The sequence below is a fragment of the Tuber melanosporum genome (assembly GCF_000151645.1).
Source record: "Tuber melanosporum whole genome shotgun sequence assembly, scaffold_17, strain Mel28".
NCBI lineage: Eukaryota > Fungi > Ascomycota > Pezizomycetes > Pezizales > Tuberaceae > Tuber > Tuber melanosporum.
This window is the reverse complement of record NW_003298830.1, coordinates 146485-198726: the sequence shown is the minus strand read 5'-3', so window position 1 is coordinate 198726 and position 52242 is coordinate 146485. Positions and strand designations below refer to the sequence as shown.

Here is a 52242-nt window from a genome sequence, read left to right as displayed (position 1 = left end):
ACTTCTGCTGGAGGTGGAGTGACTGGAAAGTCAATTATTGATGTTTATGATCAATATAACTTTCCAGGAATATGGAAGGATATCAAGGAGCATGTTGGGGAGGAAAAGGTATTTTTGATCATTGACAATGCTAAGACTCACTTGCCTTTCAGGAGATGGCTCAGGAGAAATGGAATTTCTCTGATGGAAATTCCTCCCTATTCACCAGACCTCAATCCAATTGAAAATGTTTGGTCTCTGGTGAAAGACAAGCTTCATAAGCACTATCCTGAGCTGTTTCTCCTGAAGGGCCCTGTCAATGAGATCAAAAAAATTATAGAGGAGGCTATCACTCATTGTTGGGAACTTCTGGACCCAAAGGTTTTTGATACTTTGGCAGGATCAATGGTGGATAGGATGGAAGCAATTATTAAAGCTGATGGATGGTATACTAAATATTAATTTCTACTATGTATTTATATTTTTTAATTTTCTTTTGGGTTTTCATGATAGTGGGTTGGTGGGGGAGTGTGGTTGTCATCACCGAAGATTTTCCGGCCATTGACAGCTAGTTAATTTTGTCACCGGACAATACTAACTGTTGTGATAATGAAGTAACAATGATAACCACAATAAAATCTGTAGACTTAAAGATTAATCCAAGCTTGCACGCTCTCTAAGAACAGGGCTGAACCTGCTCTTTATATACCCCTTTATCGTTACACAAGCACTCCTCATACCAAGGAAATCTCTAGATGCTAGAATACAATTGCATATATACTCGGTCATGTGGCTGTGTCACATAACCAACACAGTCCCATCACCAGATAGGAAAAGAATAACATAATTTCCAACACTCAGGCACCTCAAATGAGGATGATTGTAGCCCCAATAGCCACCAAAGCGATACTGAGGACAGCTGCTACCCAGGGCGTTGATTACCCCCCAGCAATAAATCTACAGCTGATATCTGAATGGCTCCATCAGATTAGCCTTCACGCCCACCACCGGTGACCTTATTTCGAGTTTCTTTTTTTCACTTGTTCTGGTTTTGCTTTATTTCTCTTATTTTTCTCCTTTTATACTGGCTTATTCAGTCTGCCTTCCCCTGGCTCAGTTGATGGATTGATATTCATGACTTTTTTCCTACTAATAGATGTATCTCTGATCATGATAGTATAGATGTTTACACATACACAGTGTCTCGCCTCTACCTCAGGAACGCTACACAGAGCGTTAGAAAATTGCCTTGCCTCCCCCACACTACTCAGAGCATATTCAAGTTGATATTACCTCTAACTATACAATGATTCAAATATATCGTCAGAGATATTAGCAGATATCTTCATTGCTGGAATTTGAAGATATGTGCTACAAGTTAACATTTACTAATTAGATGGCATATGTTGAAAACCTGCAGACACTGCCCGCCATCTATGAAACCTGGCCTGGGAGGTGGGGGTGAGTGTTCTCCTACCCAGGGACAAGATAGAGGACAGAAAACAGTTAATATGGAATAAAGGGATAAGAGTGTAAAGACCCTAGATGGGAGATATCGGGGTTGGGAGTGAGGAAAGTGGAGGTAGCAGAGAAAGCCCTGGTAAACAGCCTCTAATTCTTTCCACCGCCCCGGCCTTTATATATTGCTGGTATTCTCATCGGATTGGATAGAAGAGTAAGAATAAATAGGAATTCCCCAAACAACTCTTATGTCCAATATCATATATACCGGCAACTCAACCGACATACCAGTATAGCTTCTGAATCCCGCGTACTAGTGCTAGCTCTATAAAGGATAATTGTTGATTCAACTGCTGAGTCTAGCAGCAATGTCTCTCAAAAAAAAGACAACTACATGAAACGGATAGCAAACCCCGTCTACGCACCGCTACTACAAATTTACCGAGTTGACATATTGGCAACAATGTGAAATCAGATCAGTGCGATCATGATTCAGGCACCGGCCGTTTGGGTAATGGATATTGCTTGCTCAAGGCTTGCAGAGAGATCATTTCAAGAATTTTTCAAGTATGATACAGCTATAACACAAACACCACAAGCCCCTTGCTACCAGCTTCTCCGAATCCCCCGCTCTAACACACATACGATACCCCTCAAGTAAATAACCATCAGAAAGGAGCCGCATAATGAGGTCGAAAACGACAACTTCCAGGAGCCAGTTGGCAAGGGTTTATTGAGCCTCCATATAATGACACGACAGACGTATAAGTCTACTTTATAGTTAATAGAATATTTGAGTATTGATAAAATATGAGGATAAAATATGCACTAGTTGCCAAACTCTTGTACTAGAAGCAGGTCATATTCTCGACAAGTAAGGTGTGCTGATTGGACGTATCCAGGATGTAAAACTAGTGTGGAATCAACAGTTATGAGAAATGAGGAGTCTAGTAGTTTGCCAAAACAACTCACAGACTACAAGAACAATTAGCAAATATCCATGGCTGGATGGGAGTAGGTTACACACTAACTACAGTACTAGGTCAAATTGTTTCATCCGATCAGTGGTAACCAACCAACATCCCAAAAAAACCCATTTCACTGATCAACCACCCCTCAACAACAATGCCTTCTGAAAAGACCGGCCATTTCTCAGACTTTGAGAAAGGGTGAATTGTTGCTCTGGGAAATATAGAATTCTCTTTTGCTGAAATTGGAAAGCTCTTAAACTGTTCAAAGAGTACAGTTCTCAGTTTTCATAAGTGCTATCAAAAGAGGTGTGATGAGAAAAACCTTCCAACACCAGAAAGACACAAAATTATCGATAGCAGAACCTGCTGCCACCTAGCCAGAGAGTCCAAGAAGGCATGCTGCTGAACCCCATCAGAATTGCACAATGATGTTGTACCATATGCCTCTCTGAGTACTGTCAAGAGAGCTTTGGTATCAGTCAATATAAAGAAGTAGAGAGCAAGGAAGAGAGCTCTTCTGGAAGATGAGCATGCTATTAAGAGATTAGCTTGGTCTATGGAGAATAAGGATTGGACAAAGGAGGACTTTGAGGGTGTCATCTTTAGTGATGAATGTATGGTTGAAAAGTCTAAAGATCCTAGGGATATTTGGGTATTCAGAACTCCTGAGGAAAAGTGGTACAAGGACCGCATTCATGGGGTTACAAAAGGTACTGGGATGAATCTGATGGTATGGGCTTGTATTTGGGCTAAAAATAAAGGTCCTCTGATTCCCATTTTTGAGAAGAGTGTGAACAGATTTGTATATATTGGAGTTTTGGAAGATGGTTTGATGGATACCTGGCAGGAGGTGGAGGACACAGTTGGGGATTCTATATTTCAGCAGGATGGTACAAGGATACATACTGCAAAGAATACTATGGCTTTATTTGAGGAAAACAACATACAGGTTATGAAATGGCCACCCAATTTCCCTGATCTCAATCCTATTGAGTACTGTTGGAAGAGGGTAAAGGAAAAGCTAAACCAGAGCTTTCCTGACATTCATAAGACTAAGGATAGTCCAGAAACTGTTAGAAGATATTTAGCAGAAGCTCTTAATGAGGTTTGGACTCATGATATAGAGGGGGACTTTTTGGAAAGGTTGTGGGAGTCTATGCCTAGGAGAGTGGCTGCTGTTTAGATGCAAAGGGATGGTACATAAAGTATTGATTTTTTTATTCTATAATTTCACATGAGAATTTTCTTATATCTATTGAATCTCTAACTAAATTTTCACTGCATTCTGGGTAGTTGTGGTTGCCTAGGTAGTAAATTTATAGTGGTGGTGGAGTCGTGGTTGCATTGCTGGACGAAACAATTTGACCGGTACTTTACTTCTTCCTTTTTATCCCGCTCAACAAGTATTTATATGCCCCATTTGGATTGGAGACAAATCAAGAATTTACTATCTAGCTTCTTTCTCATCAGCATAGAAACATCATAAGCTACCTCAGAGCATTCTGCTTCAGAGCCTGATTAAGAGCGACTCACTTGTGGGCAATTATCGGTAAGGTAGCAGCCTGACTGAGCACACCTCGCATAGGTCCAACCATAAGAGACCTACAACCACTAGTCAACCGATTGTTGAAAACAATCACTTCTCACAAAATATCAAACATCCACCACACGAAGAATTACCGTAGCATACTTGGATTGGGAGCATCAAGGTGTGATCGCACGTCAACAAGGGGACCAAAGATTGTGCCACAGACCCCTCGTAACCCCTGGGGTGTCCTGTAGTTAAACGGCAGGTGAGGATTGAGTTTTTCATGTTTCAACGGGGGGGGGTATTGGGGAGTGTGTGGGAGGGTATCACTTTAACGGGAGGTGTCAGAATTGCCTCGAACCTAGATGAATCTCAACTGTCCCGCTTGACGGCTACGGTGTGATCCTTCTTTCGTTTTCAGTATTAGTACAGAACCGAGTCACAATTGCGATATTCAGAGATCTTCCCCGTTCTCGGTTCTTTACGGCTCTTAAGATCTCTACCTCTTCGTTCCTAATCCTATTCACTATCCCTCTTCTGTTTTCACACTCCTGAATGTCGAAGAATCGTTTCAGACGCCCGAGTGACTAGTCGTGGCTATGTCTAATATATTGAGCTTCAGAATTGCGCAACATATATACCTTTTCCTTAGCACGATTTCGAAGAGGTAATATCAAGCCACCTACAGCTTCCTGCGGCCTTACCTTGGCATGCTTCAGGGCCGATACCCTCACCGCGATCCATTCCGGACTCTTCATCCCTCTCACCCATAACCACGGACGGACAAGCTTGAGTATTGGGCGCACTAGCTACGTGCCAGAGTCGCGATTGACCCTTTCCACCCACTCCCCACAGCATCCAGCTGGCGTTGGTCAGTAGGGATGTTGTGCTAGAGATATGCTTGAGTTCACTGACATACTATCCATAGCATCTCACAAGTCGACAATATCCCAGAACTTTGGCCATCCAAGTGACAACCCCAAGAAACATCTCCTACACCTTTCCGGAACCCCCTAGACTTTATTCCGGTATCCGCTGGCATTGTTATGGATGAATTACGCTCTCCGTACCATGGGTTAATCTTAAGCTAGCCCCAGCCGTCATCCATCATCTCCCCTTTATAGTTAAGGCCTTCCTTATGGCGCCATGTTGCTGTTACAGGAGACCTGGATCTAGAACTTTGGCGCTCCTTCCGTAATTGCAAAGCATGTTCCCAACTAACTCCAGCTCCACACAGTGACAGCAAATTTTCGCCCGATGTCAACAAGCAAATACATGGTGAATATACCACCAGCCACCCGACAGTCACATCACAGCACGAGCCCTCTTCCCTGTTTTACTATTTGCTTTCGCCATAGTGGGGGATCTTGTTGGGAACTATGCGTGCTGCTCGGTATGCTCAGATTATTGGTTCGCTCCTTCGGATGAGGGTTTTTCCGAGAACCCTTTGGATTAATGCACCCATCGGAGGCGGTATGGAAGCGTCGAATGGATTGGGGGGTGGCTATCCGGGGGCTACGAACCGTGGGGGCCTTCACCAGGCCTGTCTTTCTTATACTAGCGTGGGAGTACGCGGAAGAAAGGGAGGCTTGTGTGGACTAGAGTGAACATGTGTAGTGACCGATTGAAGGATATGATAGGACGATGATTCTTTTGTTGCGATCCATGTATACTCCTGTCTTTGCCGTTTCGCCGGTCCCTTGAGTTGGGCGATAGTGTGGAGAGATGATTGAATAAGAACGAGTGAACTTCCCCGCTTATCCCCAAGTTAAGCGCGGCCCCGTACCAACAGCGAGATCTGATAGATCCCACGATACCGCATTTAGTAGCCGCTGTTCCTTCCTAGGCTAGCCCCCCGTTAGTGTAGAGATAGTGAGTCCTCACGAGATTTTACGGTACAAGTGCCATGGGTGATGTTTTCGTACAAGGGTTGCCAAGTAATTGGTAGGGTCATAGGTAAAGAATGCGAAATACTGAACACCAAGACATAGTGTATCATGACCTAAGAAACACCAACAGAATGCCCCATTAGTAAAACCCCCTCTTTTTTAAAGAAATAATACTGGAGCTCCTCCAGGGGAAATGAGATAAAGGTACTGAATTTGTTGTGAGAAACAAGAGGTTTTTTTAAAAAAAAGAAAAAGACAGACACAGAGTCAAATATGGCTCCAATCTGCCCACATCATGATTACCTTTGGGCAGCAAATTCTCCCTCCTCTATTAGTCCAATTAGTTCAAGGACTCTTTCACCTGCTCCCATTTCCCAGCCAGCCTCCAGAAGGATAACTCCAGAAAGAACGTTGATCAGTAGCTTGTTCTGCTCAAAAGTACATGGTTTGTGCAACTATGCTGCCTGGACATTCTGATGCATTGCAGAGGAAATTGGCATAGCAGCCAGTACAGCATATTCAATCTGCCAGGCACCAGCCACCCCTCACAGAGTAAAACCTTGCAGACCAAGGATCCTAACAACTCCTATCCGTAGGAGATTGATTGACTTTGCAACTGCGAGTCAGAAAAATCGGCATCTATTCCTCCAAGAAGTTGCTGAGCTAGCTGGAGAGAATGCTAGCACTGAGGTTCTTCATATTGAATTTGCAACTGAAGGTTATCACAGGCGAGTAGCTCGGACATGCCCCTTTCTCACCATTAAAGCCAAGGAAAAGACGCTTGATTGGGCTGAGCATTATGCTAACTAGACTTAGGCTGATTGGTATAAGATTTCTACTCTTTCTATTTTATTGGTGGTTAAGCAGTGGCAATATTAATATAAGATTGATTAGGTAATTTGGAGTGACGAGTCAGTGTTTAATGTCAGTGGGCTCTCTTCTAGTAGTCAAGTATAGGTTACTCAGCAGGCTGGTGAAGAGGATCTGGAGGATTGTTTAGTATCAAAATTCAAAAAGCTAGAAACAATCATAGTTTGGGCTTGTTTTAAAGGGCGGCAAAAAGGGCCACTAATCTTTTGGGATAAGGAGCAGTGGGGTAAGACTATTAAGACTACCTCTTGTACTTCACATATAGTTCTGCACTTTCACCAATTTTGGCAGGAGCAATTGCAGCTCCAGCTAGACTATATCTACCTTCAGTAGGATAGGGCAAGCTCCCATCAAGCAGCACACACCCAGAATCAATTTTGCACGCTCAGTATCTGGGGGTATTTCATCGATTGGCCCCCTTCTCCCCTAAATGTAGTCTGATTGAAAACCTTTGGCGAACTCTAAAGCAACGCATTCGCTGCTGCAACACCTTTTCTATTACCAATGAAGCCCTCCACTCTGCTATTGAGGCAGAATGGGCAGCTATTACTCCAGATAAGTTGGAAGTACTAGTAGACTCACTTCCTACTCACCTTTATGAGGTTAAAACTCCGCTTCCTTTCTACTTTTTCTCTTTATACTAACTACAAACTTCAATATAGGTTCATCTTGCTCAAGGTGGCTATTCTGTTTATTAAGGAGGATTTTGTCTTTTCTTTTTGTTTCTTCTTTTCACTTTTCTTTTATGCATTGCTTGTAATACAGTCACACCCCATTGTCCCAGACCTCGCTCTACCAGATTCCCTGTTGTTGTAGATGAAATTCTCAGATTGCTGTCATGAATGTGGCTTGGCATGGAAAAGGTTTTCACATGACTCATGATTATAAGTCATAGGTATGTTATTGTTTCACACATATGACTCATTTAGGTCATATGACTTATTATATTATGTTTCACACATGACTCAATTATGAGTCATGGGACATACGCCTGGCGAGAATGCCTTGCAAGTGTACCTTGCGGGTATGCCTTGTGCATATGATTTATGTTTTGCATATGACCTCGTTATGAGGTCATAGGTTTCACGCCTATGACTCATTCAAATCATATGACTGGTTTATTGTATTATGATTGGTTTATGAGTTTTTGCACATGACCTTGCAATGAGGTCATGGGTTTTAAATGTGTGACCACTTTGGTTACGTGATTAGTTTGTTATGATCTGGTTTCGCACATGTGACCACTTTAGGTTACATGACTACGGACGAGAAGAATGCTATATAGGGAAGCCAATGCGACTGAGCAGGATAGATTCTTTACCCTTTATTCTAAGTACTTTTCCTATTTATTACTTTAACGAATATAAAACACCTTTACAATCTTTATCTCTATTGCAATATTTATCGTTACACAGAGGAAAGCTCTTCACAAATAAGAGTTAGAAAAAGCTTACAATGGGTATTCCCAATAGAAGACAGAGGTCTTGTACTATCGGTAACGTAGGCAGAGGACTCGTGCTATCGTAAGACAAAGAAGAAGGAGAGGAGAAGTAATGTTCCCTGTCGCTAAGAACTAACCATCCGAAAAGGGATCGTGTCACAAACGTGGCTTAGCATGAAAAAGATTTTCACGTGACACATAGTTATGAGTCACAGGTATGTTATTGTTTTGCGCATATGACCTATTTGGGTTATATAATTTGTTATGTGTGGGATTTGTGATGCTTTCGCACTTGGCTCAAGTATGAGTCATGGGACATGCACCTGACGAGTATGCCTTGCGAGGGTGCCTTGTGGGTAAGCCTTGCGCATATGATTTATGTTTCGCACATGACCTCATTATGAGGTCATGGGTTTCGCGCATATGACTCAGTCGAGTCATATGACTTGTTTATTGTGTTATGATTGATTTATGAGTTTTGTACATGACCTCGCTATGAGGTCATGGGTTTTGAGCATGTAATCACTTTGGTCATATGACTAGTTTGTTATGATTTGGTTTCACACATGTGACTACTTTAGGTCACATGACTAAAGGTGGGAAGAATACTATATAAGGAGGTTGATACGGCCGAAGAAGATAGGTTCTTCACGCTTTGTTCTAAGTACTTTTCCTACTTATTACTTTAACGAATATAAAACATCTTTACGCTCTTTATCTTTATTGCAACGTTATTGTTACACTGAGAAAAGTCCTTCACTAAGACGAGTTAGAGAAAGCTTATGATAGGTGTTTCCGATAGAAGACAAAGGTCTTGTACTATCGGTAACGTAGGCAGAGGCCTAGAGCTATCGTAAGACAAAGAAAGAAGAAGACAGAAAGAGAAGTATCGTTCTCCGTCGCCAAGAACTAACTATCCAGAAAGGGATCATTACAGATCGTTACAATTGCTGAATAAAGTTACATCAAAACTGTACCTATTGTTCCAGATAATCTGATATCCTAAACAAATTCTAGAATCTTAGGAAGATTTTGACCATTTGGCATAGTAAGATGTAACTGTACTTTATTTTTATTTTTTGGGGGATTTTTTTCATGGCCTCTCTCCCTCTCCTTATATTATCACCCCCAGGTCTACATTCTTTTACAGTAACCCACAGTGAAGTGAGTCCCCAGTCTGGCAAGAATGCCCATACTATCTTTATAGGCTAGGGGGTATTTTTATGTGTATTTTTACTATGCCAGGGACTCATTACACCATGAGATACTGCAGTTATGTATTTATATTTTCCTATGCAATGAATTTCATGTCCTAAAAATCCCTGCAGACTAAGTCTTGTACGAAAACATCACCCATAGTACTTGTACTTGTATTTGGGGGTAGGCATAAGTCGGGGGCATTTCGGAATTGGGAAGGGTCGTTATATGAAAACTAAAACAGAATAGTAAGGTTGAGTGATAAGTAGTGACTACAGTCACAGGCCAGCAAAAATCTGGCACACTTCTGGTTCTGGTATAGAGGGTCGAGTAATATCTTGTGATTACGATCACATTTCTTTATTTTTTTTATTTTATACCGTTACAGTTCATAAAGATTAAACTAATATACTGTGACACCTCCTTCAGCATCAATCATGGTCTGCAGCTGTTGAGGCATACTATCTATTAACCCCATGAGCTATTCACTAGGAATCCCCTTCCAAACAATATTTAAAGCCTGTTCCAAGGCTGGAGTATCTCCAATCCTACCCTAGGTTTCCCACAGCTCTGACTCCATATCAATCCATAGTGCTTCTATGAGGTTCAAATCTGGAGACTTTGCTGGCCATTTGATTTGTTCCATCTCATTTAGTTGCCTGTATTGTCTGGCTGCTCCTTTATGACTGGGAGTACCATCCTCCACAATGCCAACCTACCCATATTCCTTGCAAGCCTTATGCCAGAATAGGACCAAATGGGGTTCCATGACCGTCTCCACATAAACTACTGAATCAATCTTTGCTTTACCAGGAATATAGACCAGATTTGACTTTAGTGTACCACAAAAAGCACCCCATACCACTTTTGATTGTCATCTAGACTCATAGGTGTCATCAATGCAATCAGGATGATATTCTTCTGATGTCTTGCATGTAATCCAGGATCAGTTACTAAAGCCAGCCATTGAAAATGTTGATTCATCCATTGATAAAACTCGAAGCCAATCATCCTGTGTCCAATTTAATTGCTCCTAGCACCAGACAACCCTGATGGGATGGTTATATGGCCGTATCGCAAATTTTCGCCAAGGAACTCACCTGTGGTATTCCATAGAATCCATTACTCTCTTCACTGTATCGGGACTGCAGGCATAATTCATCTCAATACAGATATTCCAGCTCATCCAGCGCGTTCTTGCATCACATGTAACAAAGGCTTCAAGGTGCTGCTTCTCGGCATCATCAAATATAGGTGGGTGGCCAGTCTGGTGTCTGTTTGAAGGGGTGCCTGTTTCCCTTGCTCTCTGATAGATCTTTCCACTTGTTAGCTATTTCATATCTTAACTGTATTTATATGTATTATTACTTACCTTCTGACATGTTCGCCTATCAATATTTAAATGTTTTCCAATCTTGGTCCAACTCCACTCGGCTTCTCGTAAGGTTATTACCTTAATGCGTTCATCCCGGGTCATCTCACAGTGCTGGACACCTTCTGGGTGCTGTTTGCGTATTCCTTTTTGCCTCATATCATGATGTTTATGCGGCATTTGGGGTATGCGGCATTTGGGGCACGCAGTTGCAATTTACTCTGCTATGGTACCGTGGCACCTATGGAATAGGGGCAAGAATTGCAGGGATCGGGTCTCATCCAGCAGCGCCCGAGATACCCCTACACCCAAGTACAAGTACCGTATTTACCCTGTTAATTCGCTAGCTCCTAATATCCTTGTTAATTGCGACATCAGCCCAAGTAAGTTTAGCTTAGCAAGTTAATAGAATCGAGAAAAAAGCCAGTTAATAAGATCCAACACAAATAATTGACTCATACTATTGTGTTACGAAAGCGCTAATCCTTCTTAAGCGTTTCTATCTCTGAATCCGGAGATTAGTGACTAGCGGAGATAGCGAATTCACAGGGTAAATACGGTAGTAGATCTAACGAGTAGATACGGTACCCAAGTAGGCGAAGTCTTAGATGGCGCCTTCCTTGCAGCGTCGTGTTGCCAATGCGAGAGGACTGGAGCTACGAAGTTAGACTAGCTGGATCGTGGCACTGAATGATCGCTATCACTATCTCGGATTAGCCCACAAAGCAGAGAGCGCAAGCTAGCTATGACAAGACAAGTGGATAGCGGAGTAACGGGTCTAGGAGGTTGAAGACTCGGTTGATGTAATAGCTCTGTTCGCGCAAGTCATCTCAGATGTGGTACTGCCCGCACCAACGTTAATAAATAAAACACATTTCTGGCACAAGGCGCTTTGCTGAATCTAGGGAATAAGTGAAAAAGGCCAATAGTGCTTCTTGGGCACGGCCGGTTTGCCCAATCGTCTCACCAGTCCCCCCAGTCCCTCGACGGACTGGGGGGACCACATGACCGGGGGTGTCCGAGATGGATGGATGTGTTAGGAATTGTGTCTCTGCTCCTACCAAAAATCTCCACCGCGAGCGACACCATGTTACTATACGTCACTCCCCCGTCCATAATCCTGATAGTGATAAAACGGATCGCTCACTTGCTCGACTGGTTGGAGAGAGTGGAGTTGTGAATTGACTACGTAATTAACAAAGGAAAGGTTGCTCGTAGTGAAGAAAACTAAACTAAGAAAAAACACAACAGGAGGGTAACAGAAATTTTCCCTTCTCACATGCATGCTTAGCCATGCCACACAAATCTCCCGCATGCGTATATCTCATATGCCAGCTACCTGTTCATATGCCTATCCGCATTTACACCAATACTACCAGGACTACATGACCATCAAAGCCTACCTCTATACTTTCCCCCTTTTTCTCGTTTTCCTCTTTTTCTCTCTTTTCATCTAAATTGTCTTCCTCGAGATCAACCAATACCTCAATCTTAAAAAATATGTTTGCTCATTTGGTCTCTGCCTTTGGAATTCCACTCAACTGGATGGATGGCGCTCGGTGCACCCACCCCGACCACCCGCAGAAGGACATAAAATCACCACTTGTCACTCGGGAGTGGGCCGCCATGCTTTGGCTCGTGGTGATTGTGATGAGGGGGGATAGATGGCGAACAGAATTGACCAAAAACAAAAAGAGCTGCAGATAATTGGGGATGGGGAAAGCCCCCTCCTATCCAGGTGATTCTTCATACTTCTAGCTACCCCCCCTGTTCAACCCGAAAACCCAATCCGCACAAGCACCACCGGATACTTATGCCAGTGAACTAGCGGGGGTCACACACACTAAAATGGGGAGCTTATGCACGTTGATAGCGGGCAGGAGTTTGGCACGGGTGTGAAAATAATTTCATACACCAGTCCTATTGCTTCTCCACATTTTCTCCCCTCGCTTTGGGAATATAGATATCGCTTCTACTCCACCAACCACTTCAAGTATAATCGCAGCTAGAAAACCCTTCCTTCTCCTTTCTGCAAGAAAAATGAAATGAAATAGCAGTTGGGGGTGTTATCGTAAGGTGATTCGATTCGGGTAGTCATGGATGAGGACTTTTTGACAAGAATTTTTGAAGTCCGTGTAAGTAATTCCCAGAGGGAACTGAAGCTATCTATCCAATGGCTTGAATTTAAAGTATGATATTTTGGCGGGTCGGCGGTTGTTCCGAATCCCACTGTTCATTGGCGGGAAATGCCTCCGTCCCACTATGATATTTCTTTGTTCGTGTAGCACATAGCGACCAACCTAGGTTGAAGGTAATAAAATGCGCTCTGTCCAACTCACTTAATCGAGTCGTCTGACGGACTCTGAGGCTAAAACATCGCAGCACGGGAGTAAACATCAGGACAATTCCTCCCCACTTTCCCTCAAAACAAGCAACCATCACTAGCAGGTCTGTATGTACCAAAACCCTCCCGCAAAGGGCAGGGGAAGCAAGGATAAGTCGGAATAGAATTAGAATCCGTGGAGTATAGAGTATACTGCCAGCTTCAGAGGCCAAACAGAGATGACCAGATCAGGAATCCCTGCACAGTTTGGTAGGTGGGGTAGTTCTTCGAACCGGAACGCCGGCGCATCTTTTCTAATCCGCGGGGCAGATTCTAGAGGCCCTTCATTCTCTTCTAATCCACAATTATGTTTAAAGCCATTAGGCTTCGAGTTGAAGAGGAATACAGCATTTCAATGCGAAGATGATGGATATGTTGAAAACCCACACCTCGGTTACCTATCTGCTAGTAGCTAAAAGGTCGGAGAGAAGCTTGACATAAATAAAGAAATCCATCACAAGGAGCATGCCATCCGGCGAGCCAGCAGAGGTTTCATCATCAAGAAGTGAACGCTCCAAGGACCCCCGAATTAGAACTATACTATATAACACACGATAGAGATTTGAAGTCGTTGCGGCAGCCCCACTATTACCAGTACAATGATACCCGCCCAGTTTTAAGCAACAAACGATCAACCGTTACCCATCCGTAAAGCTACGCATAACCTTGTAGCTCCCTTGTTCCTGTTGTGACCCCAGGCCAATCTGTCTCTTGTCAGCACAGGGAAGCTATTCATCAATTGACACGGTTACCCATACATAGTTCTGATCTTGTTGAATTTCTCTTGGATACCACGACTTTCTCCCCCACATTCAAGTGGATGCCAGAGGCAGGAATGTCTATCGACTTAGCGAATCGCGTATCAAGGAACCCATTGGAATTTAATGGCGCTTACCCGGGAATATCCCGTACCGTCCGAACACCGGGCTGTACTTCATTCCCGGATCCACTCTCCTGTCTTTCATCAGCTTTTTCAAAGGCTGTTTTTCCGCAGGGACCACCCCGCCGGTAGAATAATCGACCTATCAAATCCCTTGTGAGCAGAATTCTTGCGAGATAGCAGGGTAAGTGTCAACAGACGTTGATGCTAGTACACCTCGGGCAATTCCCCGTCAAGCTAATCCTCTTGTCATCGCCCACGAGCAGCTCTCCCCAAAAATCTTCCTCCCACCGAGACACTTCCTCCCCATCCTCACCTGCGACCACCATGTTTGGACGAAATTTAGTAACATCCATTTCCTCCCCAATCATGTCACCAACACATCTAAGAGAAGCCATATTGGTGATCATCACTGGCGCGCAATCAGCGAACGATATTTCAACCTTCTTCCTTTGATTTGTCTGGGTCCCCCGTGCGGAGCCGGTGGTCGCGCCCGGCCGCTCCATAGGCGCAATGTTTCCTATGACCGGGCGGCGAGACGAACCTAGATAGACCAACCTCGTAGGAAAGCCAAGACAATCCGAAAAGAACCCCGAGAACCCATCCCCCATATCGTACCCCATGCAAGCCGAACTATACATCACTATCTCCCTAGTTACGAGTCCGCACGTATCTGGTTGGAGGGTAATACGCAGTTCCCTGCTCTCTCCCTTGGGCGGGGAGTACGTGACTATCAATACGTTTTCGCCCTCGCCACCGAAGGAAGTATGGAATAAGGATAACTGTGGGAAGTCTGCAATTCGCATAAACTTGTAAGCGTCCCCGTCCTGTTTCTGCAGCATAAATACCCGATCGTGCTCTGGTCCGATTGCGGTCATCTTCGCGGATTGCACAGAAATCGGACGAAGTGACTTTACTGGGTGAACGTATAAACTGTGGATGTACATTTTGATTTCGAGTTTGACTTTCTTTGGATTCCCGGGCTCTGTCTCCTTCCTTTCATTTCTCTTCGGCCCCTTCTGTTGCGGGGGAGAGGGGGGAAGGGTGTATTCAGAACTTGTCGATTGAGTGCCAAGCCCTACCCCCTTCCCCCGCAGACATCTTATCGGATAGGTGACTCCATTTATCCGATCCATATGTGTGCAGTTAACGGCCTACGAATTGGCAAAACCTCAGATCCGTACCAAAGGCAGTACTTATACGGTATACGAGTTACGGTCGGGGAGCGCCTGCTATGACTTGACCAGTAGACTACAAGTACTCGAGTACGGGTAGAAACCATCTAAAGTTAATCGAGTACTCGAGAACTTTTGCGGTACAGTACATAATCCTAGCGTTCTACACAGTATAAGTAGAGAACCAAAAAGCGATAAATGTAGACGAAGGAATAAGAGAAATTACGCTCTAGATTTAGTTCCGGGCGTCTGAAATCGATCCTTTACCAACAATGAACAGACCCCAATAACAAGGTTTTGTGAGAACATTGCATGGAACTGCTTAAAATTTAATACTCTTTAATTATATGAATTCAAACTCTTTATTGATTGAACATTGGTTGAGAACAGTTGGGGGGGGCTTTTGGAAAAAGTGAACACAAAAATTTATGCCAGGACTCTATCTCGAGTACTTTACTCGTGTGTACGAGTACAGTATTACTAAACTAAAAAAAAAAAGAGACCCATTTTTGGCGGACGGCAATATCGCGCTTGAAGAAACAGCCGCAATCAAGCGACCCGAGTACAGTACGGGCACCGGTCCCGGTGTCACCTCCGTGGGTTGGCGGATTGGATAGTCTAAAGAGATCACCAGTACTGTAGGGTTCGGGTGCAGCACTCTACAGTACGAGTATGATACTGCAAATATGACAAGTGGTGTTACAGAAGTCCCAACCTACCGGTATCTCATCATCCCACTGGGCCTGGCTCTTTTTGAAGCTCCACCGTCTTCGTATGATAGGGGTTTCTCGGCTCGTCCCCTCTTGGTTTTGGTAAAATGCATTGATCCGAGAGTTGACCTCATGGCTAGAAGATCGATAGTCTTGAGATCAGGGAATAGCCAATGGGGGCGACGTGAGGATAGTAGGAAATTATTTTACTGGGGTGAAGGAAAGCACTTTATGTCTTATCCCTGAGATAATCCCCTCATCTCCGTAGCCTTTGGATGGCGGGCACAGGAGATATTTTCAAACACCGCAATCGTCCACGACACCGCCTGCAATCGCAGGTCAAGACCCCATTATTATGAGCTAGTCCCCAACTGACCAGTAGCTGTTTTCTGCTGTTTCGAATTTTAAGGGGGTTCACAAGAACGCCGTAGTTTAGGAATTCAGGAGAGTAGATTTCCTGTGGGTTTCCGGGCGGGGGTCCCCCGTTTATATGTCGAACGAGAGAAGCGTAGATTAAGACAATTGACCCGGGATGGCACCCCGAAATTTGTAGGGCTTATTAGCCGTCGAGATCCCTACTCAAGTGCTCGGGTAGCGATAAACATGTCACAAGCGGGTCTGCCTTACCGGGTATCGCTGCTCTGTCGTTGCGGGTGTCAAGTGAGACAAAACCACCGGTGCTTGATACCAGGTTAGTGATTCTAGATCTGATAGGCGACGGCCGAAATATCATAATTCCGACATCCACCAGAAATGGGGATATAAAAGGCGAGTGTCTTAAAGCTTAGTGTCTATTTCCTACCCGTTTCCTGTAATGAGCCGTACGCTACGCCCCCACCACCCTGAAAAAGATAGGACAAATATTGGCGAATAATAGGAATGAAGAACAGCGAGGAAGGAAATGATATGGACCAAGTCTAACCGGAGCTCTAAGAAAGAAAGAAAAAGAGCAAGAGCAGATGCATATCAAATGGCGAGCCGAAACGGGAATAAACATCCTCCATCAAAGTCTATTAACACTACTTGGCAATGATTTATGGAGCGGGGATATTTCAGGTAACGAAGAAAGAAAAAGGTAAACTAGAAAAGCCAAAGGACAAGTCAAAGAGCCAATGTTAAAATACCGGTCGTCCACTGCAAGTTGGAGAATCGATCAAGTGTTGGTAGGATGGGCGTCAGCTTTCCTTAAGGGCCGCATGGGGGGGGGGGGGTTGAGGCATGGGCTGCTTGGTTGATGGGAGGTCGCTATCTGCGGACTTGGAAAGAGAGTCTTTGAGGTCCGATATTGGTTCCTGCTCATTAGGGTCTGCCAATACGAGTGCACTTTAGCCAAATATGTTCTGCGATATCGATGTTAAAGCTGCCACCTCTAGATTGTATACCGGTACCTACCGCACTCGCAGAGAGGAGGTCGGGAGGCATGCCTAGCCAACGTGATCTGCTGTATCATAATTGACACGGTTCCGTTCAAGTAGCATCCCTACGACCCGATCATTTCAGTTAGAGAGAGCCCATAACAGCGGGGTTAGGTTCACGCTATCTAGCGTGGCAGTGCGAACATCTCTCCGTTCTAAGAGCGTCTCTATTACACTCTCATGCCCGCACTCAGCGGCCCATGAGAGTGGCTCCCGGCCATATTCAGTGTCTGCCTGGTTGGAGTGGACATCCTCTCGTTCGAAACGCATCTTTACTATCCCCTCAAGCTCGTTCTCAGCGGCCCGTGAGAGTGGCGTTTGGCCATATAGCGTTTCTGCCTTTTCAGGATTGACTTCCTCTTGACCCAGCAAGCCTCCAGACCCCTGAACGCTCTCAAATCTGAACCATGTTGGGGAGGTAGTAACTTTCTCAAAGCCGATTTTAGCGCCAAGATCTCTACTCGTACTAAACCCCGAGGCTCCCCTACCAGCTGCCTGAGTGAGACACTTAACAGACCCCGGCTAGTTTTGGTCCTACTCCAAAAGACTCGCGTTGGTAATGGGTACGAATAAACACTGCTCCTAGTACAGCCGAAATTGCCAGCGAAACCCATTCCGGTGGAAATATCATGTTCGCCGTGCCGTGAATGACTAAGAGCCAAAAATTTTGGAAATTTATCCCGATAGCAGTATTTAAATGCTCCTCGGGGGGAATACGGGCTCCAAGTTCCAACAAATATGTTTCTTGATCATAAAGGATCGCCCACTTCTCACTTGTGCCCACCTGAGTATCTGCGTCATTGGTTGCAGCTGGGCATCTTGTCCTCCCAAAGTGTGGAGCAAGGGAGGACTGCGAGTTGTACATAGTCCATCCGATCCCGGCGAGAATTTTGCCCATGGCCCCTGGCTGAAGGAAAGGGAAAATGGCGGGGGAGCATGTCGGGGGAGCTCGTTAGTGAAGCCTATCGGGGAAGTCTGTGGGTTTTTTGCAGCTTATGACGGCCAATAACGGCTGGTCGGTACCATTGGCAAGTAAAATTGATAGCTTGCTAGTAAATTCCACAATATCGACGCCAGAAAACAAACTTCTATCGCGACTAAGATATATAAATATCGATTCACACCATGTAGGAATGTACTGTACTGTATATAGCTTAGCCCCCGACCAACGTACACTGTCAGACATCCATTAAATAGCCAAAACAATAGCGAAATTCAGAAGGGGGGCTAGAAGATTCCAGGCACTCCGGGACCGTATGCCTAGTATGATCGGCATCACTCAGCGGTTAGTCCCCCGAGATCCCCCCTAACCGTCCCTTCTAATTTATTAAATTTTATCGAACCCCCAGCCCTGGAGATCCACAGATCCTTTCCGGCCCCCACTGTCTCCAGGATAAAACGCGTCCGCGGCCACCATGGCCTAGGCACTGGGACCGCAAAATAATGCCAAACCTCGTCAGGAGCGTGGTCCTTGCCAAAGCCTACCGTCTTCAAAGGTTGTACGACTAGTCGGACTGCAAATAGTGTCCCCGGCCGGTCAAGTCGGTACCGCAGTGTCCCCGTTGGGAACCCAAGCCCCCCAGACCTTTGCAAACACCCGGAGACGATGGTCCACCTAATCTTCGGAACCCGAAGCAGCGCCTGTGAAATAAATAAATCACTTCAGGATCAACTTAACTCTCAAAAAATCAATGACAAGGGGAAGCCTCGGCTTCAATCCCGGAACCCACTTGGAGATGTACGGTACCAATTTCAAAATCTCCACCACGGCGAGATTGATCCGACTAGTTTCGACCAACCTACCTCAGAGCCCTTATCCCCTAAACATGTTAGCTTGAAAAGTCTTGGGGAAACGTGCAAAAAATACGGTATCCTCCAAAAATGCTGAGAAAATTCTAATTTAAAGGGATAGAGAGTCGTAAACAAAATAACAAAATACGGCACCACGATGAGGGAGAACGGTGGGAGAGGATAGTAAGTAACCCAATTGTTGATAATCTCTCTTACCCAACTGGCGGCAATAACAGGAGTATATATGAAAACATAGTACCACCCTGAACCTTCCATCCATCACCACTGATGTCCACTTCCTTCTGTCAATACACCAACAGATAACAAGGGGAAAACATTCTGCATAATTCCTGGACAAAAGGAATACTTTTCCACAATACCTGCCCCCCTTGGAAAATACCCGTACTTCCAAAGAACAAAGGAAACTAAGAAAACAGAGCATGCCGAGCTGCATTTCCAACAGAAAGGAAGTTTACTTAAACATATGGTTCTCCTCAAGCTTTACTCCCCACGGTATCCGCAAGGCATGTTTTATGGGGATCCTAGTTTTCCAGAAACCTGGTGGTTTTTCACTTCCTGAAAGAGAGTCGTACTGCAATTATCTGCTTCAGGATTCCATAAACGACGAGTTTTCTGGCTAATCTCCTACAACAGCTAACCAGCGTCGATGCTAGAAAGTGTTTCCAGATAGAGCATACACGAGGGGTCGTAGAGAGCTCGAGCATAGTGGTGTTAAGGACGGTAAGTTCTTAGGAACAGGAGTGCTAGTTTTGTCACGCCTCGTTATAGAGAACTCTGAAGGATATCCTTCAGACTTATCTTTTGTCCGAGCCGAAATGTTATAGAAAAGGAGAGACTCCTATAGCGAATGACAGATAGTTCCACATTGCCTATGTTCGGATTTAATCCTATCACTTCTGATCACTTTTTTCTTTTTTTTTTTTTGTTTAAGTGTGTGGTCAAAGCTATAAGCAACCACAAATACTATTTTTCTCTCTTCTAATTAGACCATCCCACCAAGCTCATACCTGTTAACTGCACACGATCCAGGACACTATGAATCAGTAGTTCGGTTGTGGAACGAAAGCCAGTGGCGACGCGAATACTTCCCTCTAGTCCTACAGACATCGGTGATTTTAGTATTCAGGTCGAAGCACATCGGAACCCCTCCTTAGTTTCATATCCTTCGAGACAAGGCTTCCGGGGGTTTGATGCCAAATCAAACTTCCAGGTCTTCGCGAGATCTCCGTACCCTAGGTCACCAACGATTCCCGTATGATATCATACGAGAAACAAATGCCCCGAACCCCAGAACTTGCAATGTCCAGCAACTTCAAAGAGTTCCGGGACCACTCGTAACCAGCTAACGTTTACGAGATGGATATTTATTCCATACCGCCAGAATTCTGTGGCCCTGGCCAATTGTTGGCCTGGATGCAGTAGCAGCCCGTTTTACAAACGTCAGGAGTATATATAGCGTAGTTGGCCAGCGCACGTGCGACGCAGTCAGCAACGTCTGATTTTCCTTTTTTTAATTTAAGCTTATAAAACCTAATCGTAGTCAATACTGTATTCAAACATAAAGACACCCTGGCTGCAGGAAGACTCTACCGGTACCCCAAAAGGGTGTCCATCATTTCAAGTCCATCGAATGCCGAAAAGCACTCGTACATTCTCTCTGTGCGTTTTTTTCAAGAAATGATGTCTTCCATGGTTCCGGTCTCTATAAATCAGCGATCTTCCCTTAGAACCCCCCCCCCTCGCTAGCCCCCAGTCCATGGTACCCGCACCGCCGAAGCGAACGGCTAAAAACGGTTTCTTTGAACAAATTACTGAGGCCTGATCCCGAGACCGGCGATGATTCCGGGCTCAAAAGAACGGGTTGGACAGCAGCTCGTATTCAAGTAACCTATCGCTACAATCTCTTCTTCATCGAACAATGGTCTGATCGTAGCACGGCTTGAGACGATTTCCTTACTGGTGAAGAGTCTTCCCAACATCTACCGTGGATAATCGAACCGTATGCTATGAAGTCCAAAATTCCCTTCTCTGGAAAGGGGGCGGAAAAGCACAGCAAAAAAAGCACAGCCCCTTTCCCTCTTCCGGGGCAGGGAAACAAAGGTCTCCTGACTTCACTGAGAGAGGAAAGCCCGACGACATAGCGCACGGTTCAACTATTCAAGTTTCCACGGTACCGGTACCGTATTGTACAGTACAGTACAGTAACTTCACGCCGCGGCCCACTGACTAATTCTGGCATGTCAGTACTTAGAATACCTATTTTCAATCCTCCCATTGGTGAAAGGCGGTTCCAGTCTAGGTTCTTATCGTCCATTATTACCTGCGCAAGGGTCAGGCATCTAGTCGTGGTACTCGAGTACAGTAATAGGATGTCAATTTAATTCCAATGGTCTACTACCGATACCGATAGCACAAAGATCACCAATAGATCCTCGTCGACAATACACCCAGCCCGCTTGACTCAGCCTATACGAGTACAGTACGGTACCAGCGTACTCGTACTAACATTCCGCCAAAACGGAGGTCTGTTATCCTTGTCAATATACAGTACTCGAGAGTACATTAAAGTGCCATGACTACAGTAAATGCCTAACCCTGCCCCGTATGAAGGGTAAGTTTTGTCGAACATCCCCCGGTTGTTCAAGTCGACCGCTCAGCCACCGCGCCAAGAGTTAGACAGACATTTTTCCTTCAAAAATCGGTGTAACTGACCTATTACGCTGCATAATTCGTGTCACACAAGCATAGCTTCGACGAACCAGAGGCGGAGAGACTAAAGCAGATATCCTAAGCGCAGTACTTGTACGAGTACTCGTGCAGGCGCCAGGAATATAATTTCGTCCAAAATAGGGGTCATTTTGCAGGTTAGCCTAAACCATCTGTTCACCAACCCGATCCCCGACACCCGCAAAAACTCTTGCATTTCGCCAGCCGACTATCAGTTGAGATCGCGGCATCAGCCCGCGACAGGTTCGGCGTGACACATGTTAACAGAATGGCGAACAGTGGTTCATCAGATCCAAGGTATCCATAGGGCGCAGGCTATCATGCTCGAGTATCGCGGTGTCGGGAAAACGGGAACCCAACCCGGGGGGCTTTTTGTCTCTAAATCCGGAGATTGGTGCCCTGCCGGAAATAGCTAACCGCAAGGCTTTTTCCGGTACCCTGCATCCTCGAGAGATCCCACCTGGTACTTGTACGAGTACAAGTATGGCTTATCGCTTCTGGCTGGATGTCTCAAAATAAGGTTTGATTCCCCGGATAGAACCGCCTGCAGCCAATTCTATACCTCGGTTAATCTACGGTTAGCTCATTGTGTAGCCAAGGCTATTTTCTCTGAGGAACGTGGGACAGTTGACAGCATGCGAAATGTGGGGGGAAGCGGATAGAACCTGACACTCGAGCACCCTTAAGGTGAGGCCCGACACATCAACTGGTGGGTTTTCACAGTTAACTGTAGCAGGAGACTGACAGATGTTCCCGCAATACGAGGTGATGGGGCTATGGACAAAAAGAATCAATAGAAACTCAGCTGCGGACAACGCACCGTTGTGCTTTTCCTTCACGTCCACTATTCAATTACAATACCAGCGGAAAGGAGCTAAAAACCGTTCAACCTCCTGCACGCACGGATCTCTTCCTCCATGCTGTATCCCCCGAGCCCCAGGCTGTAAGACAAGGTCAACACTGCAACTTTGTCGTGGTGCAGTTTATTATAAACATTCATTATTACTATTTCGCGGTGTTAGTCAAGGCTTCAGATCCTAAACTCAACACGTGTTTGTATCCCCGGCAAAGTTAGCGAACGGTTAATTTAGGCTAACCTACAAAATAACACTTGCCCTGTACGAAAGCATCTGCCTTAACCTGGATTGAGCAATTACCTTAAGATCACTTAAAACTGGCCATGATATCATCAGCGGAAATCACTACACCAACTCACGACATAGTTTCACAGGTTAACAGGATTTCGAGCGCTAGTTGACGAGATCCAACCAGTCCAGAAAGTTCAGGCTATATCGTCTCAGGAAAGGGCTAAACCTTCCCAGGGGCCTTCGTCCCTAATTCCAGAGGCTCGGGGTCTGCCGAATACGGCGAATTTTTCTAGATCTCATTGTTTAACAAGTATTGCTCTCGAATAAGCAGAGCTACCCACCGGCCTGAGCCTGCCCCTCCTTTTCGTCACATAGCGGCAGGAGTATGCCCGTGGGAAGAATGATCAGTATCCCCCTCAAGCCCGGTATGCCTGAAATATCAAACAAGAAAATTTACAAAAATCTGAGGTTATAGATGGTTTTCTGAGAGGTGATTGACCACTATCAATACCGCTCCTCGGCCGCCTTTGCCCTTATCATCAACAGGTTTCCGGGCTCTTCAACTTAACTAGGAGCAATGGGGCCAGTAAAGAATCACCCCCGTCGGATTCCAAAATCAGAGCACTTCCGCCGACACCACTAAACCGCACCTCGCACAAGAATTACACTCCAGCCATGCACTGCTATTCAAAACCGATACCTTAGTTCACTTTGCGTCAGAGATCCCCCGCTCCACCAGACTGCATCACTTGCGCCAAATAGCAAGCCCGGTATCTGCAGAAGCACACGGTTCAATTCCTGATCTGGGCAGCTAAAAAGCAAATTCATGGCCTCCCTGGGCTTATCCTCACACGCGGATTAAAGGCCGGACCGCCACAAGAGCTCACCTTTTCACGGCATGCTAAGGAGAGCTCTTCTATATTCGATCGGCAGTTAACACACTATAACAGGTTGCGATATAGTGATTCTCTGCGATACAACTATCGCAACTTTTGCCGACCTGCCTCTCATCAACCGGGTATTCTGTATGCCTGATCAGATTTAGCCTTCAAACACTTCTGGTAGGTTATCGAGAATCCCGTATCCCATACAGTAAAAAGCCGGCTCGATTTGGTATACTATACTATGTCGTGTTCAATATATGATAGTCTCTCCCGGCCCTTCAAACTATCTCATATAGGTACACCAACAAACCTACATCTTCCATTCTGGAATGTCCTCCTCGTATTCCTGCAGGGTAGCCAAGGTCTCCTGTACGCTTCCGACTTGAAAAAACTAGACAGGGTATTCTTGTTGCCTTGTTACAGGCACGTCTTCTGGGGGGCCTTTCTTCTTACCCAGTTGATTCATGGTTACTCACTCGGGATTGGTTTACCAAAGCTATATTCATGGTTGCGTGGGTTCTAGGTTGGCTGCTAAGCCCGACAACTACATATTTCCATGAATATAGCAATATGAGATAGCTCGTAGTGGAACTGATGATTACAAGTAGCTCGAATACGGATTATTCTCTATATGGTCTAGAGGATAGCAAAGGCGATGCGGGCGAGGAGGAATATAGGCTATCCATTCACAAACACATGGTCTAACTTCCTTGAGCTTGCCACTTACACATTAGGACGCTTTGACACACATTAACAAATTGCGGAAGGAATATACAGGAGGTATTAAACAGAATAATAACCACGATAGCCAAGCAAAGAAGCAGGATAAAATCGACAGCATAGACCTCGATGAATCCTGAGGGAGCACAAAGCAATATACGTATCAATAACGAACCCTGGTTTGTTTGGTTTTTTGTTTTATCTGCCAATATGAGGTCTACAGGGAAGTCGGATAAGTGGGTTCGATTGCGCGAATATAGATATTCAGCTCACATTAATGAATACGAGACGCATCTCTAACACCCATGCATTGGGCACTCCAGACGAAACGAGTGTGATGGGGAATTTCTCGGAATACTTCTAATTGCCGTATCAGGATTTGCCGGGCAATCGGTGGTAATGGATGGGGTGTCGAGAGCCCGCTATGCCCCGCCGTGCCCTTCCCACCAGTCTTTCTTGCTCATTAGAGCAGAAGCCATCAACACCACCTGTTCTTTCAAGGCGAAGACGAAAGCATAAATAGCGGCCATAGCCTCCCACATCCTTCCTTCTCCATCGGTCCCTCACTGTCCCGATCTTATCCAGAACTTAGCAGACAACAACTCAAATCAGGTATTCCCCCTCACTCGCCATCACTCAGAAACCGGAATCTAACGCAACCACTACAAGCTCAAACCTTCAATATCAAAACAACCAGTATTCTCCTTCCCATCTACCCCCTCCCCCCCATCAAACCGACACTAACTAAAACCCGCCAGTGCTTCTAAAGCCCATTCCCGTTCTCGCCCTATTCCTCACCCTCACTCACGCCGCGGCGCTCGCCAACCCCTTCGCCGAAGCCGACACCAGCGATCTCGAGAAGCGCGCTTGCGTGTACGACGGCTGCAAGTGCAGCACCAGCTGGAGCCCCGGGCTCTACTGCGGGTACTGCGCTGCCGTGACTACATGCAAGAATGGGTATCCATGCGAGGATAACGTGTACCAGTGCGGCGCTGGCGGAAAATGCTGCAACTATGGAGTCAAGACCACCTGCAAGAATAACCAGGGCCCTTGCGGCGGTTAAAGTACCTCTTTTCCATCTCAAAGAATTGATTGAGATCTCGGTGGATGGAGATGGAGGATCGTCTTCCAATTCACCTTTTCGTTTGTCAGTTGTTTAGGAGGAGGAGGCTTTCACTCGCTCTTTTTGTTTCTGATTTTCTCTCGATGATGTCCGCTGTTCTGGAGGATGGACTTATGCCGAACTCTTGTTTATCGAGCAATTTACGATGCTCCGAGTTGGTCTTAGTCACGCTCTCTCACTCGAGAATGTTTTATGTGGTATCGGATATTTTGAATGAAATGAGTCTCCTAAACTGATCGACGCTCAACGCGCCATTATGCCGGTGATAATAATAAGCAAAGCCAAACAGAAGTAATTCATGTGACCATCCAACCGACACTTCAAGAGGTCCTCGTTCCCGCATTGAATGACCCCAACAGATCGGAACACCGACCACGCCAACGGAACTGAAAACAGAAGCTGTAAGAAACCGGCTGATCTCCCCGCTGAGCCCTCCACAGTCCACAACCCCTCTTTCACAGCCCGCGTATCCCTAAGCCCCGGGCATGTCCAAAGTCGCACTTCCCGGAAACCGCCACCGGACGGACGGTACAAGTATGACAGACCATTTTCAAAGCGCCGCCACTACGAGAATCGGGTCACCACCGATCCCGACTGCTCTGATCCGTGCAATCGCCGAACACCCAAACCCCATTGAAAAATACTGGTGCCGTACACAGTCCGGCAAAAATCGGTCGGATCTTGGTGGTCCCGGCATGCAAGCCTTATGTATTTAGGCGTTCCGCGATCGTGCCCATTAAATGTACGGAAATTCTGCACTCATGGGGAGAGAGCCCAAGAAACCTTCTCGTCAGCTGCCTGCGAGAAATTCTAGAAGGTGGCCCAACACACTCTCGGATATCGGAAACTAAATCCGAGAAGAGGCCCGGCTCTACCTCCATACACCCCCATTTAGCAGATGCGGGATCTAGAAGTTCTCATACAGCTAACATACGCACATTATCTGTACCTTAGTAATCCAAGCGCCCCGGGCACCCGGTAAGGTACTCGAGATACCCATAGCACTTATCCCAGGAAGGAAGTAACTTACCCGAAAACAGGGATCAAGGAAATATCGTGAGAGAAAACCCAGTCTCGTTTTCAGATACATTATGCCAGAAACAAGCAGACACGTAAACCACCTACACAGCAGAGCTCTGCAGCACCTGAGGGACCAAGCTACAACGAAATTAACCCCCAGTTCACGTCCCCCACGCCATGACGCAGTATGATACACCAATTTCCACAAAGCCCGGACCGACCCCGGTCAAGACAATCGGGTAGGGTCCCGGGTTCGACCAAATCATCCTTTAATCACTGCCTGTTGAACATCATTGAAATGAGAAAAAAAAAAACCTCTATCGAGCCCAAAATCCCTTGGCTAATAATAAGTTATGGCAGCTCAAACCCCTCAGAAATCGAGATACTCGAGTAGAAAAAGGGTGGTTCGCCAGGGTTACCATTTTTTCTTTAAAAATATGAATAAAAATGGTGCCTGTTGAATCCACCCTCGAACAAGAGCCAAATCCCCAACCTTACTATTTGTGAGGGACATTGAAGCCTAATCAGGCGGATAAGATATTCGTTCTGACTTGTAATACCGGCCATATGTTAATTTGCCAAGCATGACGTTGTTACAAGCTAACCCCTTAGCAAATATCTAGTCCGGTATCATAATCGTTTTTTGCCAAGGAAATTAGCAGGAATGGACAAGTCCCAGATATTCCCCCTCCCCCCACTATGATACCAAAATATTGACCTACCAGTATGTCCGAACCCCAATATCTTCATGAAGACTTAACATGCCCTATTTTCTCCCAACTAATCTATAGAGAATCATCCATTCTATGATCCAACAGAGCCGCAATTCTTATCCGAGGGGGTAGTCGAAAACCCTTCGGGCGTTTAAGTCGAGGAATATTTCCTCTGCATGGTAGCCCTACCAGATGTCCTCAACGTACAAACGCCGCCACCGACCCCACTAACCGGGAGTCCCCTGCCCGGGGTGAACATAGCAATGACAGAAGGCAATCAACAGTTGAAATGCGCTGTGCGCAGGGCTTTAAGGACAGCAAGTTGGCTACTGCATTCGTTTATTGTGGATATATGTGGATAATTCTCTTCCTAAACGCTTTCCTTTATTTTGAGGTGGAATGTTCCGGAGACTCCTGCGGTGAAAAGGACATCGGCTCCGAATTTTACTATAATATTATAATACCGTAATATGATTATGTCTTGAGATGACCATCTCTGTTTTTCCCCATAATATTTTGCTGAGCAATAATAAGGACAATTTGAAACAAAATGCCTTACAAATGATATGTGCTGCGATACCCAGCGGAGAGGGGGAAACACCACTGTACGAGTACGAGTGCCAGTATTCTGAAGTACCGGTCGGCAGAGAGGCACCGAGCAATACACATTTTCCCCTCGAAGAAAGCGGGTGTTTCCGAGGTGCGCTCCCACAGCACCGGTGTCCCCAATACCGAAGCTTTTCCAAAATCCAAGTCTACTTGCAGGGCCAGCCAAGAGGGGGGGAGTGAAACCTCCTTGGAAATGAAATTTTCGAGTGATCCACGATGGATGGACACATGACTTATTTTCCCAGATCAAATATTAAGCTGATGACCATCAGAATCGCTCACAATCCAATAAATAGTATGATACCTTTGGTCGGTGCTCCTCGTCAAGTCATCATCCCTAGTATTTCCTCCGACTAAGGCAGCTTATCCTGCCGATTTGCATAATAGCCTGTGATTAGTACAATAGTAAAAGATCATTAATTTTCTTCGTCTGCCAAGCGGCAAAACATATAGGCACAAGGAATAAAGCTCCCATATTCTATTCACTAAAGTACTTCCTTTCGGAGTGGAGGAGGTACAGTACTCGAGCATGTGGTTCCTCCAATGAGTTTTTTTAGATCGTAGTTAGTGTCTGATGGTATTCCGCGGCACCAGTATGTGTACGGTGCCGGTATAAGTAACTACCTACTGAGCACACTATGGGTACCGTGCTCAGTAACTGCACATCTCATTGCAATCTGCATGTCTTACCTTCCCCACTTTCGCTCGAGCACCGGCGGAGCACCAAAAGGGCCCGATGATGGTTTAGCTCAGCTGCTTGTCCGATCGTGGCGTGTAGGAGTAAACACGGTATGATAGGTTATTTTATGGCCTGGGAAAGGTGTTAGGGGTTGTTCCCTGAGAGGTGTGCTATGGATGAATTTTTTTACCCCCCACCCCAAGGTATTACTATACGATACTATACTCGTACTCAGTTCATCTGAGAATCGAAAAAGCAGAACACAGTACAGTACCGCGCTTAACAGCATTCGCCAACGCACAAAGGGGAATGTCCTCTTCCAGTCGTAACACTCCACCCTATCATCACAGCACCACCATGCTAGATCATAATCCGGTAACTCATTGGCTGTGAGTGGTACAGTTTCCGGCCTCCAATTTTGCATCTGCTCCCACGCGTCGCGCTCCCCATTCTCCAATTGCACTTCAACGCAGACACGAGCCCTACGAGCACCCATCCCCTACTCATGCGGCTGAACCAATACTCGAGTAGAACACCCCAAATAACCTTCCCACTTAATTACGCCTGAAGAAGCGACGCGCAATTATGATAAACCTGATTCCATTCAAGCTTGACGGAGATTTGTACTCGAGTACGGTATCCCGGAGGGAAGATGAAACATAACCGAGACACGAGTGGTGCCTTACCGGTACAAGTATCGTATAAGTAGGAGATGAGCAAGGCTTAACTTTAACAGGCACAAGTACGGTAGCGAGAAAGACCTGTACAAGTACTCGTAATCTTGCCAAAGTTCCCACCGATTATGTAACAGCGAGCTGTTTCAAAATCTTGTGGCATGTCTTCGATGTCATTGTCCTCAGACTTGTCATGATCGATTTTAGCACTCTCAACACCAGCAGTGGGATGAGTTGGACCTCATGATACAAATGTCGGTAATCTTGAGGTGGGCAAAGGTGAAAGAGTTGTTGAAAGTGCCTGGTTGCCCCTTTGGTGGCTTGGTTTTGGTGGGAGAGAATCTTGATCTTGGATTGCATTATAACAGGATGGTGGGACGTTGGGATAGACTGTATGTTTTCTTCATTGAGTATGTGGAACAGATTGTGTAGGAGGCAGATAGGAGTGAGGGTATGAAATGGTGGTTGGGTAGCGAGGTGGAAAAACGCATAAATCTGGGTCAGTGCTAGTCATTGCGAGTGTCAATAAGTCCACATTGGTAGTAAATCTTTGGATTTATGTTTGGAAGAAGCTGTCACAAATGTGGCTTGGCAGGAGAAAAGGTTTTCACATGACTCATAATTATGAGTCATAGGTATGTTATTGTTTCATGCATATGATTTATTTGGGTCATATGACTTATTATGTTATGTTTCGCACATGACTTGATTATGAGTCATGGGACGTGCGCCTGACAAGTATGCCTCGCGAGTGTGCCTTATAAGTATACCTTGCTCATATAATTTAGGTTTTGCACATGACCTCGCTATGAGGTCATGGGTTTCGAGCATATGCCTTATTTAAGTCATATGACTTGTTTATTATGTTATAATTGGTTTATGAGTTTTCGTACATGACCTTACTATGAGGTCATAGGTTTTGAGCGTGTGACCACTTTGGTCACATGCTTAGTTTGTTATGATTGGGTTTCGCACATGTGACCACTTTGGGTCACATGATTATGGGCGGAAAGAACACTATATAAGGAGGCCGATGCGGCCAAGGAGGATAGATTCTTCACGCTTTGTTCTAAGTACTTTTCCTACTTATTACTTTAACGAATATAAAAGACCTTTACAATTTTTATCTTTATTGCAACGTTATTGTTATGCCAAGGAAAGCTTTTCACGAAGAAGAATTAGAGAAAGCTTACGATAGACATTCCCGATAGAAGACAAAGGTTTTGTACTATTGGTAATGTAGGCAGAGGCCTAGTGCTATCATAAGACTAATGTAACCAGTACAGGTACTCGGTTATTGGTTTTGTTTTATGTTTTATTTTAAGTATCGCTTTGATACTTGGTTTGTTTTAAGTATTGTTTGATTCTTGGTTTTGTTTTATGTTTTGTATTAAGTACTACTTTGATACTTGGTTTGTTTTAAGTATTGTTTGATACTTGGTTTTGTTTTATGTTTTGTTTTAAGTATCTCTTGATACTTAATTAGTTTTACCAAAGTGAATCGATTGATACCTTTGATTAGTTTCGTTAATGCTAGACATGAACAGATTTGTGTATTTAAAAACTGCCTGATTTCACGATGGAAAAGGCAGACTTCGACAGACAGTATTTCAATATACTTGGTTGAACGGTTACTTCTTTGTTCCTCAGTACACCCTCAAAACCTCTTTTAGTTCTCAGCTCTCGCCTCCTCTCTGGAAGAGCAGGCCACCTGCCAACTATTGTACCAATTACCGATAACATGATTAGTACCTTGCAAACACGTTACAACTAAGGAAAGAAACAGAAGAAGAGAAGTATCATTCCCTGTTGCCAAGAACTAACTATCTGAGGAGGGATTGTTACAGGAGTGGTTGCAATGTGGAGTAGTCTATAGTAGTGTATTTTAGATAGTTTGTTTTAGTAGGCATGGGGGAGACTGGTCATATACCAGTGTTGGCGGTACTAGCATAAATAAAATTAGATTGAATTCTAAGTACTTTTTCTACTGATTATTTTAACGAATAAAGACACCTTTTGTAACCAGTACGGGTACTCGGTTATTGGTTTTGTTTTATGTTTTGTTTTAAGTATCGCTTTGATACTTGGTTTGTTTTAAGTATCGTTTGATACTTGGTTTTGTTTTATGTTTTGTTTTAAGTATCGCTTTGATACTTAAGGAGTTTTACCAAAGAGTATCAATTGATACCTTTGATTAGTTTTGTTCATGCTAGACATGAACAGATTTGTGTATTTAAAGACCGCCTGTTTCTATGATAGAAAAGGCAGACTTCGACAGACAGTATTTCAATATACTTGGTTGAACAGTTACTTCTTTGTTTCTCAGTACACCCTCGAAGCCTCCTTTAGTTCTCAGATCTCGCCTCCTCTCTGGCAGAGCAGGCCACCTGCCAACTATCGTATTCTTTACTGACAAAGTGATTAGCATCTTGCGAACGCGTTACATTTTTTTAACCTCAGCAAGTGGTTAAGAACCTGTCCCCAGATTTAGGCCTGATCAACCTATCGATATCCACTTCAGAACGCTAGCACAGAGAAGCGGCAGAATCACAGCATATTCGGCTTCATCTCAAACTCAAGATAGAGTCTTTGACGACTAGGAGTGGGAAGCAAATCCCACGGCAAGACCTTACAAGAAAGAAACAACCCCGGCGCTCTGCTAAAGAGCCGGGCGATCCTGCAAACACGGAAGATACACAACCTCTAGGAGAATTCCCTTCTACTCCAGCAAAGAAGCCTTTCTTTGAACCTCCAAACGACCCCGAATCCAGTAGCGAATCAGATATGGCTAGCACAGGAGGAGGGCCCTCTGGAGGAGGGAAATCTCGGGCAAGGCCTGAAGAAGAGGAGGTACCCGCAGCCTTTGAACCCCTTAAGTTTAAACTCCACCTCCCAGCGAAGTTCACAGGAGAAGGAAAAGACCGCAAACCTGAAGCCTTTGACCGATGGGCAACAGAACTCTCACACTTCCTTCTCTTACAAGGAAAAGATGTGGAAGACCCTACAACCGGACTTATCATTGGATCATTCTGTGAAGGAAAGGCAACCGACGCATACCACAAATGCTATAAGGATTTCGGCGGAAATGTAAGATTAAGAGGAACTACAGTCCTCGATTACCTGAAAGGACGATTCCAATCCTCTATAACCAACGACCTCCTATACAACAAATTCAACCAGCTCCAGCAAGTTAACGGAATGCATGTCAAGCGAATCACTGATGTGGCTACGGACCTAATGATGTATATGGACCGGATGGAGAGAGGAAGTATCTCCAAATACATCCTGAAGCGACGATTCTATGACACCATGCACCCTACCCTCCGGCGAGAAGTAGAACCACTCGAGGAAGACAGTGATGATATTACAGTAATAATTGCAAGATCAGAACGACAGGACGCCATCCTCCATGAGACCAAGGCCTACAAAACACAGACATCCTCTAGTAGGATCAGCCAGCCACGACACAAAGCCTCCAGCAACTCTGAAGACGATACCCTACGGGTTTTCAAGAAGAAAAGAAAATCCTCCAAAGAATTGAGACAGCAAAAAGGAGAATGTTTTGAATGTGGAAAAACAGGATACAAGGCAAAGAACTGTCCTACGAAGAAAGGAAAGGGAAAGGCAATTAAGCAAGAGGCGTCAGCTAACAATGTTGAAAGCGATAATGCCCAATCCAGTGAATATGAAGAGATCCATATCGGATATATCGATGTGGAATGCAACAGTGTCCGACCTCCGGCTACATTCAAAGCACACACTGCCCTGGAAGGTACTATCCTAATCAATGGCAAAAGGGCTCAAGTCCTATTCAACACTGGCACAATCGGAAGAGATATGATCAGTAATGCCTTTGTCTCTGTCCATGGACTCCCCACTCGAGACCTTAACCAACCCATACCAGTCAATATGGCAGTAAATGGATCACGATCCACAAGCCATAAAACCTGCAGTGCAACCATTCGACTTGGTTCTGCAGTCCTACCCCCCCAGGAAATGCTGGTTGGAAATTTAGCCAAATACGATGCCCTAATAGGCATGCCATTCCTGAATCGCCACAAAGCTATAATCAGGTGTGGGGAATCAACCATTGATTTCCCAGATCAGAAGGTTCGAGTCTCATGCAAGCAAACAAGCGGAGAATGCCGAGCAGCAGTGTGTGAAGCAACTGCCCTACGACTATTGGACGAGTACTCTGATGTTTTCCCTGATCAAATACCCGAAGAACTACCGCCTATGAGAGAAGTGAATCACCATATCTGCCTCCGAGACCCCTCTAATCTCAAGAACCAACCCACTTACTCTATTCCTGACGCATACAAAAGTCCACTTTGTGATTGGATCAACCAACAACAAAGAAGAGGAGTCATCTACCGAGCAGAAGCCCTAGGTGCCGCTCCTATATTTGTTCAACCCAAAGCAGATGGCAAAAGAATCCGCCCCTTGGTTGACCTCAAGCTACGGAATGAAAACATAGTTATGGACAGCTCCGCTATCCCAAACCAAACCCAGATTCTAAATGCAGTTGGACGGGCTAGATTCCGAAGTAAGATTGACCTAAGTGATGCCTACTTCCAAACAAGGTTAGACACAGAAAGCGAACACTACAACAGTTTCAAAATACCCTTCGGAAGTTTCATTAGCCGAGTTATATTACAAGGTGATATGAATGTGCCCACCACCTTTATGCGAATTATGGAAAACCTCCTATGCGAATACCTCCACCATTTTGTTTGGGTCTACATTGATGATATTCTCATCTTCTCGAATACTGAAATAGAACATGCCTACCATATAGGGTTGGTTTGTACCAAACTAAGGGAAGCTAAATTCTATGCTAGCAAAAACAAATCAATTCTGTTTGCCGATATACACGATATGCTAGGACATGTTATTGATGATGAAGGAATACACGCAGCCCCTGGAAAAATAGCCTGTTTAATGGAATGGTCAACACCCCGGAATCAAAAGGAACTCATGCGATTCCTAGGACTAGTCAACTATATTTCCCAGTTCCTCCCACACCACGCCACTGTGACAGCGCCGCTCACAGACCTTACCGGCAATGCAGAATTTGTCTGGACCCACACCCATGACCAAGCCTTTACCAACATTAAGGAATTGATTAAAAACGCCAACGTTATTCAACCTATCAATTATAGTAAACCAGAACAAATATGGCTGATTACTGATGCATCGGATGTTGGAGTTGGAGCATGGGTTGGGCAAGGGGCCTCCCATGAAACAGCAAGACCGGCTGCATTACACAGCAGGAAGTTCACTAACTCACAGATGAACTATGGAACAACAGACAAGGAAGCCCTTGCTGTGATTGATGCTCTCGCCGCTTTCAACCACATCCTAATGGGCAATACCTTCACTATTGTTACTGACCACCAACCCCTCACCAATCTTAAAACAGAAAGGATACCCGGAAGGAGAAGAATAAGATGGATAGGGGAAATCAGCAAATACGATGCAAAAATCATCTATACCCCTGGAAGAACAAACTATTTAGCTGATGCTCGCTCCCGCCTATATGAGAACCAAGATCTCGCAGATCCCCCTCTTGTTCATGACCACACAAGACAAAGCAAAGACAGCCCTGACGACACCTCCTATGAACAAGAACCGTCGATGGCTACCACCAGCTCTGCTGCTCCCTCCAATCCTTTCTCTTACACCATGTACAGTGCTGTCAGAACAGAACGAGGAAAAGACATTGATGAAGAATGGAAAGACAATTGCACGCTCCGCAGCACACCTCCTCACGAGCTTGAACATAGCAAACTCCACTGGTCCCACTGTTACCACGACACCTGTCCTTTTCACCAGACTGAGATGAAGTTCGGAAACAGATACCAGCGACCGTACTATATGCCTGCTGATGATTCCAAAGACACCAGTTTTGACACCGCAGAAGGAGAAGAAGAGATAATCGATGAAAATGAGTCAACCCAATCTCCTCATATCCTTAACCCTACTCCAACACGATACCAAGGTCTTGAAGAACTCGAACAAGCAGCAGCCTACGTGGATGCAATATCCTATTTACACCCCCCACTGTCTGCCCCGCCATCCTCTCCTCCCATAATCGATTCACGACCACTATATGGCGGGCCCTTACCAGTATACAACAATGAAACCATTGTCTCGGTCATACCCCCTACTATTCCCGAGCATTGGCATCAACTCTATGAAACCTTTGAGGAAGAGGAAGCCCCTATCGAACCAACGAGAGGATCTCTAATTGACGATCAACGAGATGTTAGATCAATCTCCGAAGAATTAACCTCCTCTTTCCGATGCCAAATAATAGCAGGATACTGCCATGACCCGATTTACTTCAAAGCCATGGATAGCTCCAGGCATGGAGATCTTGCTCCTTACAACATATCCAACGGAATGGTCTTTACCAGTACCCGTTACGGTGAATACTGCCTATAGATACCAAAAGGCCATATGTTCAATGGAATGACTATTAGAGAATATGTCATATCCGAGATTCACAACAAGGGACACCACAGTGCGGACCGCAACCTTCAATATACTTCAGAATATGTTTACTGGCCTGAGATGCGCAAGGATTTCCACGATTTCGTTAAACAATGTGAACTCTGCCAGGCAAACAAGGAGCGAACACAACTACCTGAAGGAAAAGCACAAACACTCCTACTACCATGTGAAATATTCGAATCATATGCCATCGATTTCGCAGGACCATTCAACAAGTCGGCAGGATATGATACCATCTTGGTAGCTGTGGACCGATTCTCTGGATACACATGGCTCATACCAATAAAAGTTACCGATTCCTCCAAAGACACCTGGAATTACCTCTGACAATATCTGTTTACCCCCCATGGGTACCCCTTATCTATTGTCAGTGATGCTGATCCCCGCTTTACCGCCAGAATCTGGAAGCAAACCTTGACCTCCCTCAAAATAAACCACATTATGGCTGCCCCTGGACACCATGAGACTAATGGCCAAGCAGAACGAAAGATCCGGGAGGTTAAGACCTGAATTAGGAATATGATCAATGAATGACAAACCAACTGGGAACCAGCCCTTGTTGAGCTAGCAGCATATATCAATGCCGGATTTTGAGCCACCTGGGGAATGTTTCCATACAAGGCAATCTTCGGCCGCCAGTATCCTCTCTTACCTACAACCCTATTCAAGAACTCCTCAGTCCCTGCCTCCGATAACCACTTAAACCGCCACCAAGCGATTCGTAATGACGCTTTCCAAGCAGTTAAAGCTGCCCGATTTCGAAGCACCACTACTGCTCAGAAGAGACGATGCAAACATGTCCCTATTCCACCAGGTGATATGCTCATGGTACATGGAAACATGTTCATCACCAATGTTGGACGCAGCAAGAAACTGCAACCCCGATGGCGAGGACCTTTCAAGGTCTTATCCATTGACGAACATACAGAGAACTACACTGTCCAGATGGATGGACGCATGTACCGCCGCAATACTGCAGTCTTTCACACCTCAGCTGTCAAGCGATTCCATCCACATGACGACTCTAAATTTCCTGGATGAACTCACTCTCGGCCTGCACCTATCATCATCGATAAGAAGGATGAATGGGAAGTTGAAGAAATCAGAGACCACCGCCTTTGACATGGAATTGATTAGTTCCTAGTCAAATGGAAAGGATATCCGACGAGCGAAAACAGTTGGGAACCACTGGAAGGACTAGGGCACGCTATGGAAATGGTGAATGAATGGTGGAAAGACAATATGCCAAACAAATCCCTCCCCCCAATGATCAATTACATCACCATGTGCTGGACACCTACAATGCCAGAAACTGAGCGATGGCACGCAGAACTCGAAGCTAGAGATGGATTTTGGGCACCACACTTTGAGTCGGAGTTCGAAAGCAGCGATGAGGAAAATCAAGCTATGGAGCAGGCTCTCGACAACTTTATCTAGTCACCAATCACCATCCGAATACCATAACGATGTCAAACTATGTGGAGCTCAATGTGAGGCTGCGACAACAGATTGTTGGACTGTTGTTGAACCGCGATGCTATCCAACTTGAAGACTATTTCGAAATCCTCTGGATAGATTACTGTCCTGATTGTGATCACGCTTGGGTTGATGTACAACGCGAATCTGGTATTCGTGGCTACTGTGATTTACATTTCTTTGAGTCTAAGTGTTTCCTTAGGGTTTCTTCCTGCCCCTGGTGTGATACTTATGATGAAGAATTTCTTGCAGAAACTGAAGCCATGAGTTTCTCGGAATCCGCTTTTGATGATTATTAGGTTTTGTTTGCTTAAACAGTTGTTTTGTTTTGGGGAATGTAACTGGTACGGGTACTTGGTTATTGGTTTTGTTTTATGTTTTGTTTTAAGTATCGCTTTGATACTTGGTTTGTTTTAACTATCGTTTGATACTTGGTTTTGTTTTATGTTTTGTTTTAAGTATCGCTTTGATACTTGGTTTGTTTTAACTATCGTTTGATACTTGGTTTTGTTTTATGTTTTGTTTTAAGTATCGCTTTGATACTTGGTTTGTTTTAAGTATCGTTTGATACTTGGTTTTGTTTTATGTTTTGTTTTAAGTATCGCTTTGATACTTGGTTTGTTTTAAGTATCGTTTGATACTTGGTTTTGTTTTATGTTTTGTTTTAAGTATCGCTTTGATACTTAAGGAGTTTTACCAAAGAGTATCAATTGATACCTTTGATTAGTTTTGTTCATGCTAGACATGAACAGATTTGTGTATTTAAAGACCGCCTGTTTCTATGATAGAAAAGGCAGACTTCGACAGACAGTATTTCAATATACTTGGTTGAACAGTTACTTCTTTGTTTCTCAGTACACCCTCGAAGCCTCCTTTAGTTCTCAGCTCTCGCCTCCTCTCCAGAAGAGCAGGCCACCTGCCAACTATCGTATTCTTTACCGACAACGTGATGAGCACCTTGCGAACACGTTACACCTTTACCTACTTTATCATTATCACAACCTTTATTGCTATTACGACGAGAATACTCTTCATGAAGAAGAGTTAGAGAAAGCTTATGATAGGCATTCTCAATAGAAGACAAAGGTCTTGTACTATCGATAATGTAGGCATAGGCCTAGTGCTATTGTAAGGCAAAGAAGTAGAAAAAAAGATGAGAGATATCATTCCCTGTCACTAAGAACTAACTATTTGAAGAGGGATCATTACAGCACAGCTAGCATGCGCAGCTCCACAGCAACGGTCACAAAGGGTAGTGTAGAAGAGAGGTGCACTCTATGTACATGAAGTACATGCGATTGTTTGTAAGAAGCCAGTGGATGATGCTGTAAAGAAGGTTGAAAAAGCTGAGAAGGAACTTGAACGAGTGAAGAAGGAAGCAATTTGTAACCGAAAAAAAAACAAAAACAATGGAAGCCTATCTTCCAAGAAGTTAAACGTTCTATAAGAAATTAGAAATGAATGTAGTATGAACTTACAGCAATTGGGTTGAGAAAATGTATTTTACAGTTGCTTGTTTAACAAAATCTGACGTTGAGCCGAATCTAACGTTAAGCCAAAAGGCACATCGAAGACGTGCCACAAGGTTTTGAAACCGCTCGCTGTCGGTGGGAACTTGGCACGATTACGGTACTCGAGTAATTAGGATCTAAGTTTGCAGGGAATAGATCACCGCCACAGTGGGGGCAAGGATGTGGACTCACCATAAGTTAGGCTCACCTCTGGTCTAAACCCTCGCACGGTATGGTACAGTACGCCGCCGGATCTACTCGTAGGGGAGAAGGGAAACCTAACCCTGAGATAATACCGGTAACATTTGAGCTCTCTTTGTGTGATATCATAGTTTTCTTCGCAGAGCCAGTTGGGGCTTGCTTACTTTCCTAGAAGGGGATAGAGTTCAGCTGAGAAAACCCGCGTATCCGAGGTGCATTTTTGCTTGGTTTTTGATGTGAGTGGATGATACCGCAGCTCTAAGCAGCTAGAGCGAACTAAAAAAGGCTTGGTTGTGGCTTGGACAGGGCATGGAGATCCCTCGGGGATCCAGGGAGCTGGAGCATATTCCAACCACGGATGGCATAGCGCTGCTATTTTGGATCTCCTCAAAGTTTGTTTTTTCGGCATTGGTATTAGCTGGCCTTGATGATAGGCTAGGCTCCGGAGAATTTTTTCGGTCAATCCCCTATGCCTCGGTATCCAGAAAGAAACACCTGCCACCCCATAAACCCTCCGCTCCGCTGACAGAACTAGACACTCGAACATGGTTCTTTCCGTTACTATTAATGGAGACCCGAGGCTCAAGAAGATATACCGATCCGAAGCGTTTTTCCGCACCCTATCCTAGCCCCCCGAGTTAGTGGAGAACGACTGCGTGTTGTGGATCCTTGGTTGAGGGAGGTGGCGTTCTTTTCGGGCAATGGCAAACGGTTAAATGGTAGCCTTGAAGTGGCCTCTATTAGCCTCACCGTGGAGTTATTGTTCTTACCTCTCTGGGTTTTATTACAACAATCGGTAGTAGGTCTCTGAGAAGTTTGCAGAATGGTCAATGGTCAGAAGCAGATGAAAGTCAACGATACTGGTGAGATGGAGATGATGGAAATTCACTGATCAATGATCCCTCGACCCAGGAACTGAAAGCCTCTCATGAACTCAGAGACTTTCCGCTGCTGCTCAGAGGTGTCCTTATCTTCGTTCCCTCTCTCTCTGGAATCCCCTGAACTAGCTACATATAGGGGTAGTCCCCTTACCCATAGTCTCTCTGAGTGCTGACGACAATACCTCCTGGCCATATGCTGACAACACGTAACCACTACTCTCTGCCCATTCTCACACCTAACAGTGTAGTGGTGTATGGCCGGTGTGTACGAGTACCAGTACTTGACTGTCTTATCTCTTATCAGGGAGGTATGCCCGGGTATGGCGGATCCGTTTATACGAAAAAGTGGGTTTACTCGTATCGAACTGCCGCTGGGCGGGGTATCATACTTTGAAATTTAGGAGTGCTGCCGATCTAATCGGAGCCATGAAACTTTCACTTCTTCACTAGGCATCCTGACTGTAGTCCGAAACACTACTCATCCCAGACATGATTCTACAAATCGTGCCAGAGACCTCTAAACTCATATCTAATCCATATCCGTAGTTCGATGTTGCCATTTTTGTATCCGGAAAAAATTCAATATCCTCCACTTCCGTGTCAGTCGTGAGTGTGAGGAAGTGATTTGGCTCATCTCCATCTTCGCGTTCCCCGGGCCACTCAGACAACCGCCGCGCCATTGTCTGCCCGCGGGAATTTTGGACCAGATGTTCAATGCCGAACGGTTTTGGCGAAGTATAATATCCTTCCAAAGTGGGCGAGGGCTAAATACATATCGCACTAGTGCTTAGAGCGCGGAAGAGCGAATGGGGGAGTTTTGCTTATCATCCAGATTAACTTTGTACCGCCTTGTTACAAGTACAAATCGTTGGAAAATCCTACTTGAGGTCTGCATTGAGCTACCGGTATTGCCCGAAGGCAGGGTACCGGAATACAGTACTCGAGTTGATTCTACTAGCAGTAGTGTCAGCAACACACAAGAATCCTCTCAGGTATGCAAGGGGACTGAAATAAGCCAAGGCAAAGGAAAGAAAAGTCAAATCAAGCCAGCTCACTGCCGAGTTAACCACCGTACTGGCAGTTGATAGGATTTGAATGCTGTGCTCGAGTTGCGCTAGAGTCAGATTGCGGGTGATTCTAGTTTCCACAAATTATTACGCTTGTGGCGCCATCAGATCTATTTATGATGAATTCAAGCTTTCTTTACTCGAGTACTGATTACCATAGCCACTTGTGCTTACTTTTCTTCGGGTATCGGGATCTTGAGATCTGGAAAGAGATGCATTGAAGGGTTTCCCGATATCGTACCATACCATAAGTTACCCTCTTAGTTTCTTATCTGCTCCGTCCGGCGCCCTGACTAAGTTTATCACCCCCGCCATCGTCCTAGCCAAGCCCCGTGGGACGGATGCTGGTGGACTGGTACCATGGTTTTCTGGAGATCCATGCTGAGGATTTTCCGGCCTTTGCCCCGATTACCGGTACTTTGCTTCGAAGGTACTCGTACTGTACGGTACTCGTACCCTACTATTTGGGCAAGACTGGATATCGGATTAATTACTTATCGCGACTAACCGAAGTATTTGCATGACCTTACCAGCGTACAATAACTCTACCACTGCTAACCCGAGAGGGAACTACTCGAGTACAAGAATTGAGCAAGAGCGAATTCAATTCTGTCTCGCTCTTTTTACTAAATTTATCTTCGCTGCTAAGCGACCACTCAAAGATGGCTTTTATGATACTGCATTTGTTGAGAGGGCCTAGACGCGAAGATATTAAACCAGAGCTTGGGTGTGTGTGTGGCTCTGGCGCTAGATTGCGTCCCCCTTCCTCCGCTTTGGGTTAGTCTTTGGTGAGAGAGGGTATGGGGGTGGAGATGTCTTTGGATAAGTGGCTGGTGGTGTTCAGCCCCCATGTTGAAAAGCGTTTAACCTGAAGCAAGTCCTTTTGGGGTTCAAGGACTTTGGTGTGTGTGATGACTTTTTATTTATTTATCATACTCGAGTACAGTACAGTACTCGGGGGGATGATTAGATACTAGTTTTGGCCCAGAGCCGTAACTAATATGGAATCTCGGGAGCTTTCAGAGACAATAGGTAATCGAGAGTAGCTACCGGGTACGATATGATACCCCAGGAACATGGATAGCGGATGGGAGACATAAATTGGAATTGGGAATGGTCCATTAAGAAACTTGTCTGGGTGTGACATTGGATTTCTTTCCAGACAACGTGATAGTCTGATCAAATAATCCCTACGGTAGGTACTTGTACTCGTACTGTACCGGTACTGTACAGTACTCGTACATCGCCACCCACCAGTTTCGAGTACAGTACAGTACTCGTATCATAAAAATCTGCTGGAAAACTTTCCGACCCGGGGCCAGAATGCCTCTACCAGTAGCCTACTCGAGTAATGCCAATGCGAGCGCAGAATAGATTACGGGCAACTGGCTACTCTACTACCGGTAACCGACAAAGATGACAAGAGATGAGTGTCATAGGTGCTCATCGCCTGTGGCGGTGCCGCCGTTCGAAATATCAGCACCCTCCGTGGCCCCTTTCAACCTACGTGGTCCGTGCCATCCTTTCCAGAAATCGTTCCAATGCAACCACCACTTTGCAATCCTTGGTTTCGGTTCGGATCAAATTTCAGCCCTGTAGTTCCTTCCTTCTTCCGGAAGAGCTTCTCTGCCGTCTCGGTGTTTCCGCTTCTCTTCCTTTCATCTCATGGTGGTTATGGCTGAGTAAGGCACTAGTACTGTATCGCAGCAGCCTACTCGAGCACTCGAGCGCTCCTACACTGCCGCTCCCCTACCAATTTACGCAGGCGGGTTGTCGTAGGGGGAACGATATATATATTCCCCATCATGCCCGCTCGAATAGCCCTTTCTCTTTACCTTTCCTCTTCACCTCATTCAGTCGTTCAGCACTCTCCCTCATTTCAATATTAATCTTTTTTTTTATTTTTCGTTAAACTTGCTTTACGCACCCACGCTCGCTTAAGATGCATACTTCAAAGTCTCTTTCGCTCCTCGCTGTTGCGTTGATGCAGGGCCTTGCGGCCGCTGCTCCTCAGGGTGTTCATTATCAGTGAGTCTGATTGGTAGTGGATATCACGATGCAAGAAACTAATATCTTGGTAGCATGAATGGAACCATCACTGCAACTGGAACTTCTACTGGAACTAGCTCATCCAGCTCTGTCGCTTCCCCAATTGGAACTGCACCATCCCACTCCTTTTCGATCCCCGTTCCCATGGGAACTGCCCCATCCCACTTCTCCTCGGTCCCCGTTTCCTTGGGAACCGCTCCATCCCACTCCTCCTCGGTCCCCGTTCCCATGGGAACTGCTCCATCTCACTCTTTCTCGGTCTCCGTTCCCATGGGAACTGCTCCATCCCACTCCTCCTCGGTCCCCGTTTCTATGGGAACTGCTCCATCCCACTCTTCCTGGGTCTCCACTCCCATAGGAACTGCTCCATCCCACTCCTCCTCGGTCCCCGTTTCCATGGGAACTGCTCCATCCCACTCTTCCTGGGTCTCCGCTCCCATGGGAACTGCTCCATCCCACTCCTCCTCGGTCCCCGTTCCCATCGGAACTGGCACCGGCTCTTCTCGAAGCTCTGTTCCGATTACAGCCTCGTCTTCCACCATTGCTCATGGAACATCAATGGTCGATGGCTTTACCACCACCTTGTCCACCATGACCAAGACTAAGACTTTGACATGGACCGTCATGGTTCCTTGCACCACCGTTGCTGCCGGTACAACTAGCTACTACACCACCGCCTCGGTGTACACCACTTACGTGTCGGACCTGAAGACCATCACCATCACCTCCGCCTGCACAAAGTGTGCTTACGCCACTCCCACACCCGCTGGCCCAGGAGGTTCAGTAGCACCCGATACCACCATCATCAAACCCGCCGACTCGACCCCCACTAGCTCCGTCAAGATAATTCAGGAGATCAAGACCGTTGTTCCGATCGTTGTCTCAGCCGGACAAACCACCACTGCTCCCGCGGCCAGCGTTCCTTCTAACCCTACTGGCCCTGCTAAGGGTACCACCTCTGGCTTCAGCGGAAGCGGTGTCTGCCCTGCTGTCTCTACCGTTACCGTTTACAACCCTACCACCATTTACGCTACTGTCACCGTTTCCCCAGGTGTTTCCACTCCTTCTACCACCGTCGTCGGATGCTCCACTGGCAAATGCAGCACCATCACGAACGTCTACGCGAAGACCTTCACCAACTGGAATGGAACTGAGCCCACTGTTGCCTTCAAACCTACCGGAAAAGGCTTCGCCACCGGTCTGACAACTGATAAATAGGGGGGACACGCAGATTTGATTAATGTTTACTTAACTTGACGATTCGCTTTTTGGAATTTTTTGCAAATTTTTATGGTCCTATGCCCTGATCCATTCAACTTCTTGCTGGATGGCCCGAGCTTTGGGGGTCCTAGTGTTTTTAATGTTTGATTTTTTTCGGTGGGAGAAAAGTACAGTAGAGAGTGGAGGGATGGGAAAGATGTAGATGTGGTGCTGTACTGTACCGTAGTTAGTGCTAAAGTGAATTTGTTGAGCCAAGTCACATTAAAGTTCGAGATTGTACCAGTTATCTGTGATCAAATTTTACTCGAAGTCCACCACCCCATTGACCGTTTCTATCCCGCTTGGGAAATTAATAACAAGGGATATTCAACCGCCCCCCACCCATGTTTTCCGATCCACCCATTTCAACATGCCATCTCAGGTTAACCTTCGAACCAGTACCCCCACCCTCTTATTCCATCCGAAACCCCTCATTCGCATTCAGGCCCCCTACCAGGGTCCTCCTGTCCCGAGTGACTTTCTGTGACCCTGTTCACCGCGTACACACTCCCAAAAGGGTTCCTTCCCTGTCATGGGCTTTTTGATCGGGGGGAGCAGAGCGCGCATCGATCATTAGGATAAGGTTTTACCGCATCTGTTGGCTCCGCTCTTGTTTATTGTGTTTAGTCCGAACGTGTCCCGTGCTTGGATTGTGCTTTTTTCATGTTTTCCATGCAGGTACGGGTACAGCACGGTACGGTACTGTACAAGAATTGATCAACAATTTCTGCTTGGGCCCGGTGCCACCGAGGTGTGTGGTGGTCTTGATTCTGATATGTATGATACTTGTACAAGTTGGTGTGATATTCTTTGGTAAAGCGTGCCCGAGCGGGACAGGGGAATGTACGAGTAGAATTGAAGGTTGTAGGGACAGGGATGGTACAAGTGGGGTGGGAATTGTCTTGTTTATTGTCTTGGCGGACCGGGGTCGGTCGGATTTTACATTACTATGAGCCCGCTTGCTCAGACTCCATCGGAGGTGGAGGTGGGGGGCGTGCGGAGTGTGAACGAGAGGAGATGTTCTGTCCGGTTGGAAGTGATGGGGGGGTCGGTTTGCCTGTTGACTTGGGATATTGTCACTTTGGTCACTTTGTGGATCTGGGGAGGTTGAAGTGGAGCCGCGTTGCGGGGGGGGGCGGCGGTTGATCGATCGTCAGGCGGAATTGGCTTCTCACCGGTTCCACCGTTCGTTTGGGCGAATTGTGTGTACAGGTAAGTAAACTTTCGAAGCTACGAGTGCACCTATTAAGCGAGCTTCCATAGCTGTTGTCTGCGGAAGAAATCACATGAATCCGCAAAGTGGGCGCGGTAGGCCCACGTGTGATAACTGATCACTGACTGTCCTTTCACCGGTTTTCCATTCATTCAATATTAATACGAGAACATGGAATAATTTTCCATCTCATCCTAGACATAAAGTCATAATATGATACTTATGAAACTCGAGCTATGACTGTCTATACTACAGCTACTTTATAATATTTTATTAATTTGATAATTATATATGGCTTCGCTTTTCATTGTCAAATTTCAATTCACCATTAAAATCTACAACTATATTTTTACAATTTTAATTCGTATTTCTTTTATATAAGACTGCTGTTAGACTGCTGTAACAATCCTACTCCTCCGTACTTAGCTCTTCAACACGTAACGACCTTATCTCTTCTATTTTCCTGATACCTCGATAGTTCAGAGAGTTCCTATCATTGCTATCACTTCTGATAGCGAGGATAATATTGTACTCACGTTACCTCTTGTAAGCGAGACCTCATTGAACAAGTGTAAATAGCATTGATTCAACTTGTAGTATAGGAAAGAACCTGAGTGGTTGCGTGAGGAGTCTGTACTGGAGATCCTTTTTATTTTTTTTCATTTTTATAATCATCTAGTTACTTGTTTAAGGTACAAGAACATTGCATGTAGCGCTAGCTATGGTATTAAAAAAAACCCCTTCACCTCAGACCAAGAGAAAACCTGTACCCCCAAAACCATCTGGTATAGGCCCAACCACACACACTCTAAAGGCGATCAACTCAGGTGCCCGGTCAGTAGATGTTACAACTTGAATACGAAAGGATCTCGCCTAGAAGTGAAAAACCTTATACTCAAGAAGCTTTCTTACCTGAAAGACCACCCCTTCTACTAACTACTTGTAGCCAACAGAAAGAAAGCCCAACAAGCTAGTCAGAAAAGCATAAGGAAAAACTCTATCCTGTAAACCACTAAACCTATAAGGGCCACCAAAAAAAATAACTACTGTCCACCAATCGGCCAGGTTGCTTTTTATAAAGAACAACTCCAGATATGTACAGCTGATGAAGAGCCCTAAGGCGAGATACCCCCAACCAGCTGAGCCACAGTTGTAGTGCAATACCACGACCTACCAATCGAGAACAAGAGTCTAGGTACCAGGCCCAAGGTCAGCCAATGATTGACCACGGGCAGGCTGTAGGATAAAACCTCGGAACACCACGTAGGGGAGGGAGGAGGTAGTAGGATACCAGCCAAGGAGGAAAGGCAGTAGAGTGTGAGCTGACGTAAATGAAGTGGAAGATAGAGGGAGAGCCAATGGCTCCAGTGCAAACCCAACCATAGAAACTAAACTAATGTCATTTTACCCTGTCTCTCATGTAGTCCCTTATTCTCTGAGGCGTAGTGTTACTTAGTGGAAAGAATTCTGCTGGTAGTAGGGAGGCAGAAGAGCGAGGTGAGGAAGGTGACCATAGCCTGAACTGGGTGACGAGGAGGGTATAGTCAAATCTCACTATGAGACAGACTCCAAAGTTACTAGCTGAGGAGTTCACCAACAGGGATCGTGCAAGTGAGGAGAAGGAATTCCACCACTGTTAACGCCATCTAGAAATGAAGGCAAGAAGTAGATAGTGTCAAAGCTAAGTGAGCTCCCATTATGGAGAGAGGACTACTGGGTAAGCTCAGATAACTCCCCTATCAAGTAAACAAGAGACCAGCAAGGTAAAGGTAGGAGAGGATGAAGGAGTTAACTGTACCCCTAGGCAGGAACTATTGAGGTGGCAGAGGCGAGTGGGAGGGATCTAGAATAGTTGACATAGTATTGTCAAACTATGTGGGAGGAAAATAGGAGTGACAAAGCATGCTACACTAGAGGTTTCTAGATCTCACTATTTATACAGATACCTCACTCAACCCTAACCCTATATGACTCATACCTTTGCATCACCATCCCCTATGACTCACAATCATGAGTCATGTGAAATCTTCAGTTGACTCATATGAGTCAACTGTGTAATATACTTAAACCAATCATAAATCTCATAACAAGTCATATGGGCTGAAAAGTGTCACATGAGTGAAAGTCGTGACTCAGAATTATGAGTCACGCATAAAAATCATAACATTATATAACTCACAATTGTGAGTCATCGCATAACAATAAACTCCTATGACTTACAAGTGCGAGTCATGTGAAAACCTTTGTTCCATCTCCTTAATCTATCTTGTCACAATCTAGTTCATGACAGTAGCCCCGTTCTTACTCAAATCTGAATCTCTTCCAGTTCCTATCTTCTTAGCCCAAGGTTTAGGAATTCCTGTCCTATTCCTCAGACTGCCTTCCTCATCCTTGCAAGGTTTTCACACTCACTATTGTATTTGTGTCTCTTCATTTCTAGTGTGGTATTTGCAATCTTGATCATCTTTTGTTATATTCCGATTGTATTGAGGTGTACGGCAATTGTGTTTTCAGAGTTGTATAACTACTCGCGGAGGTCAGCAATCTGTCATTGTAATACATGGACATCCAGGTCTGTGGGGGTTTTGGACTTTCCACCCCCCTCCTCCTCTGGCTGCATTCTTACAGCCAGTTTTGCTTTTCTCGTTTCCTTCCCCTTCCGATAGATCTCATGCCATTCAGTGAAGGGCTTTATCATACCATCTTGCTAGGGGTATCCTCGAGTGTCGATTTTCGCCTGTTTGTGGTAGTGACATCTATCCTGATAACACTTCGTTAAGGTAGTATCCATATGATGGCAGTGAGGCCTGCATTCCTTGAGTGGTTTATGCTTAATGTAAGCGTACTTCTTTCATGGTGCTTGAGGCTAATAGTTTGCCCCTTCCTTGTCCTGGATATGTACTAGGCACCCATCCTCATAGCAGGCTGTCCATGACAGGACATTATACTCCACGGTCACTCTCCTCTTTTCTACCCGAGCATTTAGCTCAGCTTCAGTAGATCCTGAATATTTAGGACTAGTAAGCATGATAGCTCTTGGGATATCTCCCCATTCTTCATGAGGTGTAGGGGCTGTAATGTGTAGTCAATCATTACTGATGGACTTGAGCTTAACAGTTATTCAAGGTTGTACTTGGCTTTCATAAATACAGTTCATGGAATATGGTGATGGTGTGAGTGGCATTGTTAAAGTTGTATACTGAATACCAAGTTTTATTGTATTCTGATGGATAACTAGTCTACTTGGTCTAGTATTGGACATTTTTGTAGTATTGACGAGAGTCAACAATCTTGTCATATTCCTATTCTTTTATACCATCTATATCGATAGATTGTAGGGGTTGCTTGATTTGAGAGCGAAATTTGTTGTTTTCATATGGTTCGAGAAGTGAGATGTGGAATTTTGAATGGATTTTCATGCCGGGTGGGAGGTCCAATTTACAAGAACTGGGCCCCGCTTTTGCCAGGATTTTCCATGTCCCCATTTTTCTGTGGTTGAGTTTCTTTGATGGTTTCTTGGTCTTGATATGATGGGTTAGCAACCATACCATATCTCCTGATTGTAAGTTTAGATTTGGTTTTCATTTAAGATCATAGTATTCTTTCTGTCTTAACTGTGCATTAGTTATTGAAGTTACCGATATGTCTTGTAATTGTATCATGTTGGTAGATGTATGATTTTTTCTTATCAGGTTATTGATGTTCGGATATTTGGGGTGTCTTCCTGTATTGGCATAGAATGGTGACATTCCTATTGATTCTTGTTTTCCATTGTTGTATGTGAATTCTACTAGAGATAGATATTTGTACCTATTGTCTTGTTGGTAGTTGACATATACTCTTAGATACTGTTCTAATATCGCATTCTTTCGTACTGTTTGTCAATCTGTTTGAAGATAGATCGCTGTGCTCATCCTTCTCTCAATTCCGACTTCTTCTGCTACTTCTTTCCACAATGTGAATGTGAATAGCATTCCTCTGTCTGTTATGATATCTCGTGGTATTCCGCGCAATCTGACTACTTCTCTAATGAAGAGACAGATAAATTGTCATATATCCATTTCTTTGTTGCATGCGATAAAATGACTCATTTTGGTAATGCAATCAATAACCACCATGATGCAGTCAAATCCTTCTGACTTTGGTAAATCAGTGATGAAGTCCATGGCTATTAATGCCCATGGTTGTGTTGGTACTTTATTTGGTTGTAGTAATCTATAAGGTGGATGTCGTACAGCCTTTGTACATTGACACGTTGTAACGGGGGCTCCCTCAGGGAAGATGGATCCCAAGGTTGCGACTGCACTGAAATGAATTCTTCCGCAAAGTGAACAAATATAATAAATGTCAAAAGTCTCAACAGTAGAGTTTGAAGAAACAAAACGGTAAAACTTAATATTGTTAAGCCACAGCTTTTACTCAATTAAGTCCTGATCTTGAGAGGTAGTTGATTGCCAGAGTAGAGGAGAACTCGCATATACTTAAGTAGATTTCATATACTACTAGTTGCTCCCCATCACTACTCTGTATTCGTAAGCACCCAACTTCCTTGGGCTGTCTAGCTAACCTCCACGGGTCAGACCAAAAATCCCCCGTAGTGAACTAGACTACTCTTGTGGTTTGCTAACACCCACCCGATAGAAGTATTTTGGCCACTGTATCTTCAATGCAACCGCAGGAGTAAAAACTCTTCATATCGTGGACATGTCAGTAGCGAGCTGTCATGCCCGAGTAGATGCGATACCAACTATAGAACTCTCTACCCATATACACTTAGTCTTCTACAAGCATCCGCAGCCACTGAACATCTATCTGGTTCTACTCTATTCTATATCATTCTGGATGATGGCCATGTAACTCCCCTAATAGACCACTTCGGATGTTGACTACCAATAGGCACTACCTACAGTCAACCCTCCTAGAAACAGGTCTTATCGTAACCTTAGACTAGTGTCTCAGAGTCCCTAACGATTCTCTAATACAATTACACTTTCAGGGCAACGGACTTTGGTTACCTCACCTACTAGCCTTCGGTAATCTTATATACTACCTTAGACTTCAAAGTAGTATTACTCTATCAGTTCTAGTCCATTTTACACAAAACCACCTGAAGACTATTCTCTAGGTTCACCTCTACTCCTACATATATCCTGTGGACAACCTCCAGTCAGATGGACGGCGGGAATGTATACAGTGTTACAGGAGCCTCTCCATCTGAAGACATTTATTAGGCTTACAGCAACTCTCCAGGCTGTAGCCCATGACACCAGGGACTTATAGCGGGACCGGAGGGGGGTGTTAGCCACCATACCTCCAAGTTACAGCTTGTTTGGAGCCTAACTGGTTGTGCTGGAGTGATCCGCACAACCTGAGATTCAAATACCCTATGTAGTTTCGTGTGACAAACGATCTAGTAACTTCCCCTGAAGTCCTGCGTAACAAGTTACTTTCAAGGTAGGTGTCATGAAGGTGGCTTGGCGAGGAAAAGGTTTTCATGTGACACATGGTTATGAGTCACAGGTATGTTATTGTTTCATACATATGACTCATTTGAGTCATATGATTTGTTATGTATGGGATTTGTGATGCTTTCGCATATGGCTCAAATATGAGTTATGGGATGTACGCCTGATGAGTATGCCTTGCGAGTGTACCTTGCGGGTATGCCTTGCACATATGATTCGTACATGACCTTGTTATGAGATCATGGGTTTCACGCATATGACTCAGTTGAGTCATATGACTTGTTTATTGTGTTATGATTAGTTTATAGGTTTTTACACCTGACCTTGCTATGAGGTCATGGGTTTTGAGCATGTGACCACTTTGGTCACATGACTAGTTTGTTATAATTTGGTTTCGCACATGTGACCATTTTGGGTCACATAACTACTGGCGGGAAGAATACTATATAAGGAGGCCGATGCTGCTAAGGAGGATAGGTTCTTTACGCTTTGTTCTAAGTACTTTTCCTACTTATTACTTTAAAGAATCTAAAACACTTTTACGATCTTTATCTTTATTGCAACGATATCGTTACGCCAAGGAGAACTCTTCATGCAGAAGAGTTAGAGAAAGCTTACGATAGGCGTTTCTGATAGAAGACAAAGGTCTTGTACTATCGGCAACATAGGCAGAGGCCTAGTGCTATTGTATGACGAAGAAAGAAGGAGAAGTAGAGAAGTATCATTCCCCATCGCCAAGAACCAACTATCTGAGGAGGGATCATTACAGTAGGGTAACTTGGCTCCATAATAGGGTAATCCATAGTTCAAGGCAAGGTAACTTTAGTCTAAAGGTAGGGTAACTCTATCCGGACTTACCATTGAGTAATTCAAGATAACTCCTAAATTGACTACTTAGGTTATTCTACTGAGTAGGGTAACTACCGCTCCTTACTAGTACCCGTATACTTCTTAGTATGGTATAGTATGCCCAACTGAGGTACTTAACCAACAGTACCTCTAGCTGGTAGACTTTAGTCTACCACCGTTCCTACTACGATAGTCTCTTGATACTGGTGTGGGTATACATTTGGTTAACTTTAATAGTACTCCGTGAAGTCTCGTTACACACGTATCACAATTTCCTACATATTCTTTAACCGTTTTCCTTATCTTTGGCCAATAGTATTTCCAGCTTATCAGTTCAGTCGCTTTAGCCATTCCTCTGTATCCTGCCATTAGGTTGTCATAGTTTCAAGATATCCCGGATGCCACGTCGCGCATAGGGGGGTTGGTCGTGCCAT

The 52242-nt window shown here is 45.0% G+C and overlaps 3 protein-coding genes; 2 read left to right on the top strand and 1 right to left on the bottom strand.

The window, feature by feature from the left end:
- Positions 1 to 13972: 13972 nt before the first annotated feature.
- GSTUM_00004993001 (uncharacterized protein) lies at positions 13973 to 14918 on the bottom strand (the record flags this gene model as incomplete). The annotated part of the gene is made up of 2 exons (XM_002836993.1): positions 13973 to 14113; positions 14172 to 14918. The coding sequence occupies 2 exons, from the start codon at positions 14916 to 14918 to the stop codon at positions 13973 to 13975; spliced, it is 888 nt and encodes a 295-aa protein (XP_002837039.1).
- Positions 14919 to 22557: 7639 nt separating this feature from the next.
- GSTUM_00004992001 (uncharacterized protein) lies at positions 22558 to 22851 on the top strand (the record flags this gene model as incomplete). The annotated part of the gene is made up of 1 exon (XM_002836992.1): positions 22558 to 22851. The coding sequence occupies one exon, from the start codon at positions 22558 to 22560 to the stop codon at positions 22849 to 22851; it is 294 nt and encodes a 97-aa protein (XP_002837038.1).
- Positions 22852 to 42819: 19968 nt separating this feature from the next.
- On the top strand, positions 42820 to 44396 carry GSTUM_00004991001 (uncharacterized protein). XM_002836991.2 has 2 exons: positions 42820 to 43000; positions 43054 to 44396. Exons 1-2 carry the CDS (start codon positions 42915 to 42917, stop codon positions 44237 to 44239), a joined length of 1272 nt encoding a protein of 423 aa, XP_002837037.1. The 5' UTR covers positions 42820 to 42914; the 3' UTR covers positions 44240 to 44396.
- The last annotated feature ends 7846 nt before the right edge of the window (positions 44397 to 52242 follow it).

Excerpts from the sequence above, each read along its gene's own strand:
- GSTUM_00004991001 (XM_002836991.2), top strand. The coding sequence starts at position 42,915 with ATGCATACTTCAAAGTCTCTTTCGCTCCTCGCTGTTGCGTTGATGCAG. Across the intron at positions 43,001-43,053 it reads CCTCAGGGTGTTCATTATCA|CATGAATGGAACCATCACTG; the intron begins GTGAGTCTGATT and ends ATATCTTGGTAG.